At 37.3% G+C, this 72,089-nt stretch overlaps 1 protein-coding gene across 1 annotated transcript; it reads left to right on the forward strand.

Moving 5' to 3' along the window:
• The first annotated feature begins 7,991 nt into the window (after positions 1-7,991).
• LOC126765400 (uncharacterized) lies at positions 7,992-38,528 on the forward strand. Its single transcript, XM_050483132.1, has 2 exons — positions 7,992-8,349; positions 38,248-38,528. The coding sequence occupies exons 1-2, from the start codon at positions 8,022-8,024 to the stop codon at positions 38,490-38,492; spliced, it is 573 nt and encodes a 190-aa protein (XP_050339089.1). The 5' UTR covers positions 7,992-8,021; the 3' UTR covers positions 38,493-38,528.
• Positions 38,529-72,089: the final 33,561 nt, after the last annotated feature.

Genomic DNA, 72,089 nt, shown 5'->3' on the forward strand with positions numbered 1-72,089 from the left:
TACGCTTATAGGTTCGCGTATTTACAATGCGCAAACGACTCTGCATAAAATTTATATACATACATATGTATGTATAGTCTCATTCAATTATTTTTGTACATAGTGTAACTGGTAGAAACAAAACAAAATGCAAGCGAAAATATACCGTCACATTCACCCCCCAAATCTAGAAAAGAAGTCAGAAACAGAGAAAAACATATCAAAAAAGTATTGGCACACATCATTTTTTTGCATATTCCTCTTTAAGTTGATTTCTTTTGATCTCGTTGTTGGTGACTTCTATTAGATATTGCATATTAATGGATAATTAGAGCAATTGACTTTTAGTAATGTGTTTAACCTTGACATAGATTGAGCAAAATGGGTCGCGGAAAAGAGATAACCGTTGAAGTGCGGAACTCCTTTTAAATCTGTACCTGGAAAAAAAAAATAATTGCGCGAAATAGGACAAATTGTCAATAGATCATGTTCCAGTGTAAGGAATGTAATAAACCATTACATAAACAGCGGAAAAATAGAAAGCAATTACAGATCTGGGAGGCCAAAAACAAAAACTTTTTCTGATCGGAAGGAACGATCCATTGTTGGCGCAGTGGCAAAACACCCAAAAATTTCGGCTGTAAAATTGAGTGAGAAAATGCAGGAACAACTGGGGAAAACATTAGCTCACAGACAGTCCGAAATACCCTGCATAAGGCCGGTTATCATGGTCGTGTACCTCGACGAAAGCCTCACATTTCTAAAGCTAACAAAAAAAAGAGGTTAAATTTCGCTGAAGCTCACCTACACCAACCTTTTGGAAAAACGTGATTTTTAGCGATGAATCCAAATTCAATTTATTTGGATCAGATTGGTCTCAAAAAATATGGCGAAAGCCCAAAATGGAGCTCCAAGAAAATAACATCTTAAAAACAATCAAGCATGGCGGCGGAAACGTAATGGAGTGTGGGTATATAGCGGCAAGTGGAGTTGGGGATCCTGCTTTTATAGACGAAAAAATGGATAAGCTTGTTTATTTAAGCCTTTTGAAGAACAATTTGTTTCCGAGCGTAACTAAATTGGGCTTAAATGGAGAGAAATGGCAGTTCCAGCAAGACAATGATCCCAAACACACTTCGCGTTTGGTTCAAGAGTGGTTCATTTATAACTGCAAGCAGCTGAAAACACCTCCACAATCCCCTGATCTCAATCCCATTGAGCATATTTGGCATTTGCTTGAAAAAAAATTCGCAAGCACCAAATAGCTTCGAAAGAATCCCTTAAAAATGCTCTGAAGGAACAATGGGCCAATATTACCAGTCGGGAGACTTCCCATTTGGTCGCAAGAATGCAAAGGCGTTTGCAAGCGATTATTAAAGCCAAGGGAGGTGCAACAAAATACTAAACATTTTCAGTTTCTGTTTCTTCATCTTTTGCATTACCATTTTTATATATTATGTGCCAATACTTTTTTGCTATGAATATGACTCTCTTTCATTATTTTCTTAATAATTTCCTACCTGTATGAAATTTTTATTATACTCTCGCAACAATGTTGCTAAGGAGAGTATTATAGTTTTGTTCACATAACGGTTGTTTGTAAGTCCTAAAACTAAAAGAGTCAGATATAGGATTATATATACCAGGGTGACGAGTAGAGTCGAAATCCGGATGTCTGTCTGTCCGTCCGTCCGTCTGTCCGTCTGTCTGTCCGTCCGTCTATCCGTTCGTCTGTCCGTCCGTCTGTCCGTCCGTCCGTGCAAGCTGTAACTTGAGTAAAAATTGAGATATCATGATGAAACTTGGTACACGTATTCCTTGGCTCCATAAGAAGGTTAAGTTCGAAGATGGGCAAAATCGGCCAACTGCCACGCCCACAAAATGGCGGAAACCGAAAACCTATAAAGTGTCATAACTAAGCCATAAATAAAGATATTAAAGTGAAATTTGGCACAAGGGATTGCATAAGGGAGGGGCATATTTGAACGTAATTTTTTTGGAAAAGTGGGTGTGGCCCCGCCCCCTACTAAGTTTTTTGTACATATCTCGGAAACTACTATAGCTATGTCAACCAAACTCTACACAGTCGTTTTCTTCAGGCATTTCCATATACAGTTCAAAAATGGAGGAAATCGGATAATAACCACGCCCACCTCCCATACAAAGGTTATGTTGAAAATCACTAAAAGTGCGTTAACGGACTAACAAAAAACGTCAGAAACACAAAATTTTACGGAAAAAATTGCAGAAGGAAGCTGCACCCAGGCTTTTTTTTAAAAAATGAAAATGGGCGTGGCCTCGCCCACTTATGGACCAAAAACCATATCTCAGGAACTACCAAACCGATTTCAATGAAATTCGGTATATAATATTTTCTTAACACCCTGATGACATGTACGAAATGTGGGTGAAATCGGTTCACAACCACGCCTTCTTCCAATATAACGCTATTTTGAATTCCATCTGATGCCTTCTCTGTATAATATATAGTACATTAGGAACCAATGATGATAGCGGAATAAAACTTTACAAAAATACGGTATTTGAAAAATATGTAAATGACGTATAATGAAATCTCGATTATCACTTTATCATGCGACAGTATAAAATGTTCGGTGACACCCGAACTTAGCCCTTCCTTACTTGTTTTTGTATATATATATTAAGAAAAACATTACTTAAACAAATATGTTTGTTTTTTGTTCGGTATGTTCAGTTAATTAAAAGTTATATTGAAGCAAAGTGGAAAAACTGAGGTGTGCCAAAACTTTTTTGATTCACCATACGCAAACTGTTTGTACATTTGTCCACTCACAACTTTGTATGTAAATATGTACACTTATTGTTTCATGCGAAATCTTCGTTGTCACGGAAAACCAGTGGCCGATGCTCACGCTTTGTCCAAAAGTCAATGCGTCGAAGAGCTGACGTGACGACAAAGCGTCACAACATTGTGTTGTTGGTAGAAAATCCGAGCTGTGCCGAAAAACACAAACGACCGAACGCCGATTGTCACGATTCCCCTTGCCGTTGTAAGAGCTTCGCCTACAAGCCAGCGTAAATATTTCATGTTTCTGTATGAACATGCATACATATCGACACGGATTTTTGCGAGCCGCGGAAAAATTTTTAAATTTGTAAAATATTTTAAATTGACAAGAACTATGTTGCCACTTTTTTCTGTGCTTTGCGGGTTTGCGGGGTTGACACTTTTCTTTTTCACACTTCTTTTAAGGTTGGTACGCTGCTCTCAAGTAATTGTTCAAGAAAATAAATAAATTATTGCTCAAGTAACTTTGACAGCTGGTTACGCATTGCGAATGATCTTCATTAGAAGAGCAAGAGAGAATAAACAAATAAAATAAACTTTGTGCGTAATATGTATGTGTGTATGTGTATGGTTACATAAATATTTTCATTGAGATTTAAGAAATGTTGTTGATGATTGGTAGGTTTTGTACAACATTTCAAAATGGAATATACATCATAATAATGATTTCAACTAGTCTAGGATGAATTTGACGATTACTTCGATTTTCCTCCAAGAAACAATTGTTTATTTGATGTTTATTCGCAAAACCAGGTTTGCCATATTCACATTTTACTGAAAAAAAGGATTAAAAATTAGTACTAGATTTCTTGAGAGCTGCGTACTAGCACAAGTAAATTTATCGCAGGGAAGTTTCTTGACCGTTTCTAAAGCGTTTTTTTATATATGAAGTTTTTACGTTTCTTTAGAGCTGCGTACTAAGCTTTAACTAGAAGAAACATCAGAAATTGTTCAATTTATAATTTTTAGCTTTGGTCATCATCGCGAAAAGACGCTTGTGGGCACAGGCTTGTTCGTGGAGATGTGATGGTGTGCTTGCGTTCATGAATGAAAATGTTGTTGTTATGTGTTTTTCTACAAATTTGGGCATCTTCTATTTGGCTGCCATATTGACTTGTGATGATGCTATTTGAGACGATTGTTGTTTTTGTAGAACAATGTTTGCAGTTTCTATGGGCGACATATTTACATGTATACACATACATATGTGTATGTAGGTTTGTGTATACATTATTTTTTCGGCAATGCCATACACACATACGTAAGTACATAGAGAGCAGTGCGCGCACATTATATTACTGATAAACGATAATATATGCTGCATATGTACATATGTATACAAACATATACATATATGATTTTATATTATAGTATCAAACTTAAGAACAAAATTAAACAAGTAAGGAAGGGCTAAGTTCGGGTGTCACCGAACATTTTATACTCTCGCATGATAAAGTGATAATAGAGATTTCATTATACGTCATTTACATATTTTTCAAATGCCGTATTTGTGTAAAGTTAAGCTATCATCATTGGTTCCTAATGTATATACTCGTATTATACAGAGAAGGTATCAGATGGAATTCAAAATAGCGTTATATTGGAAGAAGGCGTGGTTGTGAACCGATTTCACCCATATTTCGTACGTGTCATCAGGGTGTTAAGAAAATATTATATACCGAATTTCATTGAAATCGGTTTGATAGTTCCTGAGATATGGTTTTTGGTCCATAAGTGGGCGAGGCCACGCCCATTTTCAATTTTTATAAAAAGCCTGGGTGCAGCTTCCTTCTGCCATTTTTTCCGTGAAATTTAGTGTTTCTGACGTTTTTGGTTAGTCGGTTAACGCACTTTTAGTGATTTTTAACATAACCTTTGTGTGGGAGGTGGGCGTGGTTATTATCCGATTTCTTCCATTTTTGAACTGTATATGGAAATGCCTGAAGGAAACGACTCTGTAGAATTTGGTTGACATAGCTATAGCAGTTTCCGAGATATGTACAAAAAACTTAGTAGAGGGCGGGGCCACGCACACTTTTCCAAAAAAATTAAATCCAAATATGCCCCTCCCTAATACGAGCCTTTGTGCCAAATTTCACTTTAATATCTTTATTTATGGCTTAGTTATGACACTTTATATGTTTTCGGTTTCCGCCATTTTGTGGGCGTGGCAGCGGGCCGATTTTGCCCATCTCGAACTTAACCTTCTTATGGAGCCAAGAAATACGTGTACCAAGTTTCATCATGACATCTCAATTTTTACTCAAGTTACAGCTTGCACGGACGGACGGACGGACAGACGGACGGACGGACAGACAGACATCCGGATTTCAACTCTACTCGTCACCCTGATCACTTTGGTATATATAACCCTATATCTGACTCTTTTAGTTTTAAGACTTACAAACAACCGTTATGTGAACAAAACTATAATACTCTCCTTAGCAACATTGTTGCGAGAGTATAAAAAATAGTAATAAGTTGCCTTACATCTACTGAAAAACTTTTAGCACTTCAACTTCCTGGCGATTTCCGTGAAAAGCACTTCCGTGTATAAAGAAATTGTGACTTAATTATTGAAAATATTTCAAATTATTGAATTTATTTATTTCACACTTTATTTCTCTCCACTTCGCTCCAGCGTTGTCAAAAGAGTATAAAACAATATGTTGGAAATTATTTCCCGATCACAATCATATAGACAAACTTCAAATAAAAACATTATGTTAGCGTGCTGTTTGTACTAGTATAATACTTTGTGATATATTGCTTTGAGGATGTCTGATCGACGAATCGCGGTTATTGAGCTCCTCTATTCAACTGGCATCCTAACCTACACGCCGGTGCAGCCTGTCGATAACAAAAGTAAATCTGATGACCAAGTATGGACAGTATAATTCTAACAGCCAACCCTCGAAAGAATAAAAAGGCGACTTGAAGTCTGTGGTATAATAGACTATGAAGAACTGTTGGATCGATAATTCGTTCGTTAAAAGCCTATTATGAAAGCAAATAAAGCTGGGTAAAATTCAAATATTAACTACATTAGGAAAAGAAATTAGGAAAAGTTAACGAAATTGCTAAGAAACTCGTTGATTATAACATGGACATCGTGACCATATATGAAATATTTTAGAAAGTTTTTTGGGAAAGCTGCAGTGGAAACGATAAAATATATTCGATATAAATGACACAGGGGAATAAAGACAGAGAGATTAAATTTTAGGTTTTGATCCCTTTAACCAAAGACTTCACAAGTTAAGAGTTAAAATCCAATTTTACAATAATAATTTAACAAAGGAGGGTGTAGTGGCCAAAGATAAAGGACGTTTCTATAGAAAGATATACTGCTGTGATAAAATTGAAAGGTGAATTTTTAGTTTATACTTCGCGTGTTTTTAGAATTGGTAAATATTTTTTGTCCGTAAATTGGTAGTACTCTTAGTGACATCTATGTTAAATTTCACATCAAAATATTTATTAGTATTTGAGATACGCGTCGGTTTGTGAGGCTCTAAAAGTGAATTCTTCGATTTTTACTTTGTCTGAATTGATTGAACAAAGAAGTGCGAATGCACCATCACATACTGCATTGGTTACTATGTAGTCACCATTTCGCCACATTTGCAACTAATATCGTGCCGCTACCACCGCATTCGCCTGATTAACCTTCGAGTAACTTCTTGCTATTCAGCAAATTCACATGACCACTCCGAGGGCACCATTTTGACTCAATTGAGGATACATATAAAAGCTGATCGAAAAAGGCTTTGATGGCCATCTCGACGGAGGATTTTTCCAAGTGTTATGATGACTGGAAAATTCGTTGGGAAAAAAGTATTGCAAATGGACAAAATTCACTTTTCAATTTGATCACAATAGTAAATGTGTAAGCAAATATGATAAATTTATTAGTATGAGAATATGTAATTATCATGAGCACTACGTTTCCACACAAAGGCATACACAAATGAACATGGTAATTTCACGGAAGGACTGATACGAATCAAATTGATCATGTTCTCATATGCAAAAGAAGAAGAACCAGTGAAGCCGCAGAGGTCCGAAATCCAACAGTGACACTTACTTATAAGAGAGAAACTCCAGCAAAATCTGTTCAACATTGGACAAGCCATTGAACCGAAAAGGAGGAAATAAAATAAGAAGAAACTGGCAAATACAAAAATGAAAAGAGATTTAAAAAATATAATCAAAAAAATTATTTTCAAATCTGAAATCTTAAAAAACGTAGAGGAGGAATCGACAATTAGAAACAAGCAATTTCAACTGCTGCATCTCGAGAAAGAGAAACGTGAATCCATTAATTTCGAAGTTTAGATAGCATTTGCGAGAGCTCTAAAATTGTACAGTCAAATCGACTCGTCGACGAGCATTGTGTTAAATTGTGATACAGTTCTTCGATTTTCTATAATTGTCATTACTAAGTATGTAATTGTATGCAAAATTTATTGTTTGTTTTTCCTTTTAATTAAAGGCAAGTAAACGGAAAATAAAATAACTGATTACCAAAATTGCATCTATGTTTTAAATTTCATTCAGATTCTCAAAAACTAATAAAGGAGTTTTTATATTGCCTAAGAACTAAACTTCATCTATAAAGTATATGGCTCGAAACCGGTTTAAATCCATATTCAATTAGGCAAAGTTGTCCAGAATGATCCATAGAACATTTTTAGCATACGGAATTTTTCCTTGATTTCATCTCCCTCCAAATCAACCTAGAAGTCCTAGAAGTTGACTTCAATATAAACATGTCGGCCACGAAATAAAATATATTAGTGAAAACTTTTCAGGAACAAATCTTTTATACTATGTGGAACATGTTGAAAAGAATTTTGAGTACCACATATCATTTTTTATCAATTGTGCTTCCTACTTCATTAAGAAACATTTTGTTCATATAAAGTTAATAAAAATAAACTGATATAAAATATAATAAAGTGAAAATATATGTACTTATTGATTACTTTCAAAATTCACTTCATAATTTTTTTCTTCTCAAATATAAGTATGAGGATTCTGCCAGCCTAATGAATATTTTAAACAAAATATTTGCAATGGAATTTATCAAAATTATATTTACTGAAATTACTAGAATGTATATATTTACTTTATAAAAGACCTTACTCCACATAATGTGACACTAATTTGACTTATACATGTGATTCATTGTAGGTATCATAACAACAAAATGGTCAACTATGATGCGCAAGAGGGGTTCTCAGTTACTTCAACTACAGCGGTGGATACTGCTGTAACAAGAGTAACACAAAATTCAGAAAACTCTTTAATTCTAATGAATAAAAAACTTAACAATGAACGGAGTGAAAACAAGGATAAAGAACATAATGCTAACAAAACAATGGTGTGGACATCTAAATCCCAGTTATCTCCATATTTATTATCACCTACATCCAGTATATTGAGTTTAGAGGTGGTCAATTTTCATCACGCAGGTAACTATACTTGTGCTCCATCGAATGCCAGAGCAGTAAGTATTACTGTGCACGTTCTAAGAGGTAAGTAAATTTAAATTAACTTAACATATAGGCTTTATTGATACTTATCGCAATGACATATTACTGTGGCAAATAATAGTGAGATTTTTTAATTTAAATTTCGCGCGAAAAACCCATTTGTCGAAGTGTTTTTTTCTATGTTGGTATGACTATTAGAAACATCTGTGCCAAATGTCATATCAAAATAACCAGTAGTCTTTACTATACGCTTGTCTTTCTAAACTACATAAAGTCCATTCGGCGATTTTTACGATGTGTGAAATTATTCAACAAAGAAGTTTCATAAAATTTTGTATGGGGAATCAAATTTGTGGTGCCGAAACGTTCAGAATGTTGAAAAAAGCCTTCGAGATAATTGTTTGTGATGTAAAGAAAGTTTTCAAGATGTGCGGACGTGTTTTTAATTCGCTCCGCGTATTCTGATTTTTGCAAAAGTAAACAAACCATAATAATAAGTTAAAAACAAGCAATCAAATAAAAACCAATGCACAAAATTATTATTAATACACATTAGTAAATATGGCACAAAACAAATAGATAAAAACAAAACAAGAAAAAACGTTAACTTCGGCCAGTGATTTTCATCCAAAGGAAAGCATTTTACTAGTTCTTTTTAGCCAGGTTGTTTGCTAAAAACATTAAGGTTATTTAATAATAAAGAAAATGGATCTTTTAGACGGTTTGTATGGCATTGTTATCCGACCTGCAAAATTTCTTCAACTATTGTAGCGTTGCCTTAGAGACTCCGATCGTTCAGTTTGTATAGAAGCTATATGCTCTAGTAATCCATTGTGAACAATTTCTTCAGTTATTACATTATTTCTATGAACAATAACTCATACCAAATTTCGTGAAGATATATCGTTAGATGAGGAAGTTTCCCATGCAAGCATTTGATTCCGATCCCTCAGTTTGTATGCCAGCTATATGATATAGTTAACCGATCTGAACAGTTTCTTCGGAGATTACATTGTTGCCTTAGAAAATAATCTATACCAAATTTCGTGAATATATCTTGTCAAATGCAAAAGTTTTCCATACCAGCACTGGATTCCGATTGTTCGTTTTATATAGCAGTTATATGCTATAGTAAGCCGACCTGAACAATTTCTTCGTATATTATCTTAGAAACTAACCTGTGCAAACTTTTGTGAAGATACATTGTCAAACGTGAAAGTTTTCCATACAATAACTTGATTCCGATCGTTCAGTTTGTATGGCAGCTATATGTTATTGTGGTAAAATTTAAAAACGATATCTTAAAAACTGAGGGACTAGTTCGTATATGACATGGCTAAATCGACTCAGCTCAACATACTGATAATTTAAATACATACTTTATAGGGTCTACGACGCTTCCTTCTGGGTGTTACAACCTTCGTGGCAAACTTAATATACTCTGTTCAGGGTATAAAAAAACAATAACGAGTGCTTCGCAGCCTCATCAACAAAACCGTAGGCTTTCTTTAAATGCCTACTTTAGCTTTGTCGAGCCAACAAAAGCAACTGCTGGCAAAAACAAATGTAACGGCGATGATGAGTCATCGCAGGGATCAGCTGAAAAGGATATTAAGCAAGCGCAGTCATCAGAAGCAGCAGTAAACAGCAATCGGGCAACAACAAATCCACTGAAAGCAGCCATTTTGCAGGTACCAGAAAGCACCCGGACAGCGAAGGAAAACAAAATGCATGATGAGAATGTACCAAGCAAAAAATATCCATCAGTTCAGATTGGTATTGATCGCATTATCAACGTAAAAAAAATTTAGCACTATTAAATCAGCGGTCAATACCAAAAAATTTCAAAAATTTCCAAAAAGTAAAAAGCCAAAAATTCTTAATGGCAACATATGTGCCTTACTGAGCAAAGAGCCTAAGGACGATGCAAAGAGTACCACCACGGAGCTCAAATGCTTCTATTGCTAAATGAAGTGAAATTGTAGGTACTAAAAATTTTCATACAGTGCCTTTGAATATATGTAGATGCAACAAAAATTAAGTCCTGCACTGAAAAATGTTTTATGAAAATTGTTAAAGTTCCATCGAATAAAAACAAGAACTATTATTCTTATCAACTGAACAATTCTAAGGGCCCAGTTGTTGTAATTAAGGGTACAGAGTCCGCAGTAGACTCTAGTGAAGCCAAACGTATTTAAAAGAAACAAAGTACCATAACCAATCTTTAAAATTTAATTGTCGCCGAATTCTAATCAATTAAAAAAAAAATGACAGATTCAATATATAATCTGAAATATATGCTCCATCGTAGAGTAACAGTTGAAGGACAACATAAAAGAAACAGTCCGGTACAATGTAGTAACTGCTTAGAATATGGGCATACTAAATCATATTGCACTCAACGCAGTGTTTGTGTGGTATGTGGTGATTTACATCTCACTTCTAAATACGCCCTTAGAAAAGACGAATTAAAAAAACAATGCAGCAATTGTGGAGGAAAGTATCTGTATATGGAATGCTAAGGGTGTTAACCAACATAAATTAGAGATTGTTAGATTTCTGTCAGAAAAAATATAGCTGTAATGTTTATATCAGAAACTCATCTTTCAAATAAAAATAATTTCAATATACCGGGATTTAGGCTCTATGTTACAAATCATCCGATGGAAAAGCGCATGGTGGCACGGCAGTGTTGACTAGAAATCGGTTAAATCACTATGCTCTAGAATCTCATGCTACACTACAGTTACAAGCTACAAAATATCCCTAAAAAATGGCGGTTGTGACTTAAATCTTACGGCTATATACTACTATCCACCTTGTTTTAAAATTACAGATAGCGAATTTAAAGACTTTTTTGGAACACTGGGTGAAATATTTCTAGCAGGTGGAGATTACAACGCAAAACACACGTACTGGGGCTCACATTTTATTAATCCGAAAGGAAGACAGCTGTACTACACTATTATGAATAAGCACAATAAGCTGGATATAATATCTCCTAGTAAGCCGACATACTGGCCCAGTGATAGAAAAAAAACAGACTTAATAGCTTTTGCTGTAGTCAAAATTATAGATAGATCGCTTATGACAGCTGATACATGTACAGACTTATCATCTGATAATTCTCCTGTACTAATAAAGTTATACAAACAGCCCATGATATTTGAGCCTAAAGCTTCTCTAACATCACATAAAACTAACTGGTTGAAGTATAGAAAATATATCAGAAGCCACATCAATATTGATTGCAAATTAAATACAGAAAGAGACATTGATGAAAGTATAAGAGAATTTAATGATGTAATAACTAATGCAGCTGTATTAGCAACACCAAAAAGAAACAATAAACAACAAGTTGGTTTTAAAAAGATCACCAATAATGAAATAGAGAAACTTGTAAAAACTGAGAAAAGGCGAGCTAGCCGTGAATGGCAGTTAAATCGCTCCCCTTCAACTATGCCTAAATTCTAGCAAGCAAAACTCCCTTTGGAAAGCCCAAAAGTCTTTCAAGCTACGAGTAGATTCCAATAAGTCTCTAAGACAGTTAAATGATAATTGGGCACGTAGTGATGAGGATAAGGCAAATAGCTTTGCAAATCACCTAAAAAAGGTATTTCAACCCAATTGCCCAAAGAACAACTTTAAGTTGCCAACCTTACCCCCTACCGAGTCGCTTGCGTCTATTAGGACTTCTACTTCTGAAGTTACTAGAATCTTAAAGAGCTAAATCCGAAAAAGGCATCAGGACTCGATAATATTACTCCAAAAATGGAGTAATGCAATTCTTGTTTTCGGATACTATCCAACTTCGTGGAAAAAGTCGCAGTTCATCGTTATAGATAAACCTGGGAAAGACTTAACCCAGCCGTCTTCCTACAGACCAATAAGTCTCTTACCCTGTATTTCTAAAATATTTGAAAAAGTGTTACTATCAAAGAAGACTCTTTTCCTCCACGAAAATAATATAATACTAATTGGTTTTCGTTCTAAACAAGGCATTATAATGCAAGAAAATAGAATTACCATAGAAATCACTAAAGCAATCGAGCACAGAGAGTACTGTTCTATTTTTCTAGATGTAGCTGAAGCCTTCGATAAGGTTCATGCCAGGCCTTTTATGAAAAATCAAAAACGTTTTACCTTACGAATTGTATAAAACTCTGGAGCGAAATTTAAGAAACAGGAAATTTACAGTTAAAGTAGCAGACTTCATATGAGAAAAACGAGTAATAAGGGCTGGTGTACATCAGACTCGCGTGCAAGGCTCAACCTTGTACATACTATACACAGGAGATCTTCCAACAGCTATTAACGTATTGACATCCACTTTCGCGAATGACACAACTCTAGTAAGCCGTAAAAAATGCTCCATAAAAGCATCAAGTGTATTAGGGCAGCACTTAACTTTTGTCGAAGAATGGCTAGCCAACTGGGATATAAATATTGGTGAGCTAAAATGAAAGCAAGTTACATTCTTGTTTAGATCAGAATCGTGTCGGACAGTTAAAATAAACAATGTCCTAGTACCCCAAGCGAATGAAGTAACTTAGCTTGGGATTCACCTGGATCAAAGGCTGACGTAGCGAAAACATATAGCCAGTAAAATAACTTGAATGAAGTTAAGAGCATTGAAATAATACAAAGGTTACAATCTAAAATGCTTAGAAAAATCATGGGTGCACCATGGTACATGCGTAATAAAAACATTTATATAGAACGTAATACCTATGGTAAAGAAAGAGATAATCAATAAGACAAAGGAATTGAAACTAGTGAATCGACGATTAACACTCGGATATTTTACTGGATGCTTTCCGACCACTAGGATGTCATGAAACGTATTATTACTGGAGATGAGTATTGGATAAGCCTTCAACCCAGAAACAGACGATCAATCGGCCTAATATCGTGAGCCGTAAACGAAAAAAAATTATTCTTTGAATTTCGAGCTGTTTTGCACACCGAATTCCTTCCGACCGGGCAAACTGTCAACAAGGAATATTATTTCAGTGTTATAAGTTGTTTGTATGAAGCTATTCGTAACAAGTAAGGAAGGGCTAAGTTCGGGTGCCACCGAACATTTTATTCTCTTGCAACTTGCAAGAATTAAAGCCAGGGAAATACCTTAGGACGTAAAACGTCAACCAGAGGATCGGAATCCAAGAAGTTTTATATATACATATACTCTATATAATTCATACACTGGCAGACAAATTCGGCTTACAATTTCTTAGGAAAACGAAAGTCAGCATATGTAGTATATGGGAGTTGAGTTAGTATTGTGCTGATTTTATTAATTAATTATTATCATTAAAGTACCTCACATACAATCACCAATCTTATGGAGCAAAGTCAGCCAGTTGTTCTTTATACTAGGCATATGGGGGCTCGGGGAAGAATGGGCCCGATTTGACCAATTTTTGACATACAGACATACCATTTTTAGGAAAGAATTATCCCTGAATTTCAATCATATATCTCACACATTGAACGATATTTTCGGTCAATGGGATTTCACCAAAAAATGGGAGGTGCCACGCCCATTGTCCAATTTTCACACTAGCTCTCATAAAGCTTCCTAATACCATCTCAGAGATAAAATTTAATGTCTCTGACGTAATTAGTTGTGGTAGATTTCCGTACTATAATATTCATGTATCAGCAACACAACACACGTATGTATGTTTTGACACTGATGCAAAGCAATCAAAACCAATTAAAAAAAAAGAAATATAGAGCAGGAAAATGAAGCAAAGTTAATTGCAAAGCAAAGAATCGGTCATAAAAAAGGACCAAGCATTATAAAAGATTGATTTCAAGAAAAGAGCAACAACAATTTGATTATTTTTTTGCTTTTTAATTTTTTCGTTTATTTTAGTTTTTTACTTTTTTTTATAGTTGTTTGGCAGAAGAGCTATTATAGTAAAGAGTTACATATGCTTTGGAACAAATTTTGAAATAACGGTTGACACAAGGTATGTTCCACAAGGACACGTATGTGGCATCGTTTTTAAAAGTCGATTGATTTCAATTAGATTGTTCTTAAGCCGAATGAAATTACGAGTATTTATTTCGGAATCTTTCTGTTTCACATCGGAACAACTGCTTCAAGCAAATTACATTTGTTTTCATCTGATATGTACTGATATAGTACATATATGTAAATATTTTTTATTAGAAAAAGGTAAATTCTCTTGAAGGGACATTAATGCCGCCATGAGAGTATTGCAAAACGTTGCAAATATTTAGAAGAAGGCTTTTCAGTAATAATTCGAATCCGGAAATGTATGAAAATGATATAATAAATTCTAAGGAAAGTAAGGAAGAATTCGGTATAACTGAAATTCTTGGTTGAATTGATAGTAGCGTTGTCAGATTATTACTGCAGTACCACCACGGCTATTCAGTCCTTCCACAACGCTTCAATCCCCATTTTGTCTCCTTAAAAATTCCTTTGGTAAATTCTTGATTGTTTCCAATAAAATTGAGTAGAACTGTCACCTGCGGTTAGGTTAGGACTAATAATGTAGTCCTTTATGAAGCCATTGAAAAATGAACTCCCGTGTTCGGACTTGCAGATTGGCGAAACGCATTGTAGCCAATACATATTTACAAAGGCGCTTAACTTCAACACCCGCCAGTTCGTAGGATGTTCGCAGGTATGTGCCCCCAAGTGTCTAAGTCTTGACCTCCCAAATGCGGAACAGTCAAAAAGGAAGTGCTGGCTATTTCTACGGCATCTTCTTCCAAACAACTTCTGTAGTCAGCATCTGGTAAGATTCCCATTCTTACCGCATGCATGTCAATAGGGCAGTAGCCTGTTAAGAGTCCCACTACTAATGAGAGGCTAGCCTTACTGAGAGCAAAGAAATCACTAGATCTTCTGTGATCTATCTTGTGTCAAAAAGCTTTTGCGACCGCGCAAGTACTGTGCTGGCCCAGCTTTGGCCAAGCTTCCGCGAGGCCCAGCTTTCTAGTAGTAGAACGCAAGACGATGCAGAGCACCGATCCGTTCTCATTCTACCAATAATGGTTCTAGAGTGCCTTTTATTGCTAGCTCATCAGCTTTGCAATTACCTGCGATTCCGCTGTGGCTTGGCACCCATACCCGTCTAATCACAAAAACTTTCGCTGCTAAAGATAGCGACGTTAGACATTCTTCGACCAACCCTGAACAGACTGTAAATGAGTTCAAGGTTAGTATTTCCGCTCTGCTATTTGAGTGAATGATCACGTCTCTGAAGGTGGACGTTCTCCGGAGCAGCAAATCTGCTGCTACCTTGATGGCTGCAACCTCAGCCTGGAATACATTGCAGTAGTCAGGAAGTCTGAAACTGGTGTTGATAGAGAGCTCCCGACAGTAGACCTATGTACTATGTCAATGTCGTCGTATATCTCGTACAGCTCATCGTTCCGTCGAATGCGATATTCGCCGTGGCCAGCGCGCAAAGGACCATAAATATTTCGCAGAACTTTTCTCTCGAAAACTCGCAACGTCGACTCATCAGTTGTTGCCATCGTCCAAGCCTCTGCACCATATAGCAGGACGGGAATTATGAGTGACTTATAGAGTTTGGTTTTTGTTCGTCGAGAGAGGACTTTGCTTCTCAATTGCCTACTCAGTCCGAAGTAGCACCTGTTGGCAGGAGTTATCCTGCGTTGGATTTCCAGGCTGACATTGTTGGTGGTGTTTACACTGGTTCCAAGATAGACGAAATTATCTACGACTTCAAAGTTTTGACTGTGTATTTCGTCTTGCCCTCGTTCACTACCAGACCCATTACGCGTTCCTTTAATAATCCAGATTTTCTGAGCCTGATAGCCACTTTCCCGGCTTTACACCTTTCCGCAATGTTCACGGGCGTTATGTTCAAAATTGCATTAAGTGCCATGGTTGGGGTGGATCTTAATGCACCGCACATGCTGATGAACGCTTTCGAGTATCTTTGCAAGTGTGGTCTTCCCTAAAGCCTTCCACCACATAAAGACTCTACAAAACAAGATGGACTTGACTATGGTGTCAGAGAGCCAGAGTACCACTTTCGGTGAGAAGCCCCACCTTTTGTCAATAGCTCCTCTACAGTAGTATAGGGCAATATATGCCTTTTTTGCTCTCTCCTCGATATTCGGCTTCCATTAAAGCTTATTGTCCAGGATGAGCCCTAAATATTCCAGTGTATCCGCCGGTTGCAGGCGAATACCTCCCACTTGCGGCAGCGGTGCCACCGGGATCTTTTATCTTCTACTGAATAAAACCATTTCTGTTTTATTTGGGTTTATGGCGAGTCCACTTCCGACCGCCCATTTTCTTACAACGCTGAGATGTCCCTGTGTCAACTCATACACGGTGCTAGAAAACTTTACTTTGACCACAAGTGCTACATCGTCTGTAGATGTAAGGCCGTGAAAGCCGCAGGCGTTACCTAGGGTGCTCCAGCTTGGAGACGATCTGCACTACATTCCATGATTGTGCCCAAGAAGCAGAAAAATTGTGTATAGATATATTGGCAAATTTATAAAGATTTCATAAAAAACCAAATTTCGATATTCTAAAGTCACGAATTATCAGATTTTAATTTGATTTGATCAAAAGACCACCACTTCGATATACTTGTATATACGACATACATATATGTATACTACATAAGTACATACATACGTCTGGAGTCTGATACAAATTTTTGAAGTGGAGTCATTAAAAATTAATAAATTGAAGGAAATTCGAACATGAAAGTATATTTTTTTGTATTATTATTATCTGCTCCTGTAAAATAATTTATTGAGTTAGAGCTTCTCTGTAAACGATATTTGATGTTAATTTATTTTGTGGCAGTAATATAAAATGATTTTCAGGACCTCCGACCCGCGAAACCCAACATACGGTTGGCCATGAGTAAAACATAATTTTCGTAGGTCAATCCCTACTAATTCGAAAGCTTGGCCTTGGGACTTCTTTATAGTTAGAGCGAAAGATGTTTTCATCGCAAAAAAAGAACACAATTAAAATTTCTGCACTATGGCCTAGAGACTCATCCAGAAGAATATTGCAATTACTGCCTAAATTTGGAGTGGGAAAAATTTACCAAGTTTAAGCAGTTGCTTTGGAAAATCGCCATCAGTGATTCCAAGAAGATGAGCTCTCATATTGGTCCGTATTTTATATACGGATTCAATCAAAGTCCATAAGGGCGACGATATTAAGCTTGCTTTGGTAATATCTGCGCGCGTACCTGTGTTAATGACAGGAAGAGTCTGTCGGAAATCATTCACCCCATATAATTAATGAGGCGTCTTGCAATTGTTAACCAAGAGGCCCATTTTTACGGATAGAACGTATTGAATGCTGTTCAAGATTTGCGGATAGCGGAAGTTTAAAAGTTGTTTTTCCATCCTTCAGAAGAGTTGCAGCAATTTCTGGCGAAACAACTGCTATCACTATCTTCCCTGATTGTCTTATTTAGGAAAGTCTTAAAATTGCAAGAAACGTCTTGCCGGTGCCCTGGCACATCCAAAAAAAAAATTTTGTTATTATTCACGCTATCGACTATAATTTCAAAAGCATTTACACTCGTGGCCATGCAAACCTTACCACTATACTTTCTTAAATTTTTTTCGGTCTTTTTCGTTCGTTAGCATAAGTAAACTAAATTGTATTATCTAATTAAGAAGTTTATTGCTTTATTTAATGTTTATTTAGAAATACTTAAATAGTATTACTTAACAAGACGAAAAGTTGTCTGTGCACACGTCCGTACAGCAAGGCGGTTTGTAGATAAAGGGAAGAATGATAGGATTCTGGGAGACGGGTTGCTTTCAGCTATAATAAAAAAGGTAGTACAGCGTTGCTAAAGGATAGTGTTGTAAACGTAACAAAGTGTTGCTTATATGCGGTGAATACGGCGTTGCCACAGTATCCCCCTCCAGACTGGGTGAACGGTTAAGATCGTAGCTATAGTGTAACGAAAGATACTCGTCGGTGTTCTGCTCCAGTTGATAAGGTTCCGTGAGTTTGTGGCGATAAATCTTTCATCGATCTATAGAAATATTTCTGGTTTTCCTTTTATTTCGATTCTGTAATACTTTTCCTCTCGTGATAAAACTTTATAAGATCCTTCGTATGGTTTAGAAAGTGATGGACGCACTGAATCATTTCTGATGAAAACGTTTTCGCACGTCGCAGGATCGGGATGTACAAATACTTTCCTTGGACCGTGCCATGATGTAGTGGATGGTCTGATGGTGTTCATTAAGTCTCGGAGTTGAGTAACGAATTCTGACTGTGTTTTTGTTCGGCTTTCGTGTACGAAAAATTCTGAAGGAAGTCGCAGCTTTGCACCTTAGATTAATTCTGCCGGTGACGCTACTAAGTTTTGTTTGTAGACGGTTCGTAGGCCCAAGAGTATTGTTGGTAGAAAGTCGGTCCAACGTTCGGAGCTAATGCATAAAATTGCAGCCTTCAACGTTCGGTGCCATCTTTCTACTATACCGTTTGCTTGTGGGTGATATGGTGTTGTCTTCAGATGTGTTATGCGAAGCGATGTTGTTAGCTCTGCAAATAAGGTAGATGTAAATTGACGTCCACGATCTGATATAATGACGGCTGGAACTCCAAGTCTTGCGATCCAATTGGCGATGAGAGCTTTTCTGATAGTTAGTGCTGTCATATCGGGTATAAGAATAGCTGGCCATCTGGCCATCTTGAGAAGCGTTCGATGATTGTTAGCCAATAACGGTCACCTGCATGTAAGGGAAATGGTCCTATAACGTCGATATTAATGTGATCGAATCGCGAGTCTCCGGACTCGTAGCGTTTTAGAGGCGTAAATGTGTGTCGAGTGATTTTTGCCTTTTGGCATTGTTCGCATGCTCTTGCGAATGCAATACTGTCTTTTTGAATTCCAGGCCAGGACTTGTCAGTAGTCTGGCTGTAGCGCGAGTAGCTGGGTGGCATAACCCATTGGTAGCTCGTAACACTTCAGAGCGGAACTTCTTTGTAATGAGTGGTCTTACGTTTCCGGTCGATGCGTCGCAGACTATTTGTTTATCGCATCCGGGTATTGTGAATAATTTTAACTGAATCGATGAGTTAACGTTGTTTTGGAGTAGAAGCTTGAGTTCTTGATCGACTTCTTAGTCTTCAGTGAGTTTGTTGTAGTCTAGTTATACAGCTGTTACATTCTCTTTTCCTTCCACGTGGCGAATGTATGTAGTTATCTGGGAAATGTTATCAAGCTGGCGAGCTTGTCGGTTGGAACACTTTTCAGGATTCTTCTTAAAAGCGTAAATTAGTGGTTTGTGATCGCTGTAGATGTGACAGGTGCGTCCTTCTAGCATGTATTTAAAATGGCGAAGTTGTAAGTTCTCTGTCATAAGTGCTGTAACGCACCTGCTTTTTGTCGAATTTTTTTTGAAAAATATGCTAAGGGTTCGAAGTTTCTGTCCGTTACCTGGAGTAAGACAGCTCCTGCAGCTTTATCCGAAGCGTCGACTCATAATGACAACTCGGCGTTCATCGAGGGGTATGTTAAAAGAGATGCATTCGAAAGCTGAGTTTTACATTCTTTGAAAGCTGCTGTCGTAATTTCCTTCCAATGGAGCTTAGAATGATCGGTCTTTTTGTTTCCGGAACACATGGTCAAAAGAGGTATTTGCGCTTCGATTGCATGTGGGATAAAGCGTCTGTAAAAATTTATTGTGGCTAAGATTCGTTTGAGACCATTGCCTGTAGTTGGTTTGTCAAGATCTTTAATAGCTTGTACGCGTTGTTTTAGAAGTCGTATTCCTTCTGCTGAGACGGTGTGTCCTAAGAATGTGATTTCGGATTTTCCAAAGATTGACTTTGTAGCATTTAGTCTTAGGTTATGTTTTTGTAGGCGCTCGAAGAGTTGACGGAGGTGAGATAGATGTTCGTCTAAGGATGATGATGCTACACAGATGTCATCCATGTATGGAAATACAAAATCTAGTCCTCGTAGGACATCGTGTATGAGTCTTTGTAGTGTCTGCGCTGCGTTGCGAAGACTGAAAGGCATAAAGATAAATTCGAAGAGGCCGAAAGGCGCAATAAAAACTGTTTTCGGAACATCCTCTGGATTTACGGGAACTTGGTGAAAGGCTTTTTGCAGATCGATCTTTGAAAAGATCGTCTTATTATTTAAATTACAGGTGAAGTCCTGTAGGTATGGAATTGGATATCGGTCTGGAACTGTTGGAATTTATCTGGTAAAAGGCGTCTTGGTCGTGCAGATAGAGGTGGGCCGCGAGTTTCGATGTGATGAACGACTGAGGATACGGCTGGGTTTCCGGGTTGTGCCACGCGTGTTAAATTGCTAAACTCTTTGAGTAGGCTTGCATATACGCATGACGTGTCGAATGTTTTTATTGATAATTTATTGTTACTTCCGAGCTTTCCAGGCGATGTCACTGAAGTTAAGTTGTCGACTAATCGTTTCTTTTCTAAGTCAACCAACAGTCCATAGTGACTTATTAATTTGACTCCAATAATTCCGCTCGTAACGTCGGCGATGAGGAAGCTCCAAAGGAATTCTCGTCTTAAGTCTAAATTTATTTTAAGAAGCACTTCGCCGTACACGGTAATTGGGGTGCCGTTTGCCGCAAACAGTTCAACGGTTGATGGCTTCATGTTGTTGTTTCGAGTGGTTTTGGGAATTACCGATGCGTCTGCTGCGGTGTCTATTAAAAAGTTGTATTATTCAAGCGCTGTGTGACTGCAGGAGTTCCGTTACCGGCGCTGCAGTTTTCGTTTCGGATAGTCATTCGCTCTATTGCCTGTTATTATAAGAGCAGGGTTTCCTTAAAGTTCGAGCGTTGGCATCAAATTTATGGTGATGCCAGCATAATTCGTTTCCCTGTGCGCACTCTTGGCGTGTATTTCGTTCTTGTCTCGGTCGACTTCGGCTGCGGCTTCGTGATCTCTGCGTTTTTATGGATTCGATTTGCCTCGTCAGTTACGCGATTTCCTTTCTTAATTCCTCTAGCGTGGTTGAGTCATTGTTAGTTTGAGTGGGGGTGCGTGTTGCCGGTGCTTGGTTACCTACCATGCTAATTTATCGAAAATTCATGGAGTCCGTGATGGCGTCTGCAATAGCAACTTTATCTGCTACGTCACAATTTGATGCGATCACAGCAGCTTGAGTGTGAGGAGGTAGACACGATGCCCAGAGGTCAATTATTACTGTCTCGCAAAGTGCTGTGCCGGCCACCCGGCGCATTTCGTTGAACAGTTGACTCGGTTTTAAGTCGCCTAATGACATATCGGAAAGAGCACGTTGTACGCGTCGTTGTTGGCTATCCGCGAATTGAGCTATAAGTTTGGATTTGATGTAGTCGTAACGATTTATTGAGGGAGTCGATTATGGCCTTCAGCTCCATTAGCTTGCTTGGTGGAACTTGTGCCATGACCAGATTGTATTTTCGTGCGTCATGGGTCACACCTGTAGCAGCGATGCGTAGGGCTAATGCAAGGAACCATTGCTGCATCCACGTGGAGATCGGGCTGATGCACTTCGATTGCTGATCTGGCCAGAATGCCTTGAGGTTGATCCGCCTGCGCTGCCGGTCGTACGCTTGCTGGCGGAGATGCTTGTGCGGTGTTTTCTCCTTGCTGTTCCATCTGTAGATTCGTTTCACTTGTACGGGGTCACCAGTTTTGGATGTTTTTTTATTTATTTACAGTTTATTTAGAAATACTTAAATATTACTTAACAAGAAGAAATGTTGTCTGTGCACACGTCCGTTCGGCAAGACGGTTTGTGGGAAAAAGGGAAGAATGATAGGATTCTGGGACACGGGTTGCTTACAGCTAGAATTAAAAAGGTAGTACAGCGTTACTAATGGATATTGTTGTAAACATAACAAAGGGTTGCTTATAAGCAGTGAATACGGCGTTGCCACATAGCTTTTAATTTATAACGTTTAATGAGTAATACACAATTAGCTTTTCTGTGCTTATATAAAAGCGGATTTTATTGTTTTTAATGTAATGCCTCGACTAAACTTCGTGTTTCAATTTAAAAACAGGAAAGAAAACATTTATTTCAAATATAATGGAAATGAAATTAAGCCAAAAAAATATAAAACATAATTTTTTCATCGCATGTCAGTTTCTTACATTGCGAGCTCATTTTGTAAAGCTCACTAACTTTCAAATGATTTTGTCTACAGTTGAATGTGTTTTGTATGTGTTTTTAATAATTTCGACAAACAACGTGTCAGTAATTTGTTTTTAAATAAAAAAGTTCTATACCGGAAAAAGTACCGCTATAAAGTGTTGTCAAATATGCACAACACTTGAAAATTTGGAGTGGTAAGCTTTGCGTGGCCGCAAGTGTTTTTGATCTGGGACTAATTTTGGCAGATTTTCATTAACAAGAACGGTCAAATTATTTGTATTATGGTGATTTGTCATTGTGTTTGAAGCTCTGTTTTCTGTGCGAACTGAAGAAGGTAGTCCAAAACGCTTAGGTTTTTATCATTTAGTTGCAATTACTTTTATTGGTATTAAACCTTCGTTATAAATGTTTTCACTATATGGTGAAGCGAAATCTTGATTTTGCTGTTGGAGTCTATGTGACATAAATGGTCTTTGAAATTTTCTCATAATTTTAATGGTTTCGAAGTTTGACAAAATAAAAGTATGACGGTAAACAACTCTCTCAGTTGTACTGGACACTGCGAAATTAATGCTTCTCTCAGAGTATTCTCTGTCACGTCAAGGTGCCTGATAGGTCTCTTTGAGAACTCTGTCAACAGTTTTTAAGTAGTCGAATGAGGTTGACGCGTACGTGATGTGGTAACATCCTAAGGTAAAAATACTCTGATTGTGAAGGATGTACAGCGTAGACTGTACCTAAAGCGGGATCATTTTTCATGCCTTGAGGCCCAAGTATATCCTCACCATGCTTTTTTCTTTTAAATTTTTTATTAGCTCATTGGGGGACTTCGTGGTGTCCCTGCAAAATAATCTTCATTACAGTGCTATTACAGAATGGTTTTACGTGGGTTTTGGTGACATACATACTTTTCCGTTTTCTAAGTATACAGCTAACTGCTAGATCTATGATCTATATTGAACCTACTCCATCTAATATTTAATGTAGCGATCTGTCTCATCTTTTCTGCATCACGCCGACTATAAACTGGATATCCGTCCTCTCCGGTTTACTTATCGTTGACGAAACGTCTATACTACTGGCAAATGACAGTGTGGTAAAACTCGTTTCTGCAACTCACACTTGCTATATAATATTTCACTTTGCCGAATACTTCGCCTTTCGTGAATAATTTTATGAATTTCTTCATCTTTACATGAAATACTCTAGAAATGATGTTATGACGATTGAAAGGCAGCAGATAATTCAGGTCACTCGGGGTAACACGTAAAAATAAGTCTGGTCCTTCATAATTTCGAACGCATCTTGTGTTTTTCAGGCAGATACCGTGAAGAACCTGTGAATGAAGGTTATCGATGGGTCTATGTTAGCATCTTGATGTAAGGAGTCTCTGAGATGAATGTATTGGTCAGCCCTTAGTCTTTGTTGACTACGACATATGTAATTCAATCTTTCTGATATAATTTTTGCCATCATATCGGCAATATGTCCACAAAATAAATCTCTGTAATAATGTAAAGGATTGAAACAATTAACTCTAGCCATCCACCTAAATGCATAAAATTGCATGCACATCCCTCTTTTGTTACTGTACCTTACTGAGGAATGGTCAAAAAATAACCGTCTTCTCCCATTGCAAACATTATGGGATACTGCAGAGGATCATACGATCGGTGTAACTCAGGAACCTTTTTAAGTTGGCCGTCTCAACCATGCACTATATCTCTTGGGCTGTTTTTTTCGTCAACCAAGAGAATGGCTACCTCGTTTACAGCTGGAGCATTATATCTGCTCAGGTGTGCTATCGAAGTGAATAATTAAATTTAAATTATCTGAAGAGTTGCGATCTAAGTTTTGCTTAAAACATCTTATGTACTATATGCTATTCAGTGCGGTTTGTAGTTCGTTTATTAAATAAATTTTTAGCAATAGAGCTATGTTTTACCGAAACGATAGCTGATCTGCATCTGAAATGAAATAGATTTGCAAGAATTGTGGACTTTGACTTGATGGTGGTAGAAGGCTACATATTAGATAATACCCTCTATTTTAGAAGTAGGCATATAATTATCTTTCCTTATTTATTTCGCAAGAAATGATGTTATTTGAAAAAGGTTATTGTACCTAAGTATGTTGTGTACAGAATGTGTGTGATTATTTATCAATACATTTTTGATTGGCTATGGCGGCTCCTGCATATTGGGGAGATTGACTTTTTCAGAGGCACAGCACAACCTACCATTCTTCTGATAAAAAAAAGGCGTTGGGAACGCTCAAAGCTCGACTCCATAGTACGAGCTTGTATATTTCTAATACTTTGCTCTTCAAGCCGTACTCGACTCTCTAGCGCGTGCTTGTGATGTTTTCAACTTTTGTTCAGTAAGCCGCTGCGATCGTTCGATATTCGACTCTCGAAGGAGTAACATATATAATTCTACAAACGTCTATATGTAATGAAACTTCCAACGTAGAAGAGATAATGAAAAAATACTTAAATCAAACCAACATCATTACTGTGCAAAACATGTATTTATTTGTTGGCTAATTAACATTGACACGCCCATGAATATGTATAACAAAATGCAAGTGTCGTTGCTATCTAAAAAATTAAACAACGATACTTGCAATGTAAACAATTTGTATTTTAAAACCATTGCGGCTCAAATTTCATGTCATCTAACTTAAATTTATAAATACAACATGAAAGATAATTACTTTTCCTTTCATAAGAAACAGTCAAAGTAATAACCAATTATTCAAGAATATTTGTGTGTTTTGTTTTACTCCACTTTAGAAAGTACTTAAGTCATATAACAGTCAATGCACTGAAATATAATACTTGAAAAAGTATTAAACGGCTACATATGTAACTTTTAGTTATATTTACTTATTCGTACTCATTATCGAATGCTTCATTTTAAAAATAAAATAATTGTAAAATTAGCCTTAAAACCAAAGTCAAAGAATAAGGAAGTATATTTTAAAAAGAATTCTAGTCTTTGAAAATTTAAATATATGTATATATAAATATATATAGTATATACATGATTAGTGGGTACTTGAGAAATTTCTAAAATTTCTCCGGCACGCGATTACGATGCCAATTCTCCTCAACTTGCAAAACTATTTTCAGTTTCAGATGAAGATTATCGCGACGTGTTTTTGATACCCTCGCCAGGGAACTATTTCTATAAAGTTGAGACCTAGATCTTCTGGGAATTTTAAAATGAAAAAAAGTTAAACTGTACTAAATTATTTGCTTAAAATCTATAAAAACTTAATTGAAAAACAAGTGTTGAGCTACCAAGCCTTTTAGATAGCTTCGAATCCCGATATAAAACAACAACGATATATACTCGTATTTACAAAAGTATTTATTAATATAAATATATAATACAACGAGTGGAAAGTTACGTGCCTAGTGGTTTACCAGGTGAAATGCCCTTGCGTCTGCAGGTAGCGAATGTAATAAACGAACTAGAAAATAATGCCTCTGCTGGTATCAAATATAAAAAGCGAACTATATCTATGATGCTAGGCTTAGGCAAAGCTAAGCTTAATTGTTCTCACATGTATATATGTATAAGCATATTAAAGGTTAAAGGGAAAGGAGGAATTAGAATAACGAGAAATGGAAAGTGGAATATATGTGTGCGTATAAATTTTATTTTATTTATTTATTTATAATAATTCATATAACAAAAAGAGTTTTATTATATAAATACATAAACGCAGCACTGGCTACGAGGCCTTCAGCCGTCTTGTAATTATAACTAGGTGAAAAATTCTATTTGCTAAGGGTTAGTAAAGATGTAAGGTGCTTAAATATATTTTAACAAATCGTTGGTTTTTAAGAATCTATATACAATCATCACGTTTTTTTCTAAAGGTTCACTTAGTAGTTTTATGAGATCAATGTTGCCAGAGTTGTGGGCTGTTGGGTGAAGCATCGGACAGAGTGTGAGTAAGTGTTTGATAGAAGCGGTGTCATCGCAAAGGGGCAAATGGATGGACTTTTACCCGATAGTAAGTGGGCGTGTGTTATGATAGTGTGTCCAATCCTTAATCGAGTATATGTCTTCATTGCGCTAGTTGGAACTGTTGACGAGTAGATTATACGATTTCTGGCTGGGTTTATGACCGCGTAGTGATGTTTAAATGTTTTCCATTCGCTTGCGTTTTTTTGATGCCTTTTGTGCTTAATAAGGTTAAGAATGTCTTGATTGGATGAGACGTAGTGTGTTAAGGCAGGAGTCCTGGCTACATTTTTCGCAGCGAGGTCTGCAAAGTGGTTGCCTGTAATACCAGCATGGCCAGGGATCCACATTACTTGGATTTTCTGAGGGGCACCAATGACCGCGTCCCTGATAACTTCTATTATGGGATTGCGATTTGAAGGAGACGTTATTGCAGACATACACGATTTGCTGTCTGTACAGATGAGGAACTTTCCTTTAGTCTTTTTTGCGTAATTAACTGCATGAAGGATAGCAGATCCTTCAGCGGTAAATACAGAGCTCGTTGAGGGAAGAAGCCAATTGCAAATGATTTCTCCTGTGGCAGTGACAACTGCTAAGGAAGTGGAATCGATGGACTTGGACCCATCCGTAAACAATAACTTCCAGCCATTATTTGTGTAATTAGATTCCAGTTCAGCAAAGGTTTGTTGAAAGACTTCGTTTGGTGTGTTTTGCTTGGACAAAAACATAAGCTTATTCTGTAGTATTTTATCATTGATCAGACAGGGAGGATGTCGAGTGGTGAATTTGCGTGTTGCGTTACGTAAAATATTATTTTCTGCAGCGAAACTTAAGCATCTCGAAATAGCCGATTGTATTCTTGGAATTTTTCTTTTTTTCGTGGCATGCGTGATAGTTGTATTTAGTAATGGGTTGGTGTTCTCAGCCGTTTTCGCAAGAATTTTTTTTTTTTTTTTTGCAATATCTTTTTTTATTTATTGAATCTGCTTTTTGTTTTAAAAGCCTAACAATAAGTTTTAAAATCTTAAATCTATTTAAAAACTAGACAAGCTCAAGCAAGTGTTTGAGCTGTTTTGGTGATACGTTGCTCCTTAGTACGCAGGCATATCTCTTCTTTTAAGGCGTGTTTGATCGCAGGAATGTACCAAAGCATTAGCCAAAGGGTTTGGGTGATCTCGGAGTTTAGATATATATTTAATTCTGCTGTCTTCTACTTCTTTCTTTACCATAGAAATACCAAGGTCTTTATGGATATTTTCATTACGCATGTACCATGGTGAACACGTGATTGTTCTAAGCATTTTTGATTGGAACCTTTGTATTATATCAATATTATTAGTTACAGTTGAATGCCATACATCCAAATCGGCTTTATGGCCGCATTATATAAAAGCACTTTGTTGTCTAGGCTAAGTTTAGAGTTTTTATTTAAAAGCCAATTTAAATTTGCAGCTCTTATCTTCATGCAAGTTATTTTACTAGATATGTGTTTTCTCCACGTAAGTCTTCTATCTAGGTGAATACCAAGATAAGTTACGTCGTTCGCTTGGGGTACTAGAATATTGTTCATTTTTACTGCCGGACACATTTTAGGTCTTAGTGAAAACGTAACATGCTTGCATTTTGTTCATTACATTTATACGCCAGTTGGCTAGCCATTCTTCGACAGGCCTTAAGTGCTCGGCTAATATTCTTGATGCTATTATGTGGCATTTGTTACGGCTCACTAAAGCTGTGTCATCCGCAAAAGTTGAGGTCAATATATTATTAGCTGTAGGAAGATCTGCAGTATATATGATGTATAGAGTTGGGCCTAAAACACTACCCTGGGGTACACCAGGCCTTATCTGTCGTTCGTCAGATATGAAATCTCCCACTTTTACCATAAATTGTCTATTTTTTAAATAAGACTCCAATGTTTTATACAATTCTAAAGGTAGAATGTTTTTAATCTTATACAAAAGGCCTTCATGCCACACCTTATCAAACGCCTGAGCCACGTCTAGAAATAAAGCTGAACAGTACTCTCTTTGCTCAAATGCTTTTCTTATTTCGTTAGTAATTCTATTTACTTGCTCTATCGTGCTATGTTTTTCACGATGTTTTTCGCAAGAATTTGAAGCGAAGAAACTATAATTTTATTTTGAATAGTTGGTAAACCAGATTCAGCCATTATCGTTTTTATTGGCGAGGTTGGAAAGGCCCGGAGACTTCGCCGTATTGCGCAATGGTAAGGTGCATTTAAAAGGTTGATACTGCTTTTGGAGCAATTGCCATAGATGGGGAGCCCATAATCTATTTTTGAAATTAGCAAAGCTCTGACAACATTGACTAGTGTGTTCGGATGAATAAATGAATGCTTAGACGAGAGATATTTAACAATATTTAATCGTGACATTAACGAGTTTCTGACATATTTACAGTGAGCATTAAAATTATAATTAGAGTCAAAAATTAATCCTAGTATTTTCAGCTGTGTTTTACATTCGATGTTAGTTTGGTTGTGGGTTAGTGAAATACCGTTGCTATTTTGCTTCCTACATACATGAAGGATATGTGTTTTGTCTAAGGAAAGTGAAGTACCAGACTCCAGTGACCAAGTCTCAATTCTGGCGAGTATATTAGTAAATAAGGATTGAGCTAAATTAACGTCAGAGACTTTTGTGTAGATTAGGACATCGTCAGCATAGATCTGGTGCTCAACTCCTTTGTAATTTTTTATCATCCTACTAATATCATCGAAAGCAATGATAACAAGTAAGGAAGGGCTAAGTTCGGGTGTCACCGAACATTTTATACTCTCGCATGATAAAGTGATAATCGAGATTTCATTATACGTCATTTACATATTTTTCAAATACCGTATTTTTGTAAAGTTTTATTCCGCTATCATCATTGGTTCCTAATGTACTATATATTATACAGAGAAGGCATCAGATGGAATTCAAAATAGCGTTATATTGGAAGAAGGCGTGGTTGTGAACCGATTTCACCTATATTTCGTACACGTCATCAGAGTGGTAAGAAAATATTATGTACCGAATTTCATTGAAATCGGTCTAGTAGTTCCTGAGATATGGTTTTTGGTCCATAAGTGGGCGAGGCCACGCCCATTTTCAATTTTTAAAAAAGCCTGGGTGCAGCTTCCTTCTGCAATTTTTTCCGTAAAATTTAGTGTTTCTGACATTTTTTGTTAGTCCGTTAACGCACTTTTAGTGATTTTCAACATAACCTTTGTATGGGAGGTGGGCGTGGTTATTATCCGATTTCTTCCATTTTTGAACTGTATATGGAAATGCCTGAAGAAAACGACTCTGTAGAGTTTGGTTGCATAGCTATAGCTGTTTCCGAGATACGTACAAAAAACTTAGTAGGGGGCGGGGCCACGCCCACTTTTCCAAAGAAATTACGTCCAAATATGCCCTTCCCTAATGCGATCCCTTGTGCCAAATTTCACTTTAATATCTTTATTTATTGCTTAGTTATGACACTTTATAGGTTTTCCGTTTCCGCCATTTTGTGGGCGTGGAAGTTGGCCGATTTTTCCCATCTTCGAACTTAACCTTCTTATGGAGCCAAGGAATACGTGTACCAAGTTTCATCATGATATCTCAATTTTTACTCAAGTTACAGCTTGCACGGACGGACGGACGGACGGACAGACGGACGGACAGATGGACGGACAGACGGACGGACAGACGGACAGACAGACAGACATCCGGATTTCGACTCTACTCGTCACCCTGATCACTTTGGTATATATAACCCTATATCTGACTCTTTTAGTTTTAGGACTTACAAACAACCGTTATGTGAACAAAACTATAATACTCTCTTTAGCAACATTGTTGCGAGAGTATAAAAAGGAGGGCTGAAAGGGGTGAGCCTTGCGGCGTACCATTAGAAAGCGGGAGTGTTGAAGAAAGAAAACCATTTACGTTGACTTTGAGTTTTCTGTTTGTGAGAAAGTTAGTAATAAAACGTATTATATTCTGGCCTATTTTCCATTTTCTTAGTTGTCGAATAATAATATGGGCTCCAATTTTGTCGAAAGCTCTGTGAAAGTCCAGAGATAGTACGGACACGTGGTTTTTGCTGGACAAAGCGTTAGTAATGAAGTAGTCTAGTTGGATTAAAGCATCTAACGTGCCTTGACCTTTTTTGTAGGCGACTTGATTCGGTGATATGAACTTGTTTCGCTGACCATACCACATCAAGCGGTTAGCCACGATCTTTTCCAAAATTTTGCCCATACTTGGAAGGAGGGAAATCGGCCTATAGTTAGCAAGTTCATCGGAGGATTTGTGTGGTTTAAATATTGCTATGACACAAGACGTTTTGCAAAATTGGGGGTAGACACCAGTATTGAAAATTTTGTTATAAAGCTTTACCAATCGGAGCTTGAGACTTTTTGGCATATGTCTGATAATTGGATAAGAAATTTTATCTTGCCCCGGGGACTTACCCCTAACGGTAGATGCAACGAACTCGAATTCAGACAGTGAAATGCTGGTTTCTATTTGTTTAGCAGAAAAAGAAAGAGGGGAGACAGATTAGGAAGTGTAGGACAGTGTGGTGGTTTTAGAGGTTTGAAACTGTGTGCTGAATGAAATATCTGAGCTTGTTTCAGAATAGTGGTTTGCAAATAACTCGGAAATATCGGATGGATTGGTTACCAAACCTGTTGGCCCCTTTACGCATTGAATGGTTAGATTTCTAGGCACTCCAGAAAGTTTTTTTAAAGCGTTCCATATTAACTTAGGACTAGACGAAGGATTTATTTTGCTTGTGAAATCCTGAAAACATTTACGCTTGGCCTGTTTCGCGGAACGACGGAAAAGAGCATTGGCTTTCCTGAAAGATATTAAGTTGACTAGTGATCGAGCGCGTTTGTATTCATACCAAGCTGTCTGTTTTTTTGCCCGCAATTCAGCGATTTCTGTTGGCTTCGTATGAGGAATGCTAACATTCGCTGCTGAACGGATAATTTTTGTTAACCTCGCACTTTCTTGGTTAGGGTTGTCAGATATTGGGGTATTATTGCCATTTATCTCGCAATGTGTCTGAAACTTCTCCCAATCAGCGTAATCAGTTTTGAATACCTTATTTATTTTGTGGTTTTTAGTTGTTGAACCTAGGTGCAATTTTAGTACAATGGGGAAGTGATCGCTTCCATGCAGGTGATCGAGTATACTCCATTCGCACTCTGTGGGAAGTGTGTCGGTGCACATTGTAAGATCTACATGGGAAAAAGTGGAGTGAGTGGAAAAGTGTGTCGCGGATCCGTTATTCAAACATATTAAGTTAGAGGAAAGTAAAGCGTCTTCAATGCATTTGCCCCTCTTGTTGGCTATTGGAGAGCCCCATAGTGGACTCCATGCATTAAAATCACCAGCGAAAATTAAAGGAGTAGAAGCTTGGTTGATTAATTGCAGGATGTCTGTACTAGTAAAATGTTCATCTGGTGCAATATAGGTGCAGATAATGGTGATTTTTTTAACTAAGATAATTTCGATCGACATAGCCAGCAAGTTGGATTGAATGGCATTAATTTTGTATGGAATATCTCTTCTTATGAGAATCGCAATACCTCTTTTGCCTGTGCTAATATGTGGAAGATTGTGAAAAATGCCAATGTACTGCTTAGGAGTAAAAGCCGACAAGTTGAAAGAGATGTGAGTTTCATTTAAGAGTATAATAGCTGGGGCAGGATCTTGTATTAATAATTGAAGCTCATTGTAATTATTAGTGTAGCCGTTTAAATTCCATTGCAATAATGGAATCATAAGATCTATGTAGGAAAAAAAAAAAGGGAAACAGAAGAGAGCTAGAATATCAACTCGTATGAGCAGTCAGTTGAAGCTGAGTGTCACCAATTGAGTACTAGTTCAAAAGAGAGTAAACGCTAAGCGTATTTATTCAGAGTCAATTTCTATTTGTTCAGTATGTTGAGTAGAGTATTTATTTTCGTTGGAATTGCTTGTTGTTGGAAAGAGACTTTCGTGATTAGGTGGATTAGACTGCACGGTAGTGTTGGTCAGAGATAAAGAGATGTTTAACTTCTCTCTCACTGGAAGTGAGAGAACAATTGCTAAACGTCAAAACCACCTAAACTTTGACAGTTGATCGAGTTCAGGAGGTTTTGACGTTTAGCAATTGGAAACGAGCGATGGCCAGATTGAAATCTTACCAAAAAAATGTGTAAACGGAGGGATTTGTTGTATCGTTTAAGATCATTTATAAAAAATGTAAAACAAGGAAAATTAAATAAATTTGTGAAATTTAAAGGTATTTGATGAAACGTTTTGTAATTTAAAGCATCATATTATTATTTTCAATGCAAAATGATTAAAAACATATAATGATTGAGAGCTAACAAGCTTAAATCCTAGTATTGGGTATTGAAAGGACAAAAGTCAGTTGTTAGAATATTCTTTAAAAAGATTTAAATAGTTTCTCCATACAATAAATAACCACTATTTAGTAATTTTCATTCGTACTAAATGTTGGGCATTGGGTTGATAAATGCTCAAGAATTGTAATTTTGTTCAATCTGGCCATAATGGAAAATGTTATAAAAAACGCTAATTTTGAGGCGCTCTCACACTGGAATAAGTTTAACATCCCTTTATTCCTGGTTTTGGTAGTAGTGTTGTTGAAGTCAGTATATTTATTGAGCGAGTTTAAGGAGTTGTTTAAGTTAGAAATGAGAGAGGCTGTTGTTGGACTGAAAAGTTTGGGATTTAAGAAAGGGGCTTGTTGGGTACAGTTGTCGCTGATATTTTTAGCTGAATGTGAGACGTTGTTGTAGTCTGAACTGATCGATGCAGGCTTGTTGATGGAAATATGTTTGTTGGCGTTTGATGAGTGATTTTTTTTAGTTAAAGAGTTTATTGATGAGTTGGGTGCAGAGGTGACCTCTGCGTTTTGTTTTGATGTACTAGGCAAGTCATTGTCGGCAATTCTATAAGTATTTTTAGATTTTGAGGAATTGTTGATGGCTGAAATTTTTGTTGGTGTGGTGGATACAGAGGATACCTCTTTTGTAGGTTGAAGCACATGTGCAAAGGTAGCAGTGAGGGAAGGGAGGGAAGTATTTTCTCTATACTTTTTAAGGGCTTCGTGCATACTGCACTTTTCTAGTGTCTTTATTTTTAAAATTTCTTTGGTTTGCATATACTTTGGACACGTATAGTCAGAAGAACGATGCTCGCCAGAACAATTCGCACACATAACTCGGATGCAGTCATTATCGTGTGGAGAAGGGAAATTGCAAATTTCGCATGTTGGGGAACCCTTACAATGTTTTTGCGTATGACCCAATTTTTGGCATGACCTGCAGCGCATTGGATTAGGCACGTACGGTCACACAGAGGTCATCCTCCATGCGATGTTTATTTTGTTTGGAAGGGAATAACTGTTGAATGATATTAGCATGACTCCAGTAGGCTTTATAACACCTTCAACTTTGCGAGTGAACTTATAAACCGCGGAAACTTCGTAAGAACTCAGTCCTTCTATTATTTCGCTTTCAGGCACATCGTTTAAAAACGGTGCATAAATGGTGCCTTTGTTACAATTAAGATGTTGATGATAGCTAGCGCTAACAGCGCCAATGTTGAAAAGACATTTCGTTTTTATAAACTTTTCTGCTACTTGCTTATTTTTCACTAGCAGTAATAGGCTGCCGTCGCATAATTCACTAATTTTGTTTATATCTTTGCTCACGGTAAGTAAGGCATTGTAAACACGAAAACAAGAAACCTTCGAAAGGGGTGTAGAATTCTCGTCTGATTTAATCACTATATGTTTTGGGTCATCACTTTTTATTGGAAAAGCATCTTGCAGTTTTTGATACGGTTTTTTACGTTTTGGTTGGCGACCTTGGGCCAGCGCAGCAAACCTGTTGTCCCCGAACTGGAAGCCCGCCGGGAGCATAGTGGAAAAATTATAATACACTGATATAAGTATTGGATTAAATTTGTCACTTAAAATAAGTATTAATCGCGTTACTTAAGTAAGCAGACCGTAGTGCAAAAAAAAAAACGAACACCAAAAGAGAGCTACATATATGAACTCAGAGAAAGACGCTAACTCAACTGCTCAGTACGAGGTTTAGTCGGTGACTGCGCGTATAAATTTAGTTAACTTAAGTATAAATAATAACTTAAGATTAATGCTACTCATTATTGGTAGTTCCATCGTGAAAGGAGCTGCTTCGAACATCAAGTAAGGAAGGTCTAAGTTCGTGTGCAACCGAACATTTTATACTTTTGCAACTAGCCAGAATCAACACCAGGGAAATCGTTTAAGGTGTAAAACTAATCATATAGAGTAAAGTCAACCGGATGTTCGAAAATCCTTATATTAGTTATTTAGGAACTAGGCCAAGTTTTTTGCTCAAATTTATCTATTTTAGATACATCCTTATGAATAATAAAACACACCCTCTTATTTTCATTGGAATAACTCGAATATTGGGCGATATATGCAGAACAAAGTCACCCAGAAGTTCAAAATTCTTTATAATAAGTATATGGGGGCTAAGAAAAGTATTGATTCGACTTTATCCATTTTTGACATACAGACATACCATTATAATAGAAGGATTATCCCTTAATTCCAGTTATATGTATCATACATTAACTGACATTTTCGAATAAAAGTCAACTATAGGTACTGGGGTCTCAAATATTCGGTACCTAGGGTCTCTAACAGTTTTGGTTGGATTTGAGCAATTTTTTGACATAAGGTGGCATACACTAAAGGCATTATTCGTGCAAAGTTTAATCCCATCATATTAATTGTTTCTTGTTTTGTGTACTGGAAAGTACAAGATTCAGGTGAATATAAAATTATGCTATATTTTTCACAAGGTAACATAGGTATGTGAAACGAATATCACGTTCCAAATTTTGTCGAAATCGGTTTGTCGGGCCCCGAGACATGGTATTTCGGAATAAAATTGGAAGATAATCCCGCTCACTCCCCATACAACGGTAGTGTTCAAAACCACTACCAGCGCTCTAAATCAATAACTTAATGCGCCAAAAACGTAAAAATTTGCGGCCGGGGCAGTATGACAAGGCTTTTGAGGGGCCGTAGTAAAAATTGGACTATGGGCATGGCACCGCTTTCGACAAAATTTAGTGCGTACAATTTATCTAACATTCCACTGTCTCTGTATGAAAATCGACAATATCGGAAAATTTCCCTTAAAGTAGGACACCTTTTGACCAAAAATTGTCCAAATCCAACTAAAACTTGACCTATGTAGTCTTTGACTGACTTTGCTCCTTATTATTATTGATTGTATGTGAGGTATCTTAATGATAATAATTAATGAATAAAATCTGGTCAATACTAATACATATCTTGAGTACATATGAGTTATACAGAGTATATGTATATATAAAACTTCTTGGATTCCGATCCTCTGGTTAACGTTCTACGTCTTAAGGTATTTCCCTGGCCTTGATTCTTGCAAGTTGCAAGAGTATAAAAGATTCGGTGGCTCCCGAACTTAGCCCTTCCTTAGTTGTTTGTAAATAAATTTATGATTTTTCAAATCGAACAAGTAGTTTCGGAGCCTTTTCAATGCTAACAAACAATCAAATATTTCCTTTTTAAATCATTAGTATAGAAGAGCGGGGAAGGAAACAGTTCATCTACAGGTACCTCAGTTTCAAACACTCCTGCTTAAAAATTATTTCCGTAATCTTGTGGCTTGAAGCGTAAGCGTATGCACGTACAAAGGGAAACAACCACTAGTTAAAAGTTTTTCTTTTTATACTCTTGCAACATGTTTCTACAGAATATAACAATTTTGTTCACCTAACGGATATAAGTATCACCTAAAACTGAAAGAAATGTATTATATATACATATATGAAAATGATTAGGATGAGTTGATATCTAAGTGTCTGTCTGCCTGTGTGTCCGTTCGTCTGTGTAAGCTATAGCTTGAGTAAAGAATAAAATGAAAGTTGGTATACATGTTTCTTGGCAACAGAGTAAAGCGGAGTTCGGGCGTAATCGAACCACTGCCACGACACACAAAACTCCATTAAACGAAAGCATGCAGAGTACCATAACTAAGCACTAAAATAAGATGTGCGACTTGACTTTAGCACAGGGGATGGCAGTATTTGGGGCACACGTGGGCTAAAAATTTTGAAAAAGCGAAAAAAGAAAAAGTACATATCTACTGGGCCTCTAAAGCTCCAATAGCCAAATTCTCTTAAGACGATTCTTATAGGAAATCTTATCGACAGTGGGAAAAAGGATGAAATCGGATGATAACCCCGCTCACTCCGTATAAAACGGTACTGTTAAAAACTACTAAAACCAATAACAATAATAATAACAACAAAAAAATTTCTAGTACGTAAATCAAGACGCAGTTAATATAACGAGATAAAACTTTGCACGGATAGTGATCCATGCTATTGTCAGATTCCGAATTTGATTATAGTATTACAAAATCTTTTGAACAAGGAATGTTAAATTCTTTCGTAACATTTTGAATATAAAGTTTTTCCAGCGCCTGAAGAGGATATAATGTTTAGTTACACTCGAACTTAGGCCTTTCTTATTTGTTCAAATTTTGAAATTAACAAAAAAGCAAATATATTGTTAAATCTAGTAATTAATCGAAGGTGTAAGAATACAAAAATTTTTGACGAAATGGTGGTTTCTAAAAGAAAATGAATTTTTAACTAAAATATCGGCCTTAAATTGTTTATAAAAAAACATATTTATCGGTGAGAAAAAATTTTCTTTTGGTTGCTGAAAAATATGTTTAAGAAGCTTGTGTTAAAATTTGAGACTAATCGGTTTAGCCGGTTTCGAATAATGTTGGTCACCGACTTTGAAAGCACAATTTTGAAAAAAACGCGTTTATAGTTTGAAAAGCACTTCCAAGCACTCTGAAACGCCTTTTTAAATTTACGTGTAACTCCGAAAATATTTACCGAAACGATATGAAATTGTGTATTCTTAAATATGTATGCATTAGGAAGAAAATAAAAGAAATCGATTTTTTGAAAATTTTAACTGTGTATAACCCCTTAAATATATGAACCAAGTTTTAAAAAAAAAGCTCGTTACCACATAAAAATTATTTGATATCTGGAAAAGGTAGATTTAATTTTTAAACTAAATTACTTCGTTCTTATGCAAAATGCGCTTTATGCGCTCATAGGAGACATTTTTGGTTTCTCCCACCACGAATTCCACACCGGACTTGAGCTCCTCGATATAGCCACTGTGATAAATGCCACAAAGCTCAGTCCATGTCCCGTCCATCGCACTTCTTGGAGGGCGGTAATGTCAGCCTTTACTCTCACGGGGACATCAACCAACTGGGCAGCGGCACCTTCCCAATTAAAGGCCCGGATATTCCAGGTGCATGTCCTGGTTGTTGTCAAAAGGGGGATTCTCTTCCCAGGATATTTGTTCCTTTTCATTTGCCGATTTTCAAGTTAACAAATATTTAGAAGAAAGTAATTATTATCTTTATTACAAAAACACAGTACAAACATAATTAATTTTTCACAAAAAATCTACAAACAAAAACTTTACGATATAAAATTTAATGGTTTTGTTTAGCATTGAAAAGGAAAAGACTCTATCATTTATTCAATTTTGTTTTGTTCGCCCATTAGTTTTCCATTTTCATCAATGCTGATCCTGCCATATACGTTGTGTTAGATTAAGCGCTTGGTGACCCGCTTTAATAAAAACTATTTATTTAGATTTCAGAATAGTCATTTTTTCATATAAAGAAGACCTAATAAAATGATATGTTATATTTTTACTTTCAGGTGAAATTCCGGCTGCAATGCAACATGCCAATCACAGTAACTTTGAAAATGACAACAACAATAACAGTTTCACTGGATCGAAATTTCCTAATAGTGGAAATAGCTGTCACCGCACTTTCTTTCTCAAAGAAATACCAAGTCTCGAAACAAAGTATTACTACTCCATAATTTTTGAAAATAAAATAGAAGTATTGTTTTATATTATCAAGTCAATTGTAATATTGTTGCGCAATTTAAAGTGTTAAAGGAATAAAAAAATAAATCGAATATTAAATTTTTAATTTCTACTTTAGTTCATTAAATTATTCAACAAAATAATCAGTGAATTGCATTCATTGTATAAATGAGCATCCTCCCCCGACATCAACACACACACCACAACAAGTCAACCTCACAACACTGACACGCAACCTTCACCACACTCACCTTATCACCACTTACAATCCACACTACTCATGAGAGCACCACACATCGACACCCACACACAAGTACACCAACTAACTACAATCACACCGCCCACATACCAAAGCGAGAAAAGGGACCGACGAAGAGATCCCAGTTCAGTTGGTTTTCGACATCAGCAACGATTGGTGCGCATTTTCGCAAATATACTTATATACGTCAAGTTCTAACGGAGTTCTAATTTTTCAATTGAGTTATGATAATAAAATTGAAAAAGCATGTTTCTCTAATAAAAATATATCTTTGTGCTGAAAATGGAAAAAATGTTGTGCAAACTTGCTTTCGCTTCTTTATAACTAATATCAACATTTTCAAACATCCGGTTGATTCAACTCCTTAAATATTGGTGATGGTTTGTGATGCACCTTTGAGATACTCGAAAACATGTAAGATGCCTTAACAAAATTAACTCATGGTATATTAATGGATATACTTCGGTCTAATGCGCAAAATACCTTAAATTAATTTTTATACTCCTGCAACAAGTTGCTATAGAGTATTATAGTTTTGTTCACCTAACGCTTATAGTTAACACCTAAAACTAATCGAGATAGAAATATATGGTTAGATATATAAAAAGGATCAGGATGACAAGAAAAGTTGAAATCCGGTTCACTGTCTGTGTGTCCGTCCGTCAGTGCAATCTTAACTTAACGTAACTTGAGGAAAAACTGAGATATCTCGATAAAACTTGGTATGTGGGTTCCATAGTAGAATAAAAATTTCGAGTTTTTGGTAAAGAGGGCACTTGTGGGAACATTTTTTTTTTTAAAGTGGGCGTGGCCCCGCCCTTTAACAAGTTTAAAGTACATCTATATATATAAAATTAAGTGGCAAAACTTCCTGTTCGCATACTAATCCTAGACGGCTTGCCCGAAGTCAATGAAATTTTCAGGGGTGATTGGGGTCTGTTTGGAGGGTGCACATAAGAAATTTAATGTGTGTATCATTGCAAAAAAAAAAAAAACAACAACTGGCGGATGTTTACAATTAAAAAAAAAACATTGACATCGCATGTTGATCGTTCTTGCCTGTCATTCGTTCTTTCTATGGATGACTGTCAAGCTAACAAGACATACAGAACGTAAGTGTTCCGAATGCACTGAGTGTATAAAAAAAATGTTTCAACATTGTGTGTATTTTTCTCAGATTTCAACGTGATTAATATTCTGCGTACAACACAAAGCAAGTGAGTATTGTTGTTGTTTCAAATGTGATGCCATGCGGTTCGATTGTCGCTTGAAAATGCGCGGTGTGTGTAAAAAAAAGTGTTTCAACATTGTGTGTTTTTTCCAGATTTAATTCCATCCATTTGCTACATTTATTCGAACCGATTTTGTGTTTTTCTGCTGACCGTGCAACACACACAAAGCAAGTGAGTATTGTTATTGTTTCGTAAGTGCTTCCATGCGGTTCGCAAATACACTGTTGGTGGGTCTTATTGCATATGCGTGTGTGGGTAAAATACATAGTTTAAGATGTAGTTTTAGGTTAATTTTTCCATTTTTATTTATATACTTCAAATATGCATATTTTTATTTATGTACTTCAAATATGCATACTCCAGCACGACCACCGGGGACAACACTAACTACCTTTTTCGAGTTGTGTGAAAACGATGAATTTGCAAGAACATTGCTATATTCCGAAATACCACAATATTTCACTTGCAATCCATCATCGAAAACATTTCAACGACGAAAGCAAGGGGAGCGTGTTGACGGTTATCCAAATGTCCGTAAAACCGATGCCATAAGACGCATTTACACCATCCATCCGAACAACGCCGAATGTTTTTATTTGCGTCTGCTATTATTCAACGTGACCGGACCAAGATCATTTGATGATTTGAAAACTGTTGACGGTCAGTTGTGTGCGACGTATCGTGAAGCATGTCAGCGATTGCATTTGTTAGAAGATGATATGCATTGAGACACCGCACTTCATGACGCATCACTCACATCTCATCCAAAACAAATACGCGTACTATTCGCCATAATAATATCTACATGCCTTCGGTCAAATCCGCAATAACTGTGGAATAAGTACAAAGACTGCATGACCGAGGACTTATTACTTTTGGCGCGTAATCGAGCATCGGACGCAGACTTGCTATATACATTACAAATGTATAATTCTGCTTTGATATTGGTTGAAGATCTGTGCCTTACAATTGCGAATAAGGCATTAGCGCAACTTGACATTACTGCGCCCAGTCACTGACCATGAGCTTCAACGTGAACAACAATACGATTGCAATGAATTGCGTGCTTTCATACAAGCTAACATTACCAAATTGAATATTCAGAAGAAAAATGCTTATGATAAGATTATACGAGCGGTTGACAATAACGCCGGTGGATTCTACTTTCTTGATGTGCCCGGTGGTACAGGGAAAACGTTTCTGATCTCTTTGATTCTTGCTACTATACGGTCACAGCAGAAAATTGCGCTGGCAATTGTTTCGTCAGGCATCGCTGCTACTCTACTTGATAGCGGCCGAACAGCACATTCTGCGTTGAAATTACCGTTGAACATCCAAGTCGTTGAAACACCAACGTGCAACATATCGAGGAATTCAACAAGGGCAAAAGTTTTGCGAGGAGCTGGAATAGTTCTATGGGATGAGTGCCAAATGGCTAACAAAAAGTCATTAGAAGCATTCAATAGAACAATGCAAGATTTACGCCAAAAGCAACAAATTTTTGGCGGAGCATTAGTCTTATTATCCGGCGATTTTCGGCAAACTTTGTCAGTCATTCCTCGACCAACTCCTGCCAACGAAATAAACGTATGTTTAAAATCGTCAGTTTTGTGGAGACATGTTCAAAGGCTGACTCTTACCATCAACATGCGAGTCCAATTGCAAAATGATCGATCCGCAGCGGCGTTTTCGAAGCAGTTGTTGGACATTGGCGAAGGCAAAATACCAATCGATGATACCGGTTTGATCACATTGCCGAACAACTTTTGTACACTTTTGCAATCGAAAAAAGAATTGATTGAAAGTGTATTTCCGAATATTGTTCAACACTATCAACGCCACGATTATTTAAGTGAACGCGCAATATTGGCACCGAAAAATGTACACGTCAACGAAATCAATTTTGCCATTCAAGAAAAACTGCCAGGAGAAGCTACAACATATATGTACATCGATTGATAGCGTTTTAAATGAAGATGAAGTAGTCAATTATCCAACTGAATTCTTGAATTCTTTGGATCCCCCCGGTCTGCCACCGCATCGTTTGGTCCTGAAAGTTGGTTCACCCATTATACTTCTACGAAATCTGAAGCCACCGACTTTGTGTAATGACACAAGACTTTCAGTCAAAAAATTGTGGCCAAATTTGATTGAAGCAACAATACTAAATGGCTAAATGTACTCTTACCACGAATTCCCATGATTCCAACGGATATGCCGTTTGAATTTAAGCGCTTGCAGTTCCCAGTACGTCTTGCCTTTGTGATGACCATCAACAAATCGCAAGGGCAAACGTTTCAAGTGTGCGGCGTCAATTTGGAAGAACCGTGATTCTCCCACGGCCAATTGTTCGTCGCATGCTCGAGAGTGGGAACACCAAGGTGCTTATTCATTTACGCGCCAGGTGGAAAAACCAAAAATGTTGTATACCAATATGTTTTATAAATGTGTTATAAATAAGTAACAGTTTAACAACAATAAATAAAACACAAAGTAAAAACCCTTAAGAGTTTTAATCGATTTAGGTGTAGCGAAACGCACAGGGTAACAGCTAGTATCTCATAAATCACTTCAGCTACAACAACCAAATTTGCTGAGTGCAAATCTTATCAGAACTTCTACGGATAGTGTGAAATTGGAAGAAATTGTATAAGAGAGATTTATGGGAGCGGTCGTGAATATTGGAGAATGGGCGTGACATCGATCACTTTTTGGTGAAATCCAATATCTCGGGAGCCGGCCAACCGATTTCTACATTCTTCTTTAATTCTTATGTCACATTGTTAGAATGGACGACGAAGAACAACCACGCCTACTTCCCATTTAGCACAATTTTAAATTCCACTTGATTCGTTCAGTTTCCAGTACACAAATCTAGAAGCAATTAATAGAATAGAACTTTTCAGAACCAGTACTTCCTTTAGCACCTATATACTTAATAGGCGTGTTTTATTTGACCGGAAAATTAAGCTATTAGCTTATTTTGTATGGAAGACTTAGCCAACATAATTATGTTGCCTTATCATAAGCTATCCAATTTTCCAGTTGCTTGGTAGAGTGTACACAAATTCAAATGATGAAGAGGGTAAGGAAATACATATTGAACATCCTGGCTGGCTTAGCTGCTGAATCAAGTTCGTCATCGGAGGATTCTGAACAAGAACAGATAGAGCATCCAAAATGCTCTAATTTTGTGGATACCATTTATAATTTTGAAGATACGGATTTCAAATCTCACTTTCGTTTGAGTCCCACCACTTTAGATTACTTAATAGGTATGATTTGTTTTTGTTATGAGACTTTTCTTTATGAGTATTTTTTGCAGGAAGATATGAAAAAAGTGAACGAACCCATTTTGCTACGAAGTCCGGAAAAGCCAAAATTCCTGCTAAAACAATGATTTACATGTACATACATACATATATAATTACGTAATTATAGTATTGTTCTACAGACCATTGTCTATGCTGATAAAAAATGTATTGATATTTATTGTGATGAGCCCCGATTATATCATGACTGCAGAGTACTAAAAAGGTCAGCATTTTATAGAAAAGCGGAAAGTAATATAGAAAGTTTATTTCCAAATTATACTTTTATTCTCGGGGACTCGGCATACCGTTGCAGTAATTACCTCATTCCAGTGTTCAAAGATTATGGTTCGTTAACGCCTATCAGTTTTAACAAAACACATTCTTCAACAAGAATAGTTGTTGAAAATGCATTTGGAGCACTGAAAGGACGTTTCCGAAGGTTTCTTAAATTTACGGAGCACAGAAATTTATGTGCAATTTCAAATTAAATTTTTTGTATTTCTTTTATTTTTGAAAATTTTATAATTTTTTTTAAATAAATAAAAAAAAATATAAACAAAAATCGGCCCACTCCGGAATTAGCAAGGATAGTTGTCAAATTAATTGAAGTTTTTTTTTGGGGAAAAAAAAATAAAAAAATGGCGAACTTCCAAAAAAAATTATTTAAAAAAAAATTGTCAAATTTTCAAAAATGGAAAAAATAAAAAAAATGTAAAAAAAATCGGCCCACTCCGGGATTAGCAGGGATAGTTGTCAAATTAATTGAAGTTTTTTTTGAGGAAAAAAAAAAACAAATAAATGGCGAACTTCCATAAAAAGAAATGACGATTTTGCTTTAAAAAACCGATCATTTTATATAATTCATCGTGTTAAGTTTTTTTCGTGTACTTTTTCGAAAAGTTCATTCAAAAACAAAAATTTAAAAAAACGGTCCCCAAAAGTCAATTTCTACAAAAGTTATGGCTATTTAAAAATAAAAAAGCCATTTTTTTGAAAAATACATAACTTTTTTGAAGTTGGACAAACAATTTTTAAAAAATTCTCAAAAATGTTTTTCAAAGGGTAGAAAAGGATGTATAAGTTTCAGCAAAATCTAAAGGGGTCGGGTTCAAAAGTGGTCGATTTGGTATGAAATACCCCATATACAGTGACTCAATCTCAAATAATAAAATTATTTATAATTTTACGACATATTTGTTTTATATAAACACGCACATATACGTATGCATTAATTCAAGATTTGTAAGTAAAAAATGTTAATTTTATGATAAACTTGATTTTATATTTCCGTTAAATAAAACAATATATATTTGAAATGAAATCAATTAGCTTTTCTATTTTTTATTCATAACAGACTGCTGTAAAATTTTAAATTTTTCTTTTTCTATTTTCAATTTTTGTTTGTTCAATTTCCATCTGCATATCTCGTTTTTCGACAAAATCCCGCATTTGTTTTTGTATGTTCGCGTAGAACTTCGTCTTTTCTTCAGCACTTTTTTTTCTTAGTTCGTTTTTTTTTATCAAAATATCGTTCTCTAGCGCTATTTAATTGGGTGACCAGCTAAGTGAGAATCACACCACTGTATTTAAGTTTTAGGAGTCACTAGCACTCACGACTAATATTTCAAATTAAAAAGCATTATTTTAGCGGTTTGGAAATAAGTGTTAATTTATTTGTAATATAAACTAGGGTTACAACAAATGGAAACTTATTCTAATAGGGAAACAAATGCGGGATCGATATAGAACGAAGCGATGTCGAAATAAGTAGTTCTGGATCACGGCTTATACAAAGTTACGTAGAAGCGTTTTAGCTCTGCCTCAAAAAGGGGGTATAAATTATGCGCTTAGGCCCACAGACGAGTCGTAATTATCAGCACGGGTGTGTGTAACGAAGTGAGTCTGCTTTCTCCTTGTCCATCCTTTTTGATGAGTGGGTGTATAGGTATGGTGAGTTGTGTTGGTGTCATCATCTGTGGTGAATTGAGCTGTCGCATTAGGATGCGCTAGTTTTACCGAGTAGAGGGGGTGGATGCTTAACTCATTTAAACAAGCGCTTTTATGATAATGACGATTTGGAATAGGATTTGCTATGTTCGGTTATTGTGGATACACTTCATTTGATGTGCACATGCTACGATTTAGTGCAGACCGGCTCTGCCTAGAAGTACTTGGCATATCGTCGAGCATTGGTCCAAAATCAATTGACTCTGTTAACAACTCATTTACTGCTTAAAAATATAAAAAGCGCATTCAGTATAAGCAATACGTAATGAAAATTAAATTTTAACTAACCACTTGACTCAATCAATGCCTCTTTAGGATCTGTCTCAATGTTTATGATGTGGTTGTTGGACACTAAACAACTTTCACCAAAAATTTCGTCCATTTCCGACATATACGGTATTGTGCACGGAGAAGTTCCAGTCTGCTTCTCATTATCTTTCGCTGTTTTATACGCCTTCAAAAGCGTTCGAATTTTTGCTACAAAAGCAGCCGCATTAACCGTTGTATCCTGTGGAAACAACTGTAATAAATATTTACAAAATAACTTTAAAATATTCTTACTGTAAGTCCTTGAAATATCATGTCCGCCAAGACGTTTTCATAAGCGAACTTTCTCTTGCGCGCACGCAGGAATTCATCCTTCCTCTCATTGTGGCACTTCAGGAATAGGAGTGTCTCGGCCTTTGTCCAAACTTTTCTTTTGCTGTAAATAAACAAAATAAATAATTATTTAGTTTGTTAAAATTTTGGTTAAAAATTAAAAAAATTAAGTTTATATTTGTGCCTAAAAAAGATAAATTTGAACGAAAACTTGGCTAAGCCCCCTATACAGGAGCTTATGGCGATGATTGCCTATCCCGTAGCAGAGCGCACGAGTGATTGCAACGTATTTAAAGTTTTCGTGAGGACATAAACTACGATCAACATATGGGCCAATCAAAATCCGTGATCACCGGAAATTCCATCGAAACTGTGCGTGATTCATCAAAAATCAGCCGAAATCATCATGGAAATGGAATTGAACATTTCCAAAACATCGATTTATCGAATTTTGACCGAACGTTTGGGCTTACAAAATGTGCGTGCACGATTTTTTTCGCGCAAATTGACTGACGAACAAAAATTGCTCAGAATCCAACATTCGAAGGACGTCATTAAAGAGGTCAAAAAGGACAAAACTTTCCTCTGCAATACTGTGACTGGTGACAAAACGTGTTGTTTCTAATATGATCCCGAAACGAAACGCCAGAGTGCTGAATGGTAAGCACCGGACGAGCCGAAACTCAAAAAATTGCGCATGGAGAAGTCAAAAGTGATGCTGATTTGTTTTTATGAAAGAATGTATATAGTCATAGCTGCAGGAAGCTTATAGTTTTCGAGATATTCACGTTTAAAGATTAAAATTAGCAATATTTTAATTTCATATTTTCAAATAATCAGTGTTACCTTATCGACATCATTTGTAGAATAAGTAAATGAAATAAAGTGAACAAATTATACCCCAAATACGAGAATCAATAACCTATGTAAAAATGAGTTCTACGGGAGGAAAAAAAAGTATACACTCGATGTTGGACCGACAAGGGTAATTTTTTTTGAAGCACGGCCGAAGGCCGCCCACGCAGAAAGAAGTTCTACGCAAAAAAAATTTGATACATCCCGGTGTTGGACTGACCAGGGTTATTTTTTGTGAACAGCGGCCGAGGCCGCTCACGCAAAAGGGAGTTCATCGCGAAAAAAATCTGATACACCCCGGTGTTTGACCGACCAGGGTTAGTTTTTTATAGGTTATTGAATCTCGCGAGTGAACCGAAGATAAATTAACTTAATACACGGTAAAAAACAAAACGAATAAAACAGACACATTTAAAAAAATAATTATATACGAATATTTATGAAAACAAACTGTAATCGATTTTTGCGGTGAATAAGCGTTAGTTAAGGAACGTATTCCTTATAATACTTGTAGTAATAAACATCAAAACAACCTTTTTTTTTCAGTAAACAGAATGCATCAAGACAACACTGAGTAGGAACAATTGAAATGCACTATCACTACAACAAACAATCCTAAACAAACAAACATCAAAACAGGCTTATGTTTCAGTAAACGAACAACATTAAAGAAAAATCATCAAAACAACCTTATCTTGGAACAATAGAAGTGCACTATCAGTACAACAAACAATAACTACCCAAATACTTATTTACTAGTAAACAACCAGCATCTCAATAGTATAAGTAGCACTAAGATTTATATAAACAAACCCAAGCAAACAATATATGGCATTATATCTAAACAAACTATCAACTAGTAATACTATAAGTATCATACTCGTTAGTATAAATAGAAGTAAGAACCATGTAATAAGTTAGTTTAAGAGTATAAATAAAGAGTACACATTTCGGTGCAACTCAAAATATATTCTTTTGACTCATTTTTACTTAATGTAAAATTTAACTCGTTCGCGATGTCATATAATTTATTTCATATATAATAAATATTTCAATTATATTTTTACAAAAAATTTCTTTACACATTTTTTCATCAAATCAATTTTTCAATTGTATTTTCAATCAAAAAATTTTTAAGCTCAAAGCTTCCAGCTTAATACTAAAAATGCAATCTGAGAAATCAAAGGATATTAAACCTAAACTTTTCAATTATTGGGAATTCCAAAAATGGCTGATGATGATAAATCACAAAGCACACCTGCAGAAACTACACGCTCAAATCAAGATGCCAAACAAAAAAGAACAAAGAAGAGGTCAGTGTCAAAGTTCATAACTGAAAGTGACAGTTTTATTAGATACTGCACACGATTTTCGGCTTCTCCTATTAATGACAACACAAAATCGGTTCGATATTTAAAAACTCACATCATAGATAGCATACGGGCACGCCTTCTGGCAGCGTACGAAACACTACTACATCCTGATGATGCTGAACTCCCACAAAACATGGAAGCTAGAGCCAAATATGAAAACTGCCTCGAACAACATGAAACTACGAATGCAATGATATTAGACCAAATAAATTTATTAAGGCCATGTGGAGCCACTACTCCTCCTCCGAGAGTAGTTGCAGCTCAAAAAGAAGACCTACATACAGGTATATTCTAGAAAGTATCAGCTGGTGAACCGGTATCACCAGCTGATACTGAAGTTTTTCACGGAGTTTAATATCAATGGCCGTCCTTCGGGACATGTTCACTGCCATATACATAAACCATCATAAACTTTCACAAGCATTAAAGCAGTAGCATCTCAGCTACAAAACTAAAGGGTAAGCTGGCAGTATCGTCAAGCGTTTCGCTTTAAATGACGAATACTTTAATCTTGCTTGGGAAGCACTGGTCGAAAGATACGAAAATGAAAGAGTATTGGTAGACAACCAAAAACAATTTTAATGCATTTACCAAAAATTCAACAAGAAACCAGCGAATAATTTCAAAAGCTACATATACTCGACAGTGACTAATTGTTTATCTGTGTCAGAAACACAAAATATGTGAACAGTATTCCTAGCCTAGTAAATATTTGTGCAGGAACACTGAATGATGCTGCTTTGCTACGATGGGAGCAATCACTATTAGTAAGAAAGAAATCGCCAAAATGGCATGAAATTAAAGAATTCTTAACAACTCAATACGAAATAGCTGAAATAGTCAAGCCAAAAAATAATCAAAATGACTTCAATAAAAACTTTTTTAAACTCCAAGCCAGCAATAATATACAATACTTGTATAATAGGCACGTTAATAGAAGTCAAACATTCGTGTCAAATCAAACAAGTCCTTGGCAATCATTATACGAATTTTGTGAAGGAGGTCATAATATAAGATCTTGCGAGAAGTTTAAAAAAATGTCTGTTTCAGATCGGAACAAACTTGTCGGATAACATAAGCATTACATCAACTGTTCCAATTCTCATGGGACAAAAGACTGTCAAAATAAATTCAATTGTGTGTACATTCCTAATAACAAAGACACCACTCACCCACAGAGTTGGTCGCTACATCCAAAATTGGTAATCCGGAAACCTCAAATTCCGAAAAAAGGGAAGAACAAGCATGTTGCTCTAAAGCAGCAAAAATTCAAGCCCTTCATCCAGAAAATGAAAGCAAAACTATTTTATTCAAATTAAGAGCATTAATAGATCAGGGCTCTCAAAGATCTTTTATACCATTAAAAACTCAAAATAGGCTAAAATTCCCAGTCAAAACTTCCAATTTTCGAATTTCAGAAATGAGGGGAAGAATTATACAAAATTCAGAAAAAAAACAAGTAAGGAAGGGCTAAGTTCGGGTGTCACCGAACATTTTATACTCTCGCATGATAAAGTGATAATCGAGATTTCATTATCCGTCATTTACATATTTTGCAAATACCGTATTTGTGTAAAGTTTTATTCCGCTATCATCATTGGTTCCTTATGTATATTATACAGAGAAGGCATCAGATGGAATTCACAGTAGCGTTATATTGGTAGAAGGCGTGTTTGTGAACCGATTTCACCCATATTTCGTACATGTCATCAGGGTGTTAAGAAAATATTATATACCGAATTTTATTGAAATCGGTGGAGTAGTTCCTGAGATATGGTTTTTGGTCCATAAGTGGGCGACGCCACGCCCATTTTCAAAAAATTTAGTAAAATTTCTGACGTTTTTTGTTAGTCGGTTAACGCACTTTTAGTGATTCTCATCATAACCTTTGTATGGGAGGTGGGCGTGGTTATTATTCGATTTCTTCCATTTTTGAACTGTATATGGAAAGGCCTGAAGGAAACGACTATATAGAGTTTGGTTGACATAGCTATAGTAGTTTCCAAGATATGTACAAAATACTTAGTGAGGGGCGGGGCCACGCCCACTTTTCCAAAAAGATTACGTCCAAATATGCCCCTCCCTAATGCGATCCTTTGTGCCAAATTTCACTTTAATATCTTTATTTATGGCTTAGTTGACACTTTATAGGTTTTCGGTTTTCGCCATTTTGTGGGCGTGGCAGCGGGCCGATTTTGCCCATCTCGAACATAACCTTCTTATGGAGCCAAGAAATACGTGTACCAAGTTTCATCATGATATCTCATATTTTTACTCAAGTTACAGCTTGCAAGGACGGACGGACAGACAGACATCCGGATTTCAACTCTACTCGTCGCCCTGATCACTTTGGTATATATAACCATATATCTGACTCCTTTAATTTTTGGACTTACAAACAACCGTTATGTGAACAAAACTATAATACTCTCTTTAGCAACTTTGTTGCGAGAGTATAAAATGTGCCCAGAGACTATAGTTCTTCAAACGCGGATATAAGAATAGATGCACAAGCCATCGTTATACCGCAACTCAGAAATTTGCTTCCAAGATGTGAAGTAAACAAAAAACAGTAGGAAAAAATGCTCCCACCTTAAATTTGCAGATCTCAACTGCAATACTCCATCACAAATCGACTTATTATTAGGCAGTGTCTTAATACCTCAGATAATCCTTGAAGGTATAGAGTATATCTCCAATAAATTGTTAGCCCAAAATACATTTTTTGGGTGGATTTTAAGTTGCAAAGTCACTGAAAAAATAAATTCTTTCAGTACACAAGTTGAAAATATTTCAGATAAGTATTTTAATAATCAACTTAGAAAATTCTGCTAAGTAGAAGAATTACCTCAAATCACACGACCTTCAGAAGAAGATCAGGCCTGCAATGCCTATTATAAGTCCACAACAACATGAAACGAAGACGGTCGTTTTGTTGTGCGACTTTTATTCAAACCCATCTTCCCAGATTTTATAGCTTTAAGGCACACTCGAATGTCAGCAGTCTAGTAATTTCTAAAAATGGAAAAAACCGAGCCCAAATTAGCATATGACAATGTGATGGAGGAATATCTTGATCTCAAGCATATAGAAGAAACAGTACCATATGAAAAAATATCTGAAGTTCGATATTTATCTTTTTACCTTCCTCATCACCAGGTAATAAGACCAGATAAAATCACAACAAAAGTACGACTGGTCTCAAAATGTATGAGCTCAGGCAAGTCACTCAATGACGTACAACCTGATCTCATATTACTTAAACTGAATTGGCGCATGTTTAATTATGTTTAAAATCGTCATCTGTGGCATGAATTGCGCGCCCTTTTGGCGATTAGGATATTACATGAAATAGCAAAAAAATTTTAACCAAATTTGCCTTTAGCAACTTCTATGTTACAACCACAAACATAAGTTGAGCGATATTTTATCAGGTAGCCACAGTCTCTGATAGAACGCAATTAGCGTGCAAATCACTATCCCAAGTGATCAAAGCACTAAATTCGGCCGGATTCCTCCTTAAGAAAATAACATCAAGTCATCCCGAGGTAATGAAAAACATAAACAAGGAAGACTTTTCAGATACCTGAGACAGAAGGAGACACCGGTTTAATAAATCGATGGGAAAGAATCAAGATTCTCCATCATAAATTCAGCCATAGAGGGAAAGAAGACTACCTCAATGATCTCCATAAGATAAATAGACATCCTAAGTCAGTCATTGGTAAAATTGTGTTTCCTTCCTAACACTGAGGAACACCGCGAAATCAAACGCTTAAATAAAATCAAAATCGTCCATTAATTCGTCTAATTCTAAGTACTATCATTTTATAATCCATACTTGCAAACCTTAAACCAAAGAATGATTAAAATTGAACCACAAAAAAAATATATATACATATATATATAATGTTATATCTTATATCTTATTTATCCCAATATTTACAGACAAAATGTGGTATAAATTTATATCACAAAAGTAAGTATACGATAGATTAAATGGTAGAAAATGTAAGTAAAAGGCAGTATTAAAGTTATATTCTAATATTTGGTTGGATAACCTTTAAATAATCATGATGACATTGATTCCACCAAGTTTTGTGTTACTGCTGGCGGTATTTTATTCTACTCCTCGCCAAGGATATTTTTTAGTTGTTCCTTATTTTCTATCGAATGTTTACGTACTTGACGCTTTAAGTGGTCCCATAAATGCTCGATAGGGTTTGTATCCGGTGATTGTGGCGGTGTTTTCAATTGTTTTGGCACGTTATATAAAATCCATTCTCGCACAATATTCGATGTGTGCTTGGGGTCATTGCCTTGCTGGAAGATGAATAACCCCTCCATGTTCAATTTAATAGCACTTTGTTTTAAAATATTTTTTAAAATGTTTAAATAACCGTATCGGTCTATAGTATTCTCAATAAAAACCAAATTTCCCACCCCTTTTGACGCCGTGCACCCCCAAACCATGACCGAACCCCCACCATGTTTAACAGTGCCAGTCATATTCATAGGATCTAACTCTGCGTTAACTTTTCTCCATACCTTTTCGCGACCATCGAATCCACTTATACTAAATTTGCATTCATCTGAAAATATGACTTGGTTCCAGAATGTTTGGCCATGCTTTTCGTAATCTTTTGCAAATGCGATCCGTTTATGTCGGTTGACGGTACTCACGAAAGGCTTTTTCCTAATACTACGTCCATGGTAGCCAGCATTATACAATATACGTCGAATAGTTTGGGTACTACATTGTTTTCCAATCTCATTTTCCATTTCAGATTTTAATTTAGGGGCACTAATCTTGGGATTTGTTCTTACTTTGCGTACAATTAAGCTATTTTCCCTATGACTGAAGACCCGTGGGCGACCGGAGCGCGACTTATTTGCTGTGTTCCCCACAGTTTTATACTTAGTAACGATCTTTTGTATTGTAGCAATACTTTTATCTACTAAACGACCGATTTCACGTAAAGATTTATTTTCTTTATGATATTTTATTATCAAAGTTTTGAAATCCTCAGAAATCTCTTTTCCTCTCGGTGCCATTGCTGAAAATTATGTCATAAATTAAAAAATATATAATTCTTTCAGTTTTAAACTCACTTTCTATTGTTCATTTAAATTGCTTAAACTTTTGTAAATCAAAACGAAAAATAAGATACATATATTCACCAAGCAACCCACTCTGTATACTAACTTTTGTGTTTAGCGGATTTTAAAATTAACAGTTAAATTTGTGTGCTTACAAAAGCGCATACCAATACGCAAATTCCTTGAAATTTTTTGTGGTGGTTTTGGTACGATGCACACACGGTTGCTGCCAGCAGGAGAAGATAGTTGATCGTATGATGTGTAGTCCTATATAGTAATAACAGCGGGCGTCCTCAAGCCTAACGGTTAACTATGTATTCCTTGTTTCGTTTTGTGTCGTATTCGTTTCGACGTTGCTTGTAAGCCAGGCGCAGCTGACTTGCTGACATGATGTTGCCATGTTGTATTAAACGTTGAAATATAATATTATAATATATTGTGGCTCGTCCCACTAGTACTCCCCTTCTTGGAGAACGTTATCAAAATTATTGATAATTTAGGAAGATGATTAGTAGTTCAGCGGAATCTAACGCGTCTTTTGGGAGATGGTGTAGATAAGTTGGAATCGGATTCAGATGGGCGGTATGATGGCGACGAAAATGGAGGTGTCCCAAGTTCAGATGACTCTGGTGAAGTTAACGTAGTAAGCGTAGTATTGTTGTCATCGTCGTTGTTCTGCTCCCTCTCGTTGAGCTTATCGTCGGAAAGTAGGTAAACAGGCTTTAGTCGGTCGATTGAAACTGTAGTATTTTCGCCTCTGACGTTTACGATAAAATATTTTTCATGCTTTGAAATGACTCGGTGAGGTCCTTCATAAGGTGATGTGAATGTGTGGTGTAGGGCGTCGCGACGAATAAAAACGTGTGAACATGTAGATAGTTCTTTGAAAATGAATGTTTTCCTCTGACCATGTCGGACGATGGGTTGTGGTGCAAGGTCTGCGAAGTAATTTCTCAAGCGTTATGCCAAATTGGATGATGGCAAACCAGATCGTGTCGAAGGCGCTAGGAATTCACCTGGTAAATGAATTGGCTCTTCATAAACGAGACCGGCAGGCGCTGCGCCAAGATCTTCTTTCCAAGCGGCGCGAATTCCAAGGAGAACGATGGGTGGCATGTCGACCCATGAGCTATTTTCGTGACAACGAATGGCATCCTTGAAGTGTCGGTGAAGACGTTCCATAATTCCATTCGACTGCGGATGGAAAGTGGTGGTATTTATATGTTTACTGCCGAGGAGACGAGCGAGAGCGTTAAAGAGTTGGCTCTTAAACTGTGTTCCTTGGTCCGTTGTGATTTGTAATGGTACACCGTAGCGGCATATCCATCCAGCAAAAAGTGTGCGGGCAACACATTCGGCGTCGATACTATCGACGAGAAATGCCTCTGGAAACCTGGTGAAACGATCGATTATTGCCAAGCAGTAGCGATAACCCTTTGAAGGAACGTGTGGACCAATGATGTCCACATGGATATGTTCGAACACCAAGCCGCACAGAAAGTTTTGGATTGGTGATAAAACATGGCGAGAAACTTTATTTCGTTGGCAAACAGTCGCGGTTAATGCTAGGCCAAACGTATCGTTGCGTTAACAATTTGGCGGAGGCTAGTGCTCCGCGATGACTAATGCTGTGGAAAGCGTCGAGTATTTTTTTCCTCAGCGCGGTGGGAACGTATGGACGAATAATATCGGTCGAAACGTCGCAATAAATTGGCTTATTGCAGCCTGGAATATTGACTGGTCGCAAGTTTAGTGAATCGTGTTGTTCCCTTTGTATTCTTTGCTGAAGCTCTTCGTCCTCAGCTTATGCTTGAGCAAGTTCTTTCGAAGATACTGCCATAATACTGCCTAAGAGCGGGTTGAAGCTTTTGGCTGAAGAAGGCCAATGGTTCCCAGTGTTGTCCTCCCCGTTGTTGAAGGACGGCGCCGATAGCATATTCTGAAGCATCAGTAAATATTGCCCAAGGGAGCGTTGTATCAGGGTATGCTAATATTTTTGCTTTGCGTAGCTCCTCTTTGCATTGAACGAACGCTGCATCCTCTTCTGGTGTCCAGTAGACCAGATGAGAACCTTTTATTGAAATTCCTTGGATGTATTCGTGCAGGGGTGTCTGTAACTTTGCAGCGTTTTTAAGTAATTTACGATAAAAATTTATCATGCCAAGGAACTCACGCAGTTTTCGGATCGTTTTTTGGTCGTGGAAAAGTAACTATCGCGTATACTTTACCAGAAAGAGGTAAGATTCCTTTGGCTGAAATGCGGTGTCCCAAAAAATCCACTTCGGTCTGACCAAAACGGCGCTTAGCGGTGTAAATTACGACACCATACTTAGTGAGTTTTTCGAAAAGTAAGCGAAGATGACTGTGGTGTTGCGTAACATCCTTGGAAGCTATTAGAATAAGAAGTCGTCTAGTCCCCGTGTTACCTCGTCGATAAGTCGTTGGAATGTTTGTGCGGCATTGCGAAGTCCGAATGTCATGAACGGAAATTCGAAAAGACCAAACGGTGCTATAATTGCAGTTTTGTCGATATCTTCTTTGGAAACAGATATTTGATTAAAAGCGCCTACTAGATCAATTGTTGAAAATACTGTTTTGCCGGTAAGATTGGCAGTAAAGTCTTCGAGTTGTAACATTTTGTCGAACTCTGTCTTGGCAATTTTAAGTTTGTCGGGAACAAGTCTTCGAGCTTTACAGGAAACTGGAGGGCCTGGTGTAGTAGATATGTGGTGCTGTGTCGTATGTTTTGTTGGCTAACAGATTCCTTCGGGCTTTGTCAGGTTAGGGAACTCCTTTAGTGTATCCGCCCATATAGGATCGACGGGCAGTACTTTAATTTCTGAAATGATTTTTGATAGAGATAACTTACATGCGGCTTTTAGTCCAGTTATCGAGTCGATAAGGCAGCTATTCTTGAGGTCGGCTAAGATGCCGAAGTGAGCTAAAAAATATGCGCCAATAATAGGTTTCGTTATGTCCGCCACCACGAAGCGCCATGTAAAATTTCGTCTGAGGCCAAGGTTTAGTGTTAGAGTTATGCAACCGTAGGTGTTAATCGTGGGATTATAGTTGATTCGTTCGGACGGCCACGGTGCGAGAGATTTAGGAAAAGTACAGAGATCAGCGCCAGTATCCACCAGGAATTGGATTTTGGTGGCGCGGTCTGTTATGAAAAGGCGGTTTGTTTCGAGTGAGGAGCCGTTAACCGCCACTAACGGTCCGAGGGTAGGTTTCCCTGAAACGAGCAAGGCGATCGGCAACGTTTCGCTTTATTGCCGAAATTTTGATGATACCAGCATGTGTCGGAGAAGATGTGCGCGAACGAAAACGCTGACGAGATATGCTCTGCCGCTTAAAACTGGAAGCTAGCTCGTTAATCGAAGCTTCGAGACGGGAAATGCGTGATTCTATTGCTGATGTTGTTGTTGATTCTTGGAGCGAATTAATTTCTGCTGGTAGTGCGATGTTGTGTATTTTGTCTGCCAGGGACGCGAGTTTATCGAGATTCATATCCGCTTGGGATGCAAGTATAGATTGCGTTGACAACGGAAGTCTGCTAAGCCACTTAGTACGAAGAATGTTAGTCCGGAACGGTGTTGTCGAGGCTTCTAAGATTGCGTAGAAATTGCGAAGGTTTTCTATCACACAAGGTCTCTCGATCGAGAAGCTGTTGTAGTCGTGCTTCTGGAGAGAGCGTAAGGCGTTCAATCAGTGTCCCTTTTAGGCGAGTGTAGGGCGTTTCTGTGGGAACATTCAAAAGAAGGTCTTCCACTTCTGCGGCGGCCTTGGCGTCAAGGTGTGAGGAAATATAGTGGTATTGCGTAATTTCATCGAAAACTCCGGCGCGATGAAATTGTCCCTCGAGTTGGGCGAACCACAAGGCTGGTCGTTCGGAATTGAAGAGCGGACATCGTCTAGAAACACGTTGGAGTGGCGTTATACTGTCTGCCATACTGGCATATCGATTTAACGAAAAAATTAATCTGTTGAAAAGTTGTTTATGCTGCTCTCAATGCTGTACTGATCAGCACTGCGGGAAAACTCCAGTTGTCCTCCAATAGTTCGCAGATGAGCACAAAAATCAATACACAAAGTGCACTGTAGTCGAAAAAGGTTGGCGTAGTTTTAATTAATAAACGAGGTGCACTGTAGCCGAAATAGTTAGCGAATTTTGAAATTATATTAACGAATCGCGGTATAACTATCGATCACGTCGGGGTCACCAGTTGTGGTGGTTATTGTACGATGCGCACACGGTGGCTGCCAGCAGGAGAAGAAAATTGATCGTAAGATGTGTAGTCCTATATCTTAATAACCGCGGGCGTCCTCAAGCCTAACGGTTAACTATGTATTCCTTGTTTCGTTTTGTGTCGTATTCGTTTCAGCGTTGTTTGTAAGCCAGGCACAGCTGACTTGCTGACATGATGTTGCCATGTTGTATTAAACGTTGAAATATAATATTATAATATATTGTGGCTCGTCCCACATTTTTTTTTTGAATATTCAGTGTATTACTAAAGTTTACGTACACCTAGTTCTATTAAATTACGACACGTTTATTTTTTCAAAATGAATAAGTTTTGTGTTTTTTTTCTATCCATTTCAAGATAGGTATATTTTACAATAATTATAGCATATCAAAACATTTTTGTTTTTTACACAAATAAAAAAAATTAATGCTAAAGCTGAAAATGCGCCTAATTCATATCAAAAAAGTTTACGTTCACCAATAATTATTTATATAAATCAAAAGTAATACAATAGTTTTACCGGTTTTGGCCTACCGTTTTCGAATACGGTTTTCCAAAAAGTTCCAGATATTTTGGATAGAATTAATGTCTGGTGATTGCGGGGCCTATGGATTTATTTTTAATTCCATAACAACCATTCACGTACAAGATAAGATGTGTGTTTTGGGTCTTTATACTGTGGTAAATGGAAGTGGCTGCTATTAACAGCCGATTTAAGCCCACTTAAAATGTAATTTTTTTTCTTAAAATGTGCAGGTACATGTGTTTATTCATTTTTGAAATGTACAGAAAAAAAAATAAATCCTCAAACAGTAAGGAATATGTTGAAGAGTGCTGGTTATCATAGACGATTCGCACGTCGTAAGCCATACATAAGTAAGGTTAATAAAAAGAAGAGGTCAGCGTTTGTAAACAATATTTAAACAAACCGTATTGGTTTTGGGAAAACAATGTGTTCACCGGCGAATCAAAATTTAATATATTTGGTTCGAATAGATCACGAAAAGTGTGGAGTAAGTTCAATGAAGAGGCACAAGGAAAAAATGTATTGCCAATGGTAGAGCACTCTGGGGGCAATGTTATGGTTTGCGGGTGTATGGTTGCATCTAGAGTTGAACATTTGGAATCTATTAGTGAAAACATGGATAAGCATATGTATCTGAATATTTTAAGAAAAAAATTTAAATTTTAAGTGTGCTTAAATCGGCTATTAATAGCAGCAAAATCAATTTCCAACAGGATACCGACCCAAAATACACATTGTATCTTGTACATGCAGGGTTGTTATGAAAATAAAAAACAAGAAAAAACGTTAACTTCGGTTGCACCGAAGCTAAATACCCTTCACAGGTGCATTTCTGTTAGTAACTATGTGTTCAGTTTGTATGGAAGCTATATGCTATAGTAATCCGTTCTAAACAAGTTTTTTAGAGATTACATTGTTGCCTTAAAAAATAACATATATCAAATTTCGTCAATATATTTTGTCAAATGTGAAAGTGGTCCATACCAGAACTTTATTCCGATCGTTCAGTTTGTATGGCAGCTATATGCTATAGTTAACCGATCTGAACAATTTCTTCGGAAATTACATTATTGCCTTAGAAAATAACATATACCAAATTTCGTGAATATATCTTGTCAAATGTGAAAGTGGTCCATGCAAGCATTTGATTCCGATCGTTCAGTTTGTATGGCAGCTATATGCTATAGTTAACCGATCTGAACAATTTCTTCGGAGATTACATTGTTGCCTTAAAAAACAACATATACCAAATTTCGTGAATATATCTTGTCAAATGTGAAAGTTTTTCATACAAGAACTTGATTCCGATCGTTCAGTTTATATGGCAGCTATATGCTATAGTTAACCGATCTGAACAATTTCTCAAATATTACTCTTTTGCATTAGAAAATAACATATACCAAATTTTGTGAATATATCTTGTCAAATGTGAAAGTTTTCCATACAAGCATTTGATTCCGATCGTTCAGTTTGTACGGCAGCTATATGTTATAGTGGTCCGATATTAGCCGTTCCGACAAATGAGCAGCTTCTTGAGGAGAAAATGATGTTTGCAAAATTTCAAAACGATATCTTAAAAACTGAGAGACTAGTTCGTATATATACAGACAGACGGACAGACGGACAGACAGACAGACGGACATGGCTAAATCGACTCAGCTCGACATACTGATCATTTATATATATACTTTATAGGGTCTCCGACGATTCCTTCTGGGTGTTACAAACTTCGTGACAAACTTAATATACCCTGTTCAGGGTATAATAAATCCATATTTCCCGCAATCACCAGACATTAATTCTATTCTAAATATCTGGAACTTTTTGGAAAACCGATTCGAAAACATCGAATTTCTTCAAAATAAGGCCAAAAAACTGGATCATCGACTTAGTGGATCAAAATATCCGGAAATAATACTAGAAATCGAGTGGGAAACATACGTCGACGTCTAGGGACAATAATAGCAACAAAATGTGGGCCAAAAACCGCTTAAACTATTGTAATTACTTTTGATTTATATAAATAATCATTGGTGTACGTAAACTTTTTTGATATGAATTAGGCGCATTTTCAGCCTTAGCATTACTTTTTTTATTTGCGTAAAACATAGTTTGATATGCAATATTTAATGTTAAATATACATTTCTTGGGATGGTAAAAAAAAACGGAAAATTTATTCATTTTGAAACAAATAAACGTGTTGCACTTGAATAGAACTAGGTGTATGTAAACTTTATTGGTCCACTGTATATTGGAGAAATGCATTAGTTCCAACAATTTGTAAAGACAGAGCTGGTGTTTACTTATTTATGTGACTAACTGTTTATTCCTATCCCATAGGAATATATAGAAATGGACGTAGAAGATTCCCAAATTACTCCTAAAACTGTGAAGTCCGCGATTGCTGGGCCTAGAGCATCAGCTCGACCCATCGCCGCACCAAGGACACGCAGAGTCTTGAGTACGCCAAGCCAAGCATCTGCTGCAGCACATAAGGATGCAAATGAGGATCAATTTGAAAAGAATTTGCCTCCACGATACAGCTGTTGCTGTTCTGAAAAGGTGCACCATCTTCAAAAGTATGAAGCCCGCTCAAGGCCAACAGATCGCCAGAGCACACGGCCATTGCATGAATTACTTGGCAGACACCCACTCCACATTCGAATGCCTAACCGACGGGTCATGTCAATATTGACAACTCCCTCGCAGAGACAGTTCGCCGAAAACCCTCACAAGCAACAGGCGCAGACAACACGAGATCCGGTCCAGCCCCGAAGTGTGTATCATTGCAGACGCACCAGAGGAGCGAATTAGCGGAAAACTACGGTCATCATAATCAACAACAAAAACCAACTGGACTGAACAATATAGTGAGCACCCTGCAACGGTTGCAGAGACTTCTAGGCGATTAATCCGCCTAAGGAGGCTGGGATGTTCATGCGACACCTTAAAGGTGTTAATAATAAGTAGAAACTAAAAATAAAAATAAAACATATAATGATTAATTATAAAAAGTGAAGTCTGCCTTTTACTTTTATATTCACCATTCAAAGGTGCAAGCTGCAAGTGAGTATAGGCGCAGAGGAGCTGCATCCCGAGAAGCCGATCAATGCAAAGCAGTAAACAATGAGCTGAAGCACGCCATTGATGAAAGCAAAAAGAGAAAACGGGAGGAACTACGCGGCACTCGAGAAAAGCCGACTGACTTAACCGCTGCCAAAATGGATCAGATCGTGGACACACTATTCCCTACACACGAAAAAGGGGCTAGTGGTCCAGAAGATTTCCTCAAATTTCCCAATTTACCCTCGAAGAACTGCAACTAGCCACTGGCAAGCTCAAGGCCAACAAATTACTCGGCCTAGGCGGGATCCTAGCAGAAATCCTGAACAAAATCAGTGTACAACGCCTGCTTCGAAGCCGGGATATTCCCTGAAGGCTGGAAAAAGCAACGGCTGGTGCTAATCGGTAAGGGAGAAGGAGATCCCAACTTGCCACCAGCATACCTTCCACTATTCTCGCTGGATGTAGCGGCACAGTTCTATGAAAGGCTACTTAAACCTAGACTCGAAGCGGCTATCAACGAAGCCAGAGGACTGTCCCCTAGAAAATACGGCTTTAGACCCTTTAAAGAAAATATCCGATAATAACAAGAGCGCAATATAAAAAGTAAAGAAAGAAAGGTATTATAAGAACATTGCAAAAAAAAATGGAAGAATGAGAATCGCGGCAGATGGACGAACAGAATAATAAAAGATCTAGACTTATAGAGCCGTAAATTTTGAGAAGTCTATTTTTACACAACTTAGTTGTTATCCGGTCAAGAATAATTCAAAAAGCGGAATGGGAAAAGTCGCAGAGCTATCATGCTTACACAACGACGCGACAGAAGACGACGCTGAACACACAATTTTTAAAGTGTGCCAGCAGACCTGGCTGGCCTAATAAGCGAGGAAAATTTAAAGCGTCATGCTGAAGAGTGAAGCAAGCTGGAGGATTATCAAGAAATACGCAGCAATCTTGATAAGCAGAAAAAAGCGGGACCTAGACTCAGGTGCGCAGACGTAAATGGAACGCCACCCGGAAGTAAGCTAATGCGATCCCAAGATGGGCAACGGTACTTTAGAAGGGGTTTTTAGTGACCGGCAAGTAGCACATGCCGTTTCCAACCCAAGTGATGAGAGCCTAGTTCATCAGAGCTAGTAGCATCTAAGAGCTAATTTGGAATACTTTTATATACAGAAAAATCTAGAACGTCCGGAATTTTCAAAGCAACACTCGGCAAGTAGAAAAGCTCACAGCTTGACAGAGTCCATAAGCTTTTCCTTATAATGAAGTTATTAAGTTCCTTTTCTACTGTTTGGATTGGGAGTCCGTTAGGCCCACCACAAACGCTTAGCATTTCATTCACCTCCTACAAAAAATCTTAGACTGAGAGAGCTGAAGAAGCTGTGATATTCCGTAGTTCTTATACTATGACTTGCTGGTAAGTCTCCTTCTTCTTTACTGGCGTGGAAACCGCTTACGCAATTATAGCTGAGTTAACAACAGTGCGCCAGTCGTTTCTCCTTTTCGCTACGTGGTGCCAATTGGATATTAAAAGCGAAGTCAGGACCTTCTCCACCTGGTCTTTTCAACGAAGTGGAGGTCTTCCTCTTCCTCTGCTTCCCCCGTCGGGAACTGCGAAGAATACTTTCAGAGCTGGACGACATGACCTAGCCAGCGCAGCCGCCGTCTTATATTTCGCTCAACTACGTCAATGTCGTCATATAGCTCATAGAGCTGATCGTTCCATCGAGTGCGGTGTTCACCGTGGCCAACGCGCAAAGGACTATAAATCTTTCGCAGAACCTTTCTCTCGAAAACTCGTAACGTCGACTCATCTGATGTTGTCATCGTCCATGCCTTTGCACCATATAGCAGGACGGGAATAATGAGTGACTTATAGAGTTTGGTTTTTCGTCGAGAGAAGACCTTACTTCTGAATTGCCTATTCAGTCCGAAAAAGCACCTGTTCGCAAGAGTTATTCTGCGTTGGATTTCCAGGCTGACAATGTTAGTGGTGTTTATACTGATTCAAAGATAGACGAAATTATCTACGACTTCAAAGTTATGACTATCAAAAGTGACGTGAGAGCCAAGTCGCGAATGCGACCACTGTTTGTTTGATGACAGGAGATATTTCGTCTTGAAGTCGTTCAGTCGAAAGTAGAGCCGATCATAACATTATAGTTGGCGTACGCCAGCAGTTGTACATTCCTATAAAAGAGTGTACCTTATCTAGTAAGTCGCACGAGAGAGAGTCGCATATTAATTGGCGCAGGTTCTGAGGCTCGGTTGCAGCTGTACGTAAGGAGCTTGAAAAGTCAACCGACAGTTCCCTTATACCGAGTTGTTGACGAGTGGTAACAGAGAGCAGGACGTCGAACCTTCCTTGTGTTTGTTGGCTCGCGTTTTTTGCTGCACAGAGGCGGGTGCGAATCGTGGCTGCAACAAGATAGTAGTCCGAAACGATGTTAATACCTCGGAGCGCACGCACATCTAAAGCACTGGAGACGTGTCTTCCGCCTATCACAACACGATCGATCTGGTTGGTGGTGTTTCGAGCCGGAGACAGACAGGTGGCTTGATAAATTTTCTTATTCTGGAATCTGCTACTACAGATAACCATGTTCCGGACCCCGCCGAAGTCGATCAGCCTCGATACATTTGGGGATGTTTCGTCGTGTAGGCTGAACTTACCGACCGTAGTGCCAAAGATACCAGAATGACACACCCTAAGCTACAAATAGAAAATAATACTGTTTCATGTTGTAGATTATCGCAAATTAATAGAAATTACAACGGATGACAAATTTCCAATACCGAACGTCGACAATATAATAGAAAAACTTGGGCGAGCACAGCAAAAGGATTTCGCCAAATCCTTGTCAAAGAAAAAGAAAAGTTGAAAACTGCTTTTTCTACCCCCTACGGACATTATGAATACGTTCGGATGTCTTTTGGTCTACAAAATGCTCCAGCAAAGTTTCAAGGACTTGTTTTGAAAGATTTTATTAACAAAATGGTGTTGTTTATCTGGACAAGAAGCTCACGACTTCCGGTCTTTGACCAAGAATCCTCTGGATAACCTAAGAACATCCGTTCAAAGGTGAGCTGAAGTGAAAAAGCGAAACATTCCCTCCGCAGGGTTGTGCTACGAACGTACGTGCCCGCCATGTAAAGAACGCACTCAATGAAAAATAAACAACAGGCCTCGGATGAGTGACCCCCCTTTTGATGACGACCTTGGCAAACTAAATAAGGATTACGATTTGAAGGCATGCACCTAGAATGTCGGATTAATTAATTGAGAAGGTCCTGCTGCCCAACTGGTTGATGTCCTCGTTAGATTAAAGGCTGACATCACCGCCCTCCAAGAAATGCGATAGACAGGACAAGGACTGAGACGAGTAAGTCCATGTGACATTTACTACAGTGGCCATATAAAGGAGCGCAAGTTTGGTGTTGGATTTGTAGTGGGAAAGAGACTCCGTCGCCGAGTACTGTGATTCACCCCGGTGAAGGAACGTCTAGCCACAATCCGCATCAAAGCGAATTTCTTCACCATATCGCTGATCTGCGCCCACGCCCCGACGGAAGAAAAGGACGATGATCGCTTGGAGCGCTCCTGTGAGAGCTGCTCCCGCCACGACATCAAAATCGTGCTTGGCGACTTTAACGCCAGGGTGGGCAAAGAAAGTATCTTTGGCACTACGATCGGTAAATTCAGCATACACGACGAAACATTCCCAACTAGGTTGCGGCTGATCACCAAGCTACCTGTTTGTCTCCGGATCGAAAAACCACCAACCAGATCGATCATGATGTGATAGACGGAAGACACGTCTAGAGTGTTTTAGATGTGCCTGCGCTCCGAGGTCCTAACATCGACTCGGGCCACCATCTTGTTGCAGCCATGATTCGCACCCGCCTCTTTGCAGCAAACAACACGAGCCAACACACACAATGAAGGTTCGATAACGAGAAGCTGCAACCACAACAGATAGATAAACGGTTTTCTACTCGAACTCGCGAACAAGTCGATATAAGTGGACTGAGGGACGGCATTTCAAGCTCCTTACGACGAGAAGTGCCGTGCTGCAGCGGAGAGAAAACAGACTGCCTACCTCGCAACGTTATGATCAACCACAACACTTGCGGGATGGGATATATACCGATAGTTGAAGAGGGAAGCGAGACGCATCTGCAGACAAAAAAAAAGAAAAAGGCGGAAATGCGTGAGTATAAAGAGCTTGATAAGCTAGCCGACAGGGGTAATGCTCGAAAATTCTACGAAAAATGCGGCGGCTAACAGAAGGTTTCAAGACCGGAGCATACTCTTGTAGAAACCCCAAAGGTGATCTAGTGACCGATGCCCAGAGCATACTAAAATTATGGAGGGAACACATCTCCTGCCTGCTGAATGACAGTGAAAGTTCAACGCCAGGAGAAAGCGAACCCGATTCTTCAATCTGTGACGATGGAGCAGACGTTCCATTGCCCGCCCATGAAGAAGTTCGAATAGCAAATACCCGTCTGAAGAACAACAAATCGGCGGGAGCCGATGGATTGCCGCCCGAGCTACTCAAACACGGCGGCGAAAAATTGGTAAATAACATGCATCTGCTTCTTTGCAAAATATTGTTGGACGAAAACATTTCCAACGATTGGAATTTAAGTGTGCTTTGCCCAATCCACAAACAAGAGACCCCACAATCTGCGCCAGCTACCCTGGGATAAGTCTCCTCAACATCGCGTTTAAGATTCTATCGAGCGTATTGTGTGAAAGATTAAAGCCCACCGTCAACAAACTGATTGGACCTTATCAGTGTGGCCTTAGACCTGGCAAATTAGCAACAGACCAGATATTCACCATGCGCCAAATTTTGGAAAAGACCTGTGAAAGGAGAATCGACACACACCACCTCTTCGTCGATTTCCAAGCTGCTTTCGACAGCTCTAAAAGGAGTTGCAGAACTTAATAGATAGAGTACAATCTTTTATAAGGGTGTACAGCTGCTGGCGTATGCCGATGATATTGACATATACAGATGTTCTCACAACGCAAAAGATATGGCTTCAGAAAACGAAACATTTAGACAAATTCACATGTACCATAAAAGTAAAAAAGGTCACACTGGTATTAATGAAAGCTGCGAAGGATTGAAAAACTGTATATACTTGTATTATCCAAATTTAAAAACTTTGATACAGAAGTATATAATAATTGCGATACATACAATAGAATAAAATACGATCGCAAGCCAGTGAAACCTAAGTTCGCACTGACCGAAGGATAATCAGATCATACATATACACATTTATACGAATTCAAAATCTAATTTTTTAACATTTATATATCGTTTTTCAAAATTTGCTACTGCCTACTACCTTGAGGACAGAAATAACCAAACAATAATTGAGAAACTAAGACAATACCAATCACAGAAAAGACATTTTGAAAAATTGATAACAGACAACGAATTTAAAAGCGTAAACATTAGGGATTGCCTCAGAACAGAAAATATAAATTTACATCTAACAAAACCAAATAAACATACTTTAAACGCCGACATTGAGAGGTTACATAATACACTAACTGAAAAAATGAGGATGTTAAACATAGAAAATAACTTGTTAGGCATTAAAGACAAAGTAAGCAAATCCATTGACTACTACAATAATTCATACCTTTTCCTTATGAAAGAAAAAACAATTAATGTGGAAATAGAAAATTTTAATAAAACAAATATATACACAAAAATTATTAATGAAAAGAAAAGATATTTGAATAAATGAAATCTGCATAGATAAAATGATCAAGAATGCAGGAATAAGGGTTACGTTAAAAATTATAAAAATGTTCGTCATAAAGAACAACCGACCTTTATATTTAATGATTTAAATAATATACATGCTAAAAATATTAAAAATAATTAAAAAAACAAAAAAAAGAAGCAAACAAAACAAAATCGTTATGCAATAAATAAACAAGAACAACAAAAAATCAATAAATGGATTACAAACGCAAACAAAAAATAATAATTTAATAGTTTATACATTATATGTGAAAACAAAACAAATTGTACAAAAAAAATTAAATATGTTATACATACATATATTCAAGCGTTCGTTAGAGCAGAGGTACGCAATTAAATTTTGTGTGAAACTCGGTAAATCTGCGATAGAGACGTTTTATACGATCAAACTGGTTTACCTCGATGTTGCTTTAGCAAAAAGTGTTGCGTTTGAAGTGTGGTGAGGTTGCAGTCGCTGATAAATGAATGAGAGGAGTTAGTTGCTTGAGATGTCGTTTTATTAGCAAAGCTCTTAAAAATGCTTTGGGAGGAGGAATTGAGAGAAACAAATGGGAGAGATTGAGAGTTTACCGGACTTATAGCGTAGCTTTTTTCTGGAGCATTATTTGATTTTTGAACGTAAGAAGAGGTTGCTGAAGTGTTGCAAGTCGTTGTTGACGTTTGAGGTAAGACATGTTTGAGCAGTGTTAGTGCTCTGTACAGTGTCAGTGTGAGAGACCTCAGAAGAAGTTTTATTAGATTCGGAAGGTGTATGAATGAAATTTGTTGTAGACATTCTTGAGTTCTTGTAGTTGTTTGATTTGCTTTGTTTTACTATTCCTGCAAAAGGAGTGTAAGGAAGGCAGGGCACTTGTGTTTTTTGTAATTTTACAGCCTCCCGCATCGTACATTTGTTCTCTGTTTTAATTTTAAGAATTTGTTTTGGTTGAATGTATCTTGGGCATGTATTCCAATATGATGGATGCTCATCAGCGCAATGAGCGCATAAGATGCGTTAACATTGCACCGAGCCGTGAGGAGGGAAGTAACAAGTTTCACAAGCAGGTGAAGAATTGCTATACTTCTTCATAGAGTTGACATGACTTACATCTCATTGGATTTGGGAAATAAGGTTTCACCCGGTGGCTAAATGAGCACCTGACCCCCCTCTTAATATACGATAATACTCCTACACCCCGCACATACACACCATTCTCAACACGACTACACCATCTATATCAGGCCTGTTCAACATACGGCCCCCGGGCCACCATCCGGCCCGCATAGGCCCTTCATCCGGCCCGCCATCTCTTATAGTCTTTGGGCATCCCAGTTGTATAGGCCTGAAACACGTGATGGATAAAGTAGTGCAGACAGTTAATTTTATACGCGCAAGAGGGCTTAACCACAGACAGTTCCAGGCTTTTCTGGCTGATGTCGGTTCAGATCACGAAGACATTGTATACTTCAGTCGCGTTCGCTGGCTCAGCAGAGCAGCCACACTAAAACGATTCTATTCCCTGCTGGACGACTTAAAGATTTTTCTTGGCAACAAAGACCAAGAAATTACTTTCCTTACTCCAGGAGTGGTTGGCTGATCTGGCTTTGCTGGTTGATATAACTAAATATCTTTCTGATCTTAACTTAAAACTACAAAGGAAAGACCAACTATGCACACAGTTATACGAACACGTTCTAGCTTTCACAAATCAGCTTTTATTGTTGGAAAAGCAGCTGGAACAAAAGCAGTTTATTCATTGGGAAACCTTATCTACAAAAAGCAAGATACCCTGGATTTTGACAAGTACGTGTTGATGTTACAAAGATTAAGGAACGAGTTTGACGACAGATTCGCAGACTTCAAATCACAAACTCCCTGCATGAAAGTATTTCAAAATCCATTTGATGTTGAAATTGAAGGCGCTGCGCAGAGTTTACAGCTGGAGTTAATAGAATTGCAAAGCAGCTCTCATCTAAAAACAGCATATAATAATTGTCTTCTAACCTTAATTGAATTTTACAAAAAGTATATTACACCCAGTCAATACCCAAACCTTACTAAGCTGGCTATTCAACATTATTCTTTATTTGGTAGTACGTATGTTTGCGAGCAGCTGTTTTCTCGCATGAAATTTAACAAATCAGAAACCAGATCATCTTAATTAGATAGCCATCTTAAAGGCATTTTGTGCATAGCCACTTCTAAAACTCCAGCTCACATAGATGCGCTGTGCAAACAGAAAAAATTTCAGACATCTCATTAATTAGATTTTAAGAATAAGAATATCTTTATATGCTAAGGCCATAGTTATATTAATAATAAAATATTAAGATTTATGTGATGTTGCTTAGTATGAATAAATAAATATACCAAAACTGAAGGTCATTTTATTTTTTTTTGGCCCGCTACGGTTATGAAATGCTAAACCTGGCCCTTCACAAAATTATGTTGGACGGGCCTGATCTATATCATCCACACATCATAAGCAACACATCTACACCATATTCATCATCCACACCTCACACTCAACACACCTGCATCATATACACCACACACGAGGACCCCGGACACAATGGACAAAAGGGACTGACGGACGGCGCCGAGCCTCTTTCTTGTACTATCCGCACGCATATACATACGTATCGTCAGTCTGCTACGAGTTCTTTATAACGATTTTCCCGCTTTTATTCGATATTGAGTAGAGTCGACGCCTAAGCATAGGTGAGTTGCCGCGAGTTTTTTATAACGATTTTCTATGGTCCTTCGAGCCGTACCGGACGGCACTAGTGATAAAAAACATAAAACCTTTTACGGAAACTAAAAATTCCAATCCAAACTAAAAACAAAAGTGGTTAAAAGACAACGGTGGTGAAGTGACACAGTTAACAAAAAAAAACAACGAAAAAAACGTGAAGTATTAAAAATTGTGGGAAGACAACGGTGGTGGTGACATACATACATAGTTTAAACAAGACCCGTTGGTGGCAAAATTTTGAAAAACAAAAACAAGTAAGGAAGGGCAAAGTTCGAGTTAATCGAGATACCGTTATTAGCAACTTTATTGCGAGAATATAAAAATGATGCCCTCTGAATTACATGAAAATATCTGAAAGATTTACCGATATTTTCGGTGAAAAATTAGGTTAGGTTAGGTTAGGCACTGAATTCTTGGTGTTCGATATCAGGGACCTTGAAAAGTTATAATCCGATCACGACAATTTTCCCACAAGGGTTACCTCAGCTCAAATACCATATTTGTGTAAAGTTTAATTCCGCTATCATCATTGGTTCCTAATGTATATATTATACAGAGAAGGAATCAGATGGAATTCAAAATAGCGTTATATTGGAAGAAGGCGTAGTTGTGAACCGATTTCACCCATATTTCTTACATGTCATCAGGATGTTAAGAAAATATTATATACCGAATTTCATTGAAATCGGTGGAGTAGTTCCTGAGATATGGTTTTTGGTCCATAAGTGGGCGACGCCACGCCCATTTTCAATTTTTAAAAAAAGCCTTTGTGCAACTTCCTTCTGCCATTTCTTCCGTAAAATTTAGTGTTTCTGACGTTTTTTGTTAGTCGGTTAACGCACTTTTAGTGATTTTCAACATAACCTTTGTATGGGAGGTGGGCGTGGTTATTATCCGATTTCCTCCATTTTTGAACTGTATATGGAAATGCCTGAAGGAAACGACTCTGTAGAGTTTGGTTGACATAGCTATAGCTGTTTCCGAGATACGTACAAAAAACTTAGTAGGGGCGGGGCCACGCCCACTTTTCAAAAAAAATTACGTTCAAATATGCCCCTCCCTAATGCGATCCTTTGTGCCAAATTTCACTTTAATATCTTTATTTATGGCTTACACGTGCACAAGTGAGATTACCAGAATTACAATACCAATCGGAACCATTGGCAACATTAATTTCAGGAACAACGCCGCAATCGAAACATTTTTTGGATAATATCCAAATGTATAATTCGTGCTTTAAAATGACTTCCTTTAGAGCGACGAATGTAATACGAAATAATTTCATGCCGACATTTAAGGTAATTTCGGCTCTGGGAATTTCGAATGAAGCATACAGCGACATTTCAGAACTTTTCACAAGTTCTAATCAATCATATTTTGCCTCACAATTTCAGATACAAGGGCAAATTTTTATAGGATTGGTTGATTATTGCCATTTCCAGATGCAAACCACCAGTTCTTGCAAATCTACTTCCTTGGCAATAATGAAAATGAAGTAGGTGCACGTTGTTCAATATTCACAAGTGCTAGAAGAATAATAATACGTGAATTGCAAGCATTGTTTCATGAACATTATGATTTGATTGATACTTTTCGGACAGCACTTGATCAGATGCCGTCTGATGATCATAAAATCGTGATTCGTGCTGATAGAAGACCAATTGGAGAACACGAACGAAGATTTAATGCACCTATAAATAATGAAGTTGCTGTGGTGATTGTCGGCGATGAGTTTCAATCACGTTACATTATATTGCGTAGAAGAAATAATCAATTACAACGTGTTTGTGAAACACATCGCTCTTACGATGCCCTACAGTACCCAATTTTGTTTTGTCGGGGTGAAGATGGATACTCTATTAATTTAAAAATGGTAGATCCCGCAAATCCACGTGAGTGCTTGATGTATTTAATATACTCTTCCAATTTTGTTTAACAAGAATTAGTATGAAAAGATTTAAATTTCCATTTGTTTTTTTTCTCTTCAGAACGTGAAGTCAATAAAAATGTCAGCGCTATGAACTATTATGCACATAGAATTATGATACGACAAAATCAGGAAAATCATATTTTGAAATGTCGGAGACTCTTTCATCAATTTGTCTTAGACATGTATGCAAAGATAGAAACAGAGCGTTTGAACTTTCTTCGATTAAATCAACGGAAGTTGCGATCAGAAGAATATATACTCGTATGTACATCTCAATAATGATGGAAATGTTGACAATGTTGGACAAGTTGTTATTTTACCAGCAAATTACAGAGGCAGTCCAAGACACATGCATGAATATGCACAAGATGCCATTTGCTATGTTCGTTTGTATGGTCTACCAGATTTGTTTATTACATTTACATGTAATCCACAATGGGACGAAATCAAGCAAGATTTATATGAAGGGCAATCTTCTACAGACCGTCTCGACATAACTGCACGAGTACTTAGACAGAAGCTGAAGTCATTGATGGATTTTATTGTTAAATATAGAGTTTTCGGCGAAGTTCGATGTTGGATGTATTCGGTGGAATGGCAAAGAAGAGGATTACCACATGCTCA

Source organism: Bactrocera neohumeralis, unplaced genomic scaffold (assembly GCF_024586455.1).
Source record: "Bactrocera neohumeralis isolate Rockhampton unplaced genomic scaffold, APGP_CSIRO_Bneo_wtdbg2-racon-allhic-juicebox.fasta_v2 cluster10, whole genome shotgun sequence".
NCBI classification, from domain to species: domain Eukaryota; kingdom Metazoa; phylum Arthropoda; class Insecta; order Diptera; family Tephritidae; genus Bactrocera; species Bactrocera neohumeralis.

Coding starts and splice junctions, on each gene's coding strand:
- LOC126765400 (XM_050483132.1), top strand. CDS start 8,022: ATGGTCAACTATGATGCGCAAGAGGGGTTCTCAGTTACTTCAACTACA. Junction 8,350..38,247: donor TACTGTGCACGTTCTAAGAG/GTAAGTAAATTT, acceptor TTTTACTTTCAG/GTGAAATTCCGGCTGCAATG.